Raw genomic sequence first — 71,934 nt, 5'->3', positions numbered from 1 at the left:
CGGGGGAAACAACCCAGAACAAAACAGAGCCATATCGTCAAACACAAATAAGCATCCTTTGATTATGGTGATTCTAACTGAAATGAAATGGTTTCAGTATGCATACAGAGAGAAATTCATGCATCTTCATTCAGCCCTATGAAAGCTTATGAAAGCAAGCTGTCAAGCTCTTGTAATGTAAATTGAGTTGCATATAATGATAAACTCAGAAAATGAACATTCATTTTAGGGAATAGCTTTTAGACTGCGTTCCATCATTGTTTTAGTTTTTAGCCTGTAATTTTCTTATTTATTTTAATATTGTACTTAAGCATTTTTCTTTTTTAATGCCATATATTGCTGTTGATATCTTCATATTAACTTTACAACTTCGTATGTTTACACAGATCATCTAATGGTGACAAACTGAAACAGAAACAAAATTACAAACAAAATTTATGGTTGCAATATATATCTACAATATAGTTGTACAAATTTATGCAATGTGCAAAAACAAAAAATCTTTTGGCACCTAAAGTTATCCTAAAGAGAATGAAGCTCGTTTCCAGCAAGTGTCCATCCTTATTTTTCTCATTGATAGCAACAAAATCAGCATTGTGTTTACATTCTGTCTAGGCCCTTAGTCCCTCACAGATGCAGGCTACTGTATATTAAAACCATTACTTAACCTTTAATATTCAAAGAGGAACTGTATTACTTACTTCAACGAGCTCCTAATGACTTAAATGGTTGGATGCTTTGCATGACATGCTACTTTAGGGAGCTCTTGGAATTTGTTTGATTAATACATAATGTGCCATGATAGGCTCTTTGCATAGCATCACTAAAGTTTGCATGGCTGGGAGGGAAACAGTAGCTGTAGCTGTATACAGGAATTGGAGAATACCAGTGAAGTCTTTTGTGGCTGGAAAGGGAGCTGTTCAAACTGATAAATTTCCTTAAGTGATCCTACATCGTCAATGGTGCTCAGGGAGTAAGAAAAAGCTCAATGGAAGCTGATAAACAGCCCTCATGAGGCTAGAAGCGTGAGCTCTAATAAGACACTATTAACATAAACAAAATCTCCAAAAGAACTTCTCTTCAAGTTACGTTGTTTATTATAAAGACAATGGGTTTGACAAGGAAAGTAACAGGATAAAGAAAGACCTCACATATGGTTTTGGAAATTTTCTCCATGTTCTCCTTCATTAGCACTTAGCTAATAGCAGCACTAGCTAGCTAGCCAGATTCTTCACTTCCATCCCTTTGCTCTTCATTTTATTGTGTGTCACACAATCTGATTTGCTAGTGGCATCTACAAATTAAAATCTGATTGAAGTGACATTTAATATCAACTTCAAATTTGGTTTGGATCCAGTATGCAAACATTGTTGGGTGCATAAAGAGACGTTAAGTAGATCCTCAGCTTATTAAGAAGTGACCTTCTGGAAAAAGAGGTATTGTGATCAGTGAAACAATCAGCTCTTTCCTGTAACTGCGATCAGGAATATAAAAGGTTATAAAAGGTTGGTTTGAAGGCTGTTAGGCTTAGCACTGAAAAGACTGCTTACTGCTGTAACTGGAGTAGCTGTAGCATTTGCTGTGCTTCATTTCTCTTGCATCAGATATGGTAGAGTTGCTGCTGAGAATGTTCAGAACAGGTTCATTAAAAACAGTGTTTACTTACTCATTGATATAAGGTTGTTATTTTACTCTCTAATTTCACTAGGTGGAATTAAAATTGTAAGTTGCAGTTGAGTTTTCTAATCTCCCTCTGGCCTTGTGATAAGGATAAGAAGACTTATTGTATTTCAGAACTCTCCCATGTGTCTGTTATCCATAAAGCCGAAGGTCCCTCATTTTGCCTCGTGGTTTTGCAGCTGACACTCACTAATTTTTTTTTCTGGTAAAAAAAAAATAGCCTTAGGTTTATGGAGGTAATGAGGATGTGCATGTTCTCTCATTTTTTAGTAGGAAGCACCATGCAGAAATAGAAGGTACATGTAATAGCTGGGAAAAGCTTGCTTTAGTAGAAATGGCAGAAAAGTTTAGTGCAGGTTCTCATTATAGTTTTTCTGATTGCTCAGGCAATCTCTTTGAAAATATAAGCAATTTTTGCAAACCTTTATACACTAACCACTAAACTTTGCACATCAACAGTGAAATATTATCCAGCTCTTGGAAAATCAAGCAATTGCTGGAAAAAGTGCTCGAGCTCTTGGGGAAAAAAACAAAGCAAAAAAAGCATTGTTTTTGCATCAATATATCACACACAAACCACAACAAAACATGTGGCTTTTGCTTTTTCTGTGTGCTGCAGCTTTTAATAAAGTTTTGGGATACAAAAAGTAACACGCAGGTATCAAAATGTGTGACATGGACATGTGTGAATGTGTATTTCAAAATGACTCAGTATCACTGCAAACGGGGGACAAAGACATCAAATATTTGTAGAAAAAAAGTATGTCAAAATGTTGTAAAACTCCTTAAAAAGGCACCTAAGAAAACCAAATTATGAAACTATTATTATTACATTTTTATTATTCATTTTGCAACAGCGGCTTACTTTAGATAACCTGTAATAAGATTAATGAACTGCTCAGGAAATTTAAAAGAACACTCTGAAAACACATCAGATGTGAGAAAAAATATCATGCAGATATCTATACTGATATGAACCAGGTAATGTGTTAAGAACAAAAGAATGTCACATCACTGGATAGAAATGAAAATGATCAACCTACAGAGAGCTGAATGCTGACAACCAAAGTGAAAAAATTATGTGGCAGACTAGTCCATTTTGCAGCAACTCAAAGTGCCTGATAACATCAGTGTATGCTCCTAATGAGACGACAGATGGTATCCAGAGAAGGGCATCACTGAGTTTCTGGACAGTCCAATGTGTAACCTGATGGCGTTGGATTGACCAAAACATGACATCCCAGAGGTGTTCTATTGGATTTAGGCGAGACAAGCCTGGGAGGCAGTCAGTGCTATCAATTCCTTCATACTCCAGGAACTGCCTGCATACTCTCGCTACATGAGGACGGGACTTCACAAGGAGGAACCAAGGATTCACCGGACCAGGATAACTAGAAATGGGCCCAAAGATTTCATCTTGTTACCTAAAGGCAGTCAGGGCGCCGTTCACTAGCCTGCAGAGGTTTGTGTCTCAATCCACACAGCATCATTAACCCACCACCCAACCAGTCATGCTGAGCAATGTTACAGGCAACATAACATTCTCCACAGTTTCACGTGACCGTGTCTGTCACATGTGCTCAGAGTGAACCTGCTCTTATCTGTGGAAAGCACAAGACGACAGTGATCTACATACCAATTCTGGTATTCTATAGCAATTGGACTCAAAGGTGCCTGGCTGTGAGCCCAGGGCCCAGTAGAAGGTGTTGGGTGCTGTTTCTAATTCTGTTTCTGATTGTTTGATCAGAGGCATTCATACCTGTGGCCTGCAGGAGGTCATTTTATAGAGCTCTGGTAGGGCTCAGCCTGTTCCTCCTTGCATCCTTGTCCCATCCTGCTGATGAGTTAAGGACCTTCTACAGCCATGTCCAGCTCTCCTAGAGTAACTGCCTGTCTTCCACATATTGACGTGCTATCCTGGAGGAGTAGGACTACCTGTGCAACCTAGGTAGGGTCCAGGTCATCTCATGCTACAAGTAGAGACACTTGCAAAACAAGTGAAAAAAAACAGTCATAAGCATGAGGAGGAAAACATTTCAGTGGCCTCCATCTGTAAAACCATTTATCTTTTGGGGGTTGTCAAATCAAATCAAATCAAATCAAATCACTTTTATTGTCACATCACATGTGCAGGTACATTGGTACAGTACATGTGAGTGAAATTCTTGTGTGTGAGCTTCACAAGCAACAGAGTTGTGCAAAATACAATAACATAAACACGCAAAATATACGAATGGCTAAATCTGAAACTAATAAATATATGTACAATATATAATAGTATATGTGCACCTGTTGTTTATTTTTATGAACACCAAAGCAGCTGAAACTGATTAACAACCCCTCTGTTACTTAACTCACAGGATCCAAATGCCAGAAGTTCAACTGACTTGATGCTATACTCTGATTAAAAAGTGTTTGTTTAATTATTCTGAGCAGTGTATATTTAAATGGCTGGTTGGCTGTGGTTTCTGTGCTGGTTTGAAATCAGTTTTAGATTGAAACTGAAAATCACTCAAGCAAAACTCAACGACTTCTTTTCAGACTCTTCAGGAAGTGAACTTTGTGTACCTACATTTAATATTGATAAAGCTTTCCGCCCATGCTCAGAGTATTCTGACTGAGGTGAAGCACACTATATAATAGGTTCAGACCATGCAGAAATGCTGCTCACACCATGCACTGTATTAGACTGGACTGTTTCAGCCAGTAAGAGCAGAGAGAGGAGATTACAAAAGAAGTACAGAACTTCCTCAAATGTCTTTACTTCAAGGATTCTGCTCCCTAAAGTTTCTCTATAATTTTTTTTTAAATCAAAACAATGTGTCACGTTAAAGTAGTTAATAGTGACAAGCCCACAAAGGGCCTTCTGTCTCCCTCCCCACCACCTCAGTTTTTTAGAGTGTCTGAAGTTTGCTTCTTTTAATAGCATTGTTTCCAGCTACAGACAGATGTTTTCAGGATTTAAAAAAAGCTTTTGAAAACCCAAAAGTTACTATACTGGTTCATGTAGCAGCCCACAAGTCAAATATTTTCAGCAGGACTATAGAAGATAAAAAAGCAAAAAGAAGTCTAATTAAATAAAAGCCTTTTGGCTCACTTGATCTATGACCTCATGAAACATTTACTGATGTTGCTAATTTTAAGTTCAGTTAAATACAACAAGATATTCATTTTGTTAAATAATGATGCCACTACAGTTAGTGGCATCATTATTTAACAGGCTTTGGAACATGTGCGGACACGGGAAGCAACATGCAAACACCACACAAAAAGGTCCCAGGTAAGATTTGAACCCAGGAGCTGCAACACTGCGCTGCCCATAGTGGATATATTGTTCTTTTATATCACCTCAGACGCCTGTCGAAGGTTAAGCCTTTCCTTTCCAAACCCAATTTGGAAACTCTTATTCATGCTTTTATCACCTCACGTCTGGACTATTGTAATTCCTTTTTAATAGGGGTCGGGTCGGGCACCTTGTCACGCCTGCAGTTAGTGCAAAACGCGGCGGCGCGATTTTTAACCGGTAGTAGGAAATTCGATCACATCACTCCGGTTCTGGCTTCCTTGCATTGGCTTCCCATTGATTTTAGGGTTCGTTTTAAGGTCCTTTTATTGGTTTTTAAATCTTTAAATGGTCTGGCTCCTGTGTACTTAACTGACTTGCTGAAGCCACATGTTCCTCCTCGCTCGCTCCGTTCAGCTGAGCAGCTGCTGCTGTCGGTCCCTAAGTCGCGGCTGAAATGCAGAGGAGACCGTGCCTTTTCAATTGCGGCTCCGATGCTCTGGAATAACCTTCCCCTCCAAATTAGACAAGCGTCATCAGTGCAGGTCTTTAAGTCCAGATTGAAAACCTATTTTTATTCCCTGGCTTTTAACTCTGTAGGAAACTGACACCTTCTTATTTATTTTATTGTTTGTAATGATTTTATGGTATTTTTAATTTGGTTGTTGTTTTGATCTGTGTTGTTCAGCACTTTGGTCTGCCTGGTGTGTTCTTAAAGTGCTATACAAATAAACGATGATGATGATGATGATGACTGGACATGATTAGGACTCAGAGCTTAAAAGAGAACTATTACCACTTATTGTCACCAGTGAAATGTATGTTAAATCCTCACACAAGCCTAGAAATGAGTGTGTATTCCATGACCAGTTGGCAGATAGTTGTTGTCACAATAGGTACAATAGATTGAACACCTCCTTGCGATTGCTCCAGTCACTAGTAGTTAGCCCTAGTTTGCATGGCAGGCATCAACTTGGCTATCAAAGTTAAAGTTGTGCTGGTTAACTCGGTCATGGGGGCCTAGAGATGAGTTAGCAACCATGTGGCAACAATCATTGGCTGGTGAAAAATGTTGATTCCCTTGAAAAAGTGCAATGTAATATGTAAAAGCTGCACCTTTTGAAATGTCCTCCAGCACAAGGACCAGCTTTTACTTGAAGAGCAGTAGTTCTCCAGTTTGGTTTGCATCACACTTTTTCAAGTTTCACTACATCTTGGAGAGTAAAATAACAGACAAGTCATTTATGCGAACTACAGTTAGTTGTGGGAATCTGTTTGCAACCAAAGCAATCACAAGGCACAGCACCCTCTTTCCAATCAATTTCGCCCAGCATCAACCAGCAACCGCTTGCAAAAACCCATACTTGCCAGATGGTTGCTAACTGGTATCTAGGCTACTGTAAATGAGGCCTTAGACAGATATGAATAGGAAACCAAATGTTTCCTAATGTTGTATCTGCTGTTTTGCTGGTACGTTAACGTGTTAACATAAAATAAATAGAGGAAATAGCTCTTGAAAACCAGCTCCTTAACACTGTGAGAGTGACCATGTTTTACATGTTATTATATAATTGCTTTTGAATTTTTTTGCTTGTTATTTTACAGTGCTACGGGCTAAATAATAGCTCTAGGCTAAGGAGTTAGTAGAGTTAGTATATAGTGTTCATGTGAAATCACAAACATAAAGCAAAAAATGCATGGTGATACTTTATAAAAATGAAGTTTTGATGTTATTTATAATGTGTTTTGGGATTCAAGAAATGGAGCACAAAGAGTGGCTACTGACAGCATTACATATATTTAAATATGTCAGACAGGAAGACAGGAGCACGGCACAAAGCAAACATATAGTACACGAGAGACATACCTGAGCTGGAAATGAATCTGTGTGCACACATCCTACACATTTGTAGACATTACATATATGACTACTTGGCTCCATGTGAGAAAATAATTGTCCTCTAAATCTGAAACCTGTATTATAAGTGTGACAAATATACAAAAAAGGAAATCAGGAAGGAGGCAAAAACTTTTTCACACCGCTGTATACACAGCCTCAAATTAGGTGCATTCATGATATGATGACGTGGCCCCTTAGTGTTGAGCGTCACCATTTCAAAATCTGGTTTTAAGACCTTAATATTTTTAAATCATATTATGCTGACGGTAAACACATTCACAAATAATGTTCTGTGTAATTAAATTCCCACAAGCTAACACACACAAAAAATTGCTAGGTTTTCTAGCATAAGAGTGCTGGTTATAGTCTCTAGGCAAATAATGAAGCTGCCATTTATAGGTTGCTGTGTGCTCTGTACTAGATGGGCAAATACAAGAATGGGGAACAACAGAAGATTTTCATTCTGGTCCTCCCTAATATGGATAATCCAGTCATGAATGTTTCCTTTATAGTCTTGCAATAAAATTCAGCAGGGAAATAATGAGTGACTTCAAAGAATAGAGGGAATGGAGGAATCTAAGACTGGTGTGGATTCCCAGTTTCATGTGCATTTACAGTATACAATGTATTCACTCACAATCCATCACACAGCTCACATCTTACAGTGGAAATCCACTTTTATGGAATAAGAAATATTTTTATATTTCACAACAAAGATGGCTTTTTAAAGTGCCATCTGCCATCCTGAGAGAGCAACTAACTACAATGCAGCCAGGCCCAGACAGACACAGGAACAGACACGTTATTATTGCTACTGGTTAATTGTTGCTCTTTGGTGACATCTGCTGGTAGAAACAATAAATAAAGAATGAAGAAAACTACAGGGTGGGCCATTTATATGGATACACTGTAATAAAATGGGAATGGTTGGTGATATTAAAGTCCTGTTTGTGGCACATTAGTATATGTGAGGGGCAAACTCCTCAAGATGGGTGGTGACCATGGTGGCCATTTAGAAGTCGGCCATCTTGGATACAACTTTTGTTTTTTCAATAGGAAGAGGGCCATGTGACACATCAAACATATTGGTAAAGTCACAAGAAAAACAATGGTGTGCTTGGTTTCAACGTAACTTTATTCTTTCATGAGTTATTTACAAGTTTCTCTTTGTTCACAGCCATTGAGATGTCGAAGAGGTTAACACGTGAGGAGCGGATCAAAATTGTGTTGATATCTGGTGAAGGCAGTAACCGGGTCATTGCAGCAGATTTCAATGCAAGACACCCTACGAGACCACCCATCTCCCATGCTACAGTCAGCAAACTGCTTGCTAAGTTTCGTGAAACTGGTTCAGTGTTGGATTTGCCAAAATGTGGATGCAAGAAAACTGTCACTAATGAAGAAACATCAGTGGCTGTCCTAGCTTCATTCAGCAAGAGCCCACAGTGTAGCACTCGCCGCATGTCACTGGAGAGTGGCATTAGTCGAACATCCCTTCGGCAGATATTAGCTACTCACAAATGGCACCCTTACAAACTACAGCTGCTGCAGCATCTCAACGAGGATGACCCAGATCGGCGCACAGAATTAGCAGAATGGGCAAAACAAAAATTGGAACAGGACCCTCAGTTCACGCAGAAGATTTTGTTCAGTGATGAGGCAAACTTTTATGTGAATGGTGAAGTTAACAAACAAAACCACCGCTATTGTTCTGACACTAACCCACATTGGATGGATCCCTCCAAGACTGTTAGAACAACAAAAGTGATGGTTTGGTGTGGTATATGGGGTACAATGATAGTGGGTCCATTCTTCATCAATGGAAACCTCAAGGCCACTGGATATTTGAAATTGCTACATGATGATGTGTTTCCCTCTTTATGCACTGAAGCTAGATGAACAGTTTCCTGGAAAGTGGATTGGTCGTTGTGGGCCAGTTGAATGGCCCCCAAGGTCTCCCGATCTGACCCCCTTAGACTTTTATTTTTGGGGTCATCTGAAGGCAATTGTTTATGGCAGGGGTGTCGGACTCCAGGCCTCGAGGGCCGGTGTCCTGCAGGTTTTAGATCTCACCCTGGGTCAACACACCTGAATAAAATGATTAGCTAATTACCAGACCTCTGGATGACTTCAAGACATGTTAAGGAGGTCATTTAGCCATTTAAATCAGCTGTGTTGGATCAAGTACACATCTAAAACCTGCAGGACACCTGAGGCCTGGAGTTCGACACATGTGGTCTATGGTGTGAAGATACGAGATGTGCAGCACTTGAAACTACGGATACTGGATGCCTGTGCTGGCATTTCTCCTGAGATGTTGCTATCAGTGTGTGAAGAGTGGGAGAAGAGGGTTGCATTGACAATCAAACACAATGGGCAGCACATTGAACACATTTTATAAGTGGTCAGAAACTTGTAAATAACTCATGAAAGAATAAAGTTACGTTGAAACCAAGCACACCATTGTTTTTCTTGTGACATTACCAATACGTTTGATGGGTCACATGGCCCTCTTCGTATTGAAAAAACAAAAGTTGTATCCAAGATGGCCGACTTCCAAATGGCCACCATGGTCACCACCCATCTTGAGGAGTTTGCCCCCTCACATATACTAATGTGCCACAAACAGGACTTTAATATCACCAACCATTCCCATTTTATTAAAGTGTATCCATATAAATGGCCCACCCTGTAGAATTACTGCCTTAGTTTAGAATTCAACCAATCAGCTTCAACATTAAAACCAAAGCTGTTAAAGTGTGTATTGATCGTGTTAAATGTGTGAGAAGTCTGAAATTAATCAACCATAAAATGCTTTTTTTATTATAAAGAAATAAGAACAACTTTATTGATCCCAAAGGGAAATTCATGCTGGTTTTATTATTATTATTATTATTAGTAGTAGTAGTAGTAGTAGTAGTATTAGAAACTGTATACATACTTCTGATTGCACTACCTATGTTTAACACCTGCAGATACAAGCTATCCTTGCAGTTTCCTTCTTCTAATATAAATGATATATCCAGTAAAGAACTGCTAAATAGGGCATTTCTGCCTTGTTGGCTTGTGACCTTTTAAGGCAAAAGTTGTTTCTTGGTGGTTTTATAGTTCTGCCAAAGACACGGATCCCCTCCAAACTTCTGATGCTTTTATTTGAATCATTTCTTTGGGCTACAAGGACTAGGGTTCCTGGTCGGAGAATAAGAATAAGAGGTTATAGAAAAATCTAAAACTTAAAATCGTGTTTAAGCGGGCACGTTATGCAGCAGAGTTTTGTTTTTGTTTTTTTCTTTCTTCTTCCATACCCCATTAATCATCTCATTACCCCACAAATTTGTCATACGACCCTTGGGGAAGACCAGATCTCAGAGCTGTATTTATCTAACTGCACCTGAAACAGTTCCAGCAGCAAAAGGTTACTCTGACACATCTGTGTCAACAGTGTCTAATTGGCAGATGTTTTGACATGTCAAGAACAAGCATGTTAACCTCCTAGGACCTGGCATCCACATATCTGGACATCATATTCTGGGTTGTCTAGACCACAATACTAAATTTTGCTCTACAAGGGCCTGATATATACTTATGAGGACATTATACTGCCACTGTTCTATCGAAATTTAAAACCAATATCCTCATATGTGGATATCAGGCCCTTGTAGAGCAAAACCAGGTAAAAAGATAATTCTTTGTTTTCCCATTCATGAGCCCAAATAGCAAAGGGAAAATAAAATGAATGCCATGAAAGAATTCAGGTCTTGGGAGGTTAATGATCTTTCCATGTAGATCACAAAGTGGAATGTTTTGAATTTCAGTTACCTGTCTACGTGGACGTGTGTAATAAACATTAATCAGGGAATCTTTTTTACACAATCTGATGTTAATCAAATTGGTTCTCTTTGACTGTCTTGTACTTTAACAAAGCCTCCTGCTAAAGTCTGTTGATCTGTTCACCTTCCCTTGGTTTTCGACACTTGCCTGCCATCTGTTCACAGGTTTAATGCAAACCGAGTTAAGCGCCTGTGTAGTCAAAGCGCATGGAGTTTACTTATGAAAACTAGTTACTTACAGTGGCTTGACGGCTCTCCCACATTTTCATCACAGTCGCTGTATCAAATATTTCTGTATGTATTAAACGCAGACACATTTTTTTCTCTAAGTCATCGTTATAAAGTAAATGCTCATAGCACAATGAGATTATTTTTCTCAAGACTTTAATTATGAACTCTCTGGAGAAAGTTACGGTTCGATTGCACTGCCAAAACAGGGAATAGCTGAAAAAGTGGACGGTGGATGATTAACTGGAACTCTGCACAAGATGGCAAATGACCAAGCAGCAATGAGACTCGGTCAAATCATAATATTGGCCACATGATAATGCAAACATGTTAGGTAGGGCCTATTTTAAGCCTACTGCTTCTGCAGCTTCAGTTCCAAATGGGAAATTGTGATGATACTGCTAAAGAAACATAAATAGGTACACAGATTGCAATTAATATTTTGACCCCAGTGGTTTATGTCACAGATGTACAATGGAAAAATTTGATTTACATCTTACTGATCTAGAGGAGATGGGATGTGAAATATTATGTTGGCTGTAAACTGTGAGGGACACTGGAAGGTAAAATCAGTTTTCTACTCAGTCCCATGATAGCTCAAATGTCTTGCTATGAAGGGTGCTTTGATTTAAAACAATAATACTAAAACAAAAAGCTTGTGAATGCCTCTTGAAATAAACATTTGCTGTCAAATATCAACTCGGCTTTCTTTTGTAACAGCAGTTCTAACTACACCAGCTCCTCTGATTCACAAAGGAGCACAACCTTTTTCTAATGAAATGACAGACATGGATTGTTAAACCTGATGTACATACACTAGTAAGAAAAGTTAATGACTTGTGTTAAGTTAAATTTTACACACATTATGACCTTTACATAAGTTATGACTTTCATTTCCAGGCAGACAAGCAGCAGTGGCAGGTTTTCACTTGTTACAAATGCACTGTTTTGTTGTCCAAAGCTTAATGAAAACAGGCAAATAACCATTCCTAGAATTAGATCGGAATGTGCTTTCAGTTACTCTTATATAGTTTCTGTCATTGGAACAAGCTCCCAAATGACCTGAGGTCTATTAGAACTGAGCCTGGATTAAAAAACAAACCTTCTTGTTTTTATAAGTTTACATTTAATTATTGTGTGTATTTGTCTGCATGAGTGGCTTATTTCTTTGTAAAGTTTGTTTTGTTTTTATAGCATTAAGACATAAAACACTTACATCGGCTTTTATGTTTTTGTTCTTTAAGGGTAATCAAATGTGCTACATTAATAAAACTGACATTGTTTAGTGATGCAAGAGTGACTGGAAGTGTCATGTATTGTGGAATTGCAGGATGCAGAAACATGAAAGAGTTTAGTAAAACACAAGTTGAGTAAAAAGTTCAATTAGCTTCTTTGACAGCCAGGGGGCACACATGGAGAAGATACTGCTATTTATTTACATGACAGCAGGAGCAGTGGACACGGTGAGATGGCAGGTGAGGTAAACTAAAGTAAAGTAAAACTAAATGCAAAACACAGGCAAATAAGAAACAAAAAAGGACTATACTATAACAAGAGCTAACAGCTCCAAGTGTACCTACTCTATTTAACAACAGCACCAGGCTAAACTGAGCAGGAACTATACAATCAAAGCAAAAAGAAAGGACTCTGTGTAAATAATCTTTACAGCTTTTATAGGAATTAGGAAGATAACTAACAGCCAGGTGCTGATAATCAAATGATCATCACATTGATTCTCAGCAAGTGCGGATACAACTATAAAGGCAGCAGTCTTTTCCAGTTTGCTGGTCTGGAACATTCAGGTGTGTGTTAACAGAAAGCCATAATCTTCCCAGTAGTTAATATTTTATAAAGTCTATCTGTGGGGGACCATCTGTTAACAGTTAAAACTTGGTCAAAGTCAAGGTGTTGCAATTGTCCAGACATCAACCTAATTGAAATACTTTAATGAGTCCTTTAGAGAGATGTGCATAAACAAATGCCTGCAAACAGCAATAAAATTATGCATTGTTCAAACAAAGAGTGGGAGATAAAATCTGCCAACATTAAAAATCAATTCAGTAATGAGCATCAATCTACACTCTAACTAATATAAACAGGTTTTAATATTTTTAATATTAGTAATTACTGCTAATAACAAAAAAATGGTAGAAAATTATCCAGCTCTTCTGTTTTGGACTTCAATTTGCAGTCAGGTGGATTTTGTTTATTTAATTTAATTTAAGTTATTTATTTATTATTGTTTTATTCTTCAGCACACTAGCAAAAAATATTTGAAGCTTAAGAATATATACTTGGAAAAATTGCATAAACTATCCAGATCCAAGTGTGTAAGTCTTGTAGAGGTTTACTCAAAAGACTCAGAATTGTTGTTTCTTTTGTGGTTTTCATGCTGGTGAAGTCTTTGGTTCAAATATAGCACAGAGCAAGCGTAGGTTTTAGGCATGTGTTTCTCCTCAGAAATAGCAGAGCGATCTGTTCTGAAGCTGAACACTCTTAGAAATTGATCGGGATTTTGTTTGGGGCCTCGGAGGTTTAGGCAGCCAAACGAATTTTACATCTCAGGTGGAGCTCCATATTTATCCAGCTGCTCTCATGCTAACAAGTCATGTCATGCTGCGTGCAGCTGTTTACCAAAGTCAGAGGAAAGAATCGGATTAGCAGCTGGCCACTGTGCTTTCACAAAAATTTAATATGTTACTTAACAGATATAATGTTCATTTGAATTTTAAAAACTAAGCAAAATATAAACTAAATGTCCATCTGTGATGTTGGAGAGCTCTGTCTGCGGAGCCAAGAGGTGCAGAGGCTCCTGTGTTCTCTGCAGTTTTGCTCTCTCTGTTTTCTTTTTACCCACGTCTTGTATTTGCATCACTTTTGCATCACTGGCTATTTTAATTCCTGTCTTTTTGTCAACTTTGCTTGCCATACTCAGATGTGTTTTCTGGTTGTTACCTTGTGCATTTATACTCCAGTCCTCTCATTTGGTCTTATGGATCCACAGTTTTTCCCACAATAGTCTGATAGAATCCAAACCTAATGGCTTCATATCTAAGTGAGCACTACTTTTCAATAAAGTTGTGAAGGCAACCTAATAACATTTATTTTTGTAAATGCATATATCTTTTTCTGAGCTAATTATTAAGCCCTGCAGCGACATTCGTGTTTGAGCAGAGGCAGTGATTAGTGCAAATCATGGATTAATTATAAGGTCCGGACAAAGTCTGAGTAATCGAAAATTTATTCTATATTAGTGTAGCAGTCACTTTTCAAATACATGCAACACCGATCAGTGAACACTCATTTGTGATGCTGTAAGCTTTTGCACTGATGGAGTCATATTTGGCATCATGTTGGAAATGATGTGAAGATTTGTGATCAAAGAGGATTGTAGTAAACTTACTTTAAGATTATAAAATGTAGTTTACACTGAATACTTAAAACCAGGCTGCACACAGTCCAAATCAGTTTAATTTATGTTCACACAATAAAATACAGTCATTAAATGAAGTCAAGTTGTCTAAATATTTAGCTTGAAGTTTGAACTCAACTCATTTCCACCACAAATCACCAGTCAGCCATACCGGATGTGATCAGTCTTATACGTCTATAACTAAGCTGTCTTTCCATATTTCTTATCTTAATTTGCCGTCAGATTTTGTTCCAGTTTTTTTTCCAGTTGAAGACTTATTGTTTAGTCTTCCTCTACTCACTTTTTATTTAGCCTCAACATGTTTATTAAAGCTCTTTTTGCTTTACCTGAATGACTCCTGCATTACAGAATGTAAGTTCTTTAAAATATTCATTTAAATGTATACATGTAATGTTTGGGGCATTTTTAACAAATGAACAAGTTTGAGTGCGAATGCTTTGGAGAAGATGGGGAAGTCAACAAAAGATTAAATAGAGTGTGCAATTAGAACTATAATAACTATTTAGCAAAAAGAGGAAAAGGCACACCCATAAAATTCACAGTATTTAAAAACAAACTTTTTTTTTCTTCTTTGGACCTTTGCTGCAGATGTGATTGATTGAGGCAATTTTGGTTGTGAGTTTACTCCTGGGCTCCTGGGCTAGTTCCAGGAGGTGCTGCAGTAAGAAGGCTCGTATTTGCAAAGCTATATGATGATGTATGGACAATCTTGATTCAGTTATCACAGTTATTTTGGAGGGTGCAGGCACAGCAACAAATCATAGACATTAACTGTTGCTGTATTTATGTTTTTCAGAGCGGTAGGAGGCTCTCTCTCTCTCTCTTTTTTTCATATTCTATTTGTGTGCATGGCATTTTTTTCATTCGTTAGTAGCTGTATGTTTGACCATGGATGGTCATTACTGCAATGTCATAATTAATTTTATTTTATTTAATGTACAATTACAGGTAAATGCACATATTGCTCACTGAGCAGTTGACCTCGAGATAAGAAATCTATCATTTACCTTTATAGACCTTTTGTACATTTTTGCACAGTAGTGCAATGGTTAGCAATTGCTTCACTTGCAAGCTGCTGGGAGGCTTGGCCATGTTTGATGTGGACGTTTGCATGCTTTCCCTTGTTGTTATATGTTTTTCTGCTGCAGTCCAAAGATATGCATGTTAGGTCATCAGTCTGCACGCCTACAGAATCACCCAACTTGGGTGTGTCCCCTCCCACATCTCAGATAAAAGGTTCATAATAGACACCGCATGGAGCAGAGCAAATACACTTCAATGTCCACATTGGATTGAATGATTGCTGCTTTGTTACTAAGCTCTTTGCCTCCTTTTCCATTTGTCCTACTGCTTCCTTTAATCTGCCTCCAACTGCCGAGTGTCATTACTGATATGTTTAAACAGTGCCATGTTAAATTTCCTTTATTGTTCAGAGCAGCCTGTCCTGCTCTTACTGCCAGCATACTAGATTTCGCTGCCAGGCCACAACTCAAGCATGATTTTTGCTTCTTCTGCCCAGAAAATACAATTAATTTGTAAATGTATACTGTTAGCTAAAAACTGCTAAACATGAATATTGAATAAACAATGAGAGGAGACTACTTTTCACTAAAATGTCATCCTTTATTTAACACCGAACCATTACTCATTTGCATTAGTTATTTTTAAGTTAACATAGCTACAAATGTCAGTGAGATTTTAAGCAGTTGTCTGCAAACTTTAACAAAGTCAATATGTTTTTATCTTGTCTTTCTTTCCCTTTTCTTTTCTTGGCTTGTCTCTGTTCTCTTGTTCACTATAGGAACTGATGGGTCCCTCTAACCTAGAGGTTTTTATAACCTCAGTTCTGTTTAGCTGTTTCTTGAGATTATCCAGGGTATGAAGGTCCTACATTAAGATTGGCTCTAGAATAAAAAAGTCGGCACTCTCAGAAGAACCACGTTGTTGATCTATTGATAACTGAGATGAAACGGCATCCCAAGAGTTGGGAGTTCGCCTTGTAATCGGAAGGTTGCCGGTTCGAGCCCCGGCTTGGACAGTCTTGGTCGTTGTGTCCTTGGGCAAGACACTTCACCCGTTGCCTACTGGTGGTGGTCAGAGGGCCCGGTGGTGCCAGTGTCCGGCAGCCTCGCCTCTGTCAGTGCGCCCCAGGGTGGCTGTGGCTACATTGTAGCTTGCCATCACCAGTGTGTGAATGTGTGTGTGAATGGGTGGATGACAGGTTGTGTAAAGCGCTTTGGGGTCCTTAGGGACTAGTAAAGCGCTATACAAATACAGGCCATTTACCATATAAGTAACAGATAACACTTGTGAGACAAAAACAAACTGCCTCTGCTTTTGCTTACAAGAAGTTGAGAAAGTCCAGCCTTCCAGTCATCTCAGCCAGATCTCAGAGCCTACAGTGTCCCTCTGCTTTGATGTTTCTTTGTATTAACAAAGAGAAACTTGACTTGAGATGTTCTGAGTGTTTGTGTTCTTAATCCAATAAGATAAGATAACTCTTTATTGTCATTGCACAACCATACATAGTACAATAGTACAATGAAATTGGAATACTGAGTTATGATTATGATTACCTTCTAGTTCCTCATTGTTTAGTATTTGCAGTGTTTCCTAATATAGTTATTTGTGTTTCTAGTTCTTAGTCTCTTGTCTTAGTTCCCTCTCATGTCTTTTTCATTTTAGTCTTGTCTCTGTATGTGCTTCTTAGCATCTCCTATGTAGTCTGTCATGTCTCTGTTTGTTTACCTTTTTTCCATGTCCATCTATGTTAATGCTTCCTGTTTTATTTTGGTAAGCTTGTGTTTCTGGTCCGCTATTGTGACTTTTGCTTCCTATGTTGTGATTCTGTCCTGTTTTATTCTGCCCTGCTGTCTTCACTTCCCCTAATCGCCCTGCACGTATATATTGTCTTAGTTTACCCACGTCCTTTGTCAGAGTATATGCCATGTTCCTTTTCTTGTTCTCCATTCTTAGTGATCCTTAGTCCTATTGTGTTTCCTCGTTTTTAAGTTCTAGTCTAGTATTCAGTTCTCCTTTTTAAACGTTACCTGTTTATTTATTTAATAAACAGACCACTTTTTGTTAAATGTATTTCGCCTCTAAACATCTGCATTTGCATCCAGCTTACAACTGATAATCTGCAACCCCACACACACATAAGGGGATGTTGATGAGAAGCAGGTCAGAATTCAGTAATCTACAAACAAGAAAATGATTTATTATGAGCAGTAGAATTTTCCCCGGGGATGTGCATTGTCGTGTTTGTTGTTTGCATATATCTCCTTTTAAATGCGACCTTTTAGCTTCAACCCTGATATCAATCATTGGTTTTTGCTTTGATAATTGTTCTCCTTCCAGATGCAAATGCCGATGCATCTTGTAATTCATTCAAGAGAGCGGCATATTTTAAATTCTTGAAAGCAGCTGTAATAATAAAAATGTGTCAGAGCTCACTGTTTAGCTCTGCAGCCCACAGCCCACTTTAATGTTTTTTTTAGTTTTCACCTCGTAAAAGCCGAAGTGGGAAGCAAGCACAGTTGTTCAATAACTTGTTAATACCACAGCTGTTATGTAAAATGTTACTGATTTTAAGAAAGCTTGAAAAAGTTGCCTTAAATGGAGCTCAGTTCAGTACAAGCAACAATTTCTATGAGAGTTTTCTTGTAAATGGACAAAACCAATAGCTCTGCCTAATATTCAGTCTCAATTATCACGTGACTTTGTTAATCATGACACTTATGGGCGAGCTTATGAATTACTTATGAATTACACTACACTACAGTACTACCCAGTACTGCTAGTACTGCAGTACTAGCGATGTGTACCTTATAAAGATATACTGCACTTTATAAGGCATACATACTTGTACTGAGCTGGATTTCCTCTTTGCCTTCAGAACCGTCTTAATTCGTCATGTCGTAGATTCAACAAAGTGCTGGAACCATTCCTCAGAGATTTTGGTCCATACAGACATGACAGCATCACACAGGATCACATATCCATGAAGCAAATCTCCCATTCATTTACACGCAGCAGGGAAGGGAATGGGAGATTTTGCTCTATTGGATTGAAATCTAGTGACTGTGGAGGCCATTTAAGTACAATAAACCCACTGTCATGTTAAAGAAAACACTTTGAGATGATTGGAGATTTGTGACATGGGGCATTATTGAGCTGGAAGTAACCATCATAACATGGATAAACTGGTAATAAAGGAATGGACATGGACAGGAATAATACTCAGGCAGACTGATAGAACATAGGATGGATCCATGCCGTTACGTTGATTACATTCCCTTCTGATCGCATCATCTGAGCGTCACAATATAAACAGACACTCATCAGACCAGACCAGGAATGATTATTCCAACCTTCTCTTGTCCAGTTTTGCTGAGCCTGTATGACAGGAGCTGCACTCAGTGTGATTATACTGCTGTACTGAAGCCCATCTGTTTCAAGGTTTGAAGTGTTGTGTTGTGAATTCAGAGATTTTCTTTTGCCTATCTTAGTTGTAGAAGGTAATTATTTGAGTAACTGTTGCCTTCCTATCAGCACAAAACAGTCTGGCTATTCTTCTCCTCCCTCTACCATCAACAGGACATTTTCACCTATCCACCTTCCACTCACTGGATAAATTAGTTTCTTCAGAAAGTTCTCTATAAACCCTAGCTGTGTGGGGAAATCCCAGTAGATCAGAATTTTATGAAGTGCTGAGAGCTCCCGGTCACAACCATGTCACATTCAAAGGCACTTAATTCACCTTTTTTCCTCATTCTGAATCTTGATTTAAGTGTCAGCATGTCTTCTTGAATTTCTAAATGCATCAAATTGCTGCCAAGTAAGTAAAGATCATTTTTTATAGTACTTTTGACAGACATAAAAGTCACAAAGCTCTGGGAAATACTATATCAAAAGAGAAACATATTAAAACAGAACAAAAATAACTGATTAAACAGAAAAGTTTGTAACTATTTTTTCAAAGGAGTCCACAGGGTCAGCTAAATCAAGCTGGATTAAATATCTGCAATATCAAGCAGTCGAACAGTTGTACCTAACAAACTGGCCAGTGAGGCTTACATGTGATTCCTAGAGTTATAAAAGTAGAATGGCAGAAGGCCTGATAGCAGGGCATTGTGCTATCAGGCATCTCTGAACCATACCTTAGTTATGTTGCAACAGGCTTCTTTTTCACTCTCATACTCACTACAAAGGAGTTTAGATGAACTCCAACCTGCTGCTGACCTTCTACCGCTCGTCCATTGAGAGCCTGCTAACCTACTGCATCACGGTATGGTACAGCAGATGCACCAAGGCGGATAGAGTGAGGCTTCAAAGTGTGGTCAAGACAGCACAAAAGATCATCGGCTGCCCTCTCCCCTCCCTGATGGACATTTATTCCTCCCGCTGCCTCAGCAGAGCAGCAAACATTATCGAGGACAGCTCCCACCCTGGTTTCAACATGTTCAGCTACAGGTTCATCAACACAAAAACCCACAGACTCAAAAACAGTTTCTTCCCCAAAGCCATAACCACCCTGAACTCACACATGCACCGATAACACAGCGCCCCCCCCCCCCCCCCCTTCTTTTTTTTCTTTTCCTTTTCTTCCCACTTCCTCTATGGACCACCACTGTGCAATACCAATTCTATGTGCAATAACCCAACTGTATATATACAACACTATTTATTACATATTACTTTTTTTTAAACCGGCTTGTATATTTGTACATTTTATATATATATATATATCTTTTCCCTCCGTTAATACTATCCATATGTATATAGCGCTGCAGAACTGTGCCCCCCCCCCCCCAGCATGTTTGCACTGAGTAGGAGATGCTCTGTATCTCATTGTACAACTGTATAGTGACAATAAAGGCATTCTATTCTATTCTATTCTATTTATTGCAGAGTCCACCCACTTCGTGTCGCCAGGATTTTTTTCATCTGTAGTCACTTGAATCTTCCTTTTATGGTCTCTTGTCACCACTCTGTTGTGAAACACTAACTCATTGTAGCATGTTAAACGAATGCGTTTACTCATTACTAATGAGTAAACTCTGTCCTGCCCTGCTACTCATTAGTAATGAGTAAACTCTGGCTCACTTTCCATAGTTTGCCTTTTGTCTGTCTGCTCTTTCTTCTCTTGCCCCTCACCCCCAGCTGGTCACAGCGGATGGCTGCCCTCCACTGAGCCTGTGTCGGCCTGAGCATTTCCTTATCATTGTTGCCAAGTTCTTGCTCATAGGGGGGCGTGTGAATGTTGGGATTTCTTTAAAATGCCACAAGGCAGCTATTATTGTGAATTGGTGATATATCCTTCTGAAACCCAGCCTGTTAATTTATATCATCTTTAACATCTTTAAATATTAGCTACCCTAATACCCTCTTTTAGCTCCAAAGAGGAAGGACATCACAAAAACATTTAACCTGAAAGATGCTTGTTTCCTCAGTTCTTAAGAGGATGATTTGAATTGCCTGCATGGTACACAGATCTGTCATCCACTGTACAATGAAGCGATGTGTTTTTCATTTTTCATACAATACTGCTGAGTATGTTGTAAAACATACAGCATGCATCTGATTTTGTAGGACAGATGTACCTGTGTAATAATTAACCTCAGCCTGACGTCTGTGAAGGTTCTCAGTCATCCAGGTCATCGTAGTCAAAGGAGCTTGCAAAGAAAAGCGTCTGGACTTCTTTAAGTTGCTTGAAGACGTTTCACCTCTCATCCGAGAAGCTTCTTCAGTTCTAAGGTCAAATGGTGGAGAGTCCCAGATTTAAACCTAGTGGGAGTAACCCCCCACAGAGGGACAAAAGGACCCCCTGATGATCCTCTAATCGCCTGAGCCAAGGTGTGAAACTGGGTGTGGGTCCCAATCAGCTAGAGTTTCGGGTGAGTTCATTGTGAAACCTGGCCCCACCTTATCATGCGAATTCCTGAGGTCAGATGGCCCAGGATGTGAGTGGGCATTAAGGCGTCTGGGAAGGGATCTCAAAACTGGATTATAGATGGCAGAGAGTTGGTGTCGTAAACCACCAGCTCTGTTCAAAGATGGTCGCTCACAGTGGACATAGATGGCTTCTTTCACTCCTCTTTCAAACCATCTGTCCTCTCTGTCCAAAATGTGAACATTGGCATCCTCGAAAAAGTGTCCTTTATCCTTAAGATGCAGATGGACTGCTGAGTCTTGTCCTGTGGAGGTGGCTCTTCTGTGTTGTGCCATGCGCTTGTGAAGTGGCTGTTTGGTCTCTCCAATGTACAGGTCTGAGCATTCCTCGCTGCACTCCATTTCAGACCCAGCAACACGCTCAGACAAAAACTGGTTCACCCGAAAGACAAAACGCCAAAACACAAACTTAACAATGTGGTGTATGCTGTACAGTGCAGCGAGGAATGTATGTATGTATGTAAATGTATGTAAATGTATGTAAATGTAAATGTAAATGTAAATGTAGCCCAGCACCACGTTGATTACAAGCAGCATTTCACTCTCTGGCTGTATCCCAATTCAGGGTCTGCAGCCTTAAAGTACACATTTCAAGGCCGATTACGTCACAGCGGCGCGCCGAAGGCTGTCCCAATTCAAAGGCTGCTCCTTCATTTCTGTCAAACAAAGCTATGACACGTTTCCAGTGGTTAGTATCATGGTTGCTAGGCAACCTGGGCAGCGCAACGGAGGCTTTTTTTTTAAAACTTTATTGACAAACAACAGTATCAGCGCAACGGAGGCTAGACCGTCCCATTACACAAGCCTCGCACTTCCGGCCTTAGCGGTCTTTGAGTACGCGGCCCTTTGAGGATCGTTGGGGCTGCGTACTTTAAGGCTGCAGACCCTGAATTGGGAGACAGCCTCTGTCTCTCTCAGCTCGCCTGTCTCCATTAGCGATGGTAAATGCGATTCTTTTTACTGAATCGAGCTTTAATGAGTCACTCACCAAAGTGAATCGGGTTTCTTCAGTCATTTGAGTCACTGAGTCAGGTGACCAGAGAGTGCAAAAATGTACATTTTCACTCAAACTTAATTTGTTTCTCTTTTAATGTAAATCCTACTGCTGAGATGAATGATTGTAAAAGAAAACAACTATTTTATAGAGCAAAAAAGATCCCAAAAGTTCTAAAGGGAACATTTATTTATTTTTATTTTATTAGTATTTTCCTTAAATGTGTCAAATATATTTTCTCATCTAAATGTCCACTGAGCTGTGAGCCAGGGGGCGGTAATGCACCTTAACATTGGTTGCCAACCAAGAAGAAGAAGAAGCTGTGAGCCAGGAGGGAGTGAGTGATTCGTACTTGCTATGATTCAGCAAAAACCCAAATCCTGAATACAAAAAACAAAATCAAAAACTAGACACTAGAAACAAGGAACAGAAACTGAGAAACTAGGAAAAGGCACAGCAGTGCACACGGGGGATACACAGCAACAGGGGAGTTGTACGACACGACAACAAACAGGGGAAGACTGAGGACTAAAGTACACAGGAAGGTTAACAAGAGGATGGGGAACAGGTGGAAACACAGCTGGGACTAATCAGACATAATGAGACAAAGCAAAACTCAAACCACTGAACACAGGACACGAGACTATCAAAGTAAGACAGGAAACACAAGAGACATCCACAAAGACACAGACCTGACACTGAAACATGACTGACTGGGGAGGCACAGGGAACAAGGAACACAATTACAATAGTTAATACATATTGACCTTCACTAATAATCTACCAAGGCAAATTAGTGCCAGACCTCACCATAGTTAAGCTATTATCCATGTGACTGGCTGAAATTATGTCAAGAATGTGGAGATCCTTTGAACCTTCATGTGGGGTCTCACTGGAGAAATAAAGTCCCCCAACTTAACTCTTAATAGTTTGAAAAAGGATATATTTTGAGCTGGATAATTTATGAATGGGTGGGCTTTTAATTTGGTCTGATCTTTGTTTAAAAAAGAAAAAAGAAGAGGAACATTTTTACTGGTGTTTCTTGTTTACAAAAGTGGAAACCTGAAACTACACAGCAAAAACACGTTTTGGTAACGTATCATGCACATTTTGTAGTTTATTTGAAATGAATGAATATACCTCATCATTGACAAGGAAAGGTGATTAGACAAAGAGAATTTTTGAGAAGACAAAACCCCCACTCGGCAGTACCAAGTGTCTTATGACAGCTTACACAGAGCAACGAATGAGGCATTTGGATATGCATGTTTCTGGCATATTTAGAAGGCTCCATCGAGTCCCTCCGCCACCTTTACTGCTGTGCAGGTTATTTAAATAAAACAATTCCAGGTACAATTTTACACTACAGATAACTCTGGCTTTCCCTTTGTTACGATGGATGTCAGACAAACAAAGAGTGCATTTGACCATGCATAACTTCCAATGAAAAACAAAAAGGAACAATGGACAAATAGTCAGTTGTTCTCCTTATAGTGTTAGTAAATATGCTTGTAAATAGTAATATACCTAGTCACTAGTCAATGTTCCTTTAATGCAACTACCCTTATAACTATCTACTAGTGTAGGGCCTTGGAGAGAGTGAGACTACCCTTTTGTGCTCATGCAAATCTAAGAGTGCCAGGACTCGTGGATGACTGGCTGCTGGGAGTCCTGTGCCAGTCTTCTTTTATGCAGATCACAGTGTGCCAGACCTCGCGGACGATTGGCTGCCTGGAGATCCCATGACCACTCCATGACCAATTGACTGGCTGATTGTCTGCACCTGGGAGTATAAAAAGGCTGAAGATCCTTCACACTATGGGGAATTGCTGCTCTGAAGTGAACATGCAGTGTCATCCTCGTCTGCTTTGCATGTGAAGCTTGTTTGTTAAAGCTGTTTGCTGTGTTGCTCTTTGTTTAAACCTGGTATACAGCTGAACTTAGTTTCATTAGAGTTTTGTGATGCTGGCTGGCTGTTACTCTTGCCTGTTCTTTTCATTGTGTATTAATTGTTTCCCCGGTGGTCTGTTGAACAGCCCTGTCGGTTTTCAGTTTAATGTTTGTAATAAAACCCCTTAGTTACTCAGATTTCGTGAGAGGGCTTGTGTATGTTTCTCCCCTCCTGTCGCCTAGCAGAGGGGGTCGTAACACTAGTCACACAAACATACTGCAACAGTAAGACTCAGTGATTAGACACAGGGGTTACAGGTGGGTCCCCAACAGTCAGCAAAACAAGTCATAAAAAACAATAAAGGTTGTTTTCTTAACAAGAGCATCCGAGGACACACACCCTAACGTTCACATAGAAAGGTGCACACCCCTAACTGTACCCCTATAGTTTCCACCTTTTTCTTTATCTCTGCATGTCAGAGGTCAACTGAAACAAAGTCCACTTATATAAAATCACCCCATCAGACACACGGTATTTTCCTCGTCATTTCACAACTGCCGCAAGGTATATCGTTTTAACTTTTTTTGTCGGACCCCAGACACAGTGGTGTGAGGTAGTTAGCACAAAATTTGCCCATGTAGAAAGCATCGTTTGTTTGGAACGCATCATCACTGTTCATAAGAGTTGAACCCTGGCTCTGGACATTTTCATGACAAGTGACAGCGCAGACATTTGCTAACACTGTGATGTGAAGCATCGTTAAAGTGTCACTTCAGTAATGTTGACTCATGTTTTTTAATAGATGACTTTAAAACACTAAACTCTAATTTCAGTGGTTTATTTTAAGTTTACATAATATAACATGTGATAAGACGATGAGTTTTACTTCTCACGGGCCGTGTTATGTGTATCTATTTATCATGTATGCTACTTTGCTCTGTGGACTGTAAAATGTTTCATTGTGTTCATGAAATAAACCAGACTTTCACTGTCTGCATCTTTTACTGTTTTTCTGTTTGTGTTCACTCCAAATTGACAAAACCTACAGATATCCAGAGTTGACTCACTAACAATGTGGAGCAGTCTCAATGTATTTAGCTGCTTTTTCCCTGAACACAACCAACTGAGAGAAATGTCTGCAGTCCTCACTTTGGTCGTTGCGAATGTTGAAGGAGATTTGTTCCATAGACACATTATACTAGTGTTTCCTACACTTAATCCAACACCACTATGTTCCATTTAAATCCAGGTTCCTTTTATAGTTTGCAGTGAAATTTGTTAAACCATTGCTTAATGGGACAGAAGTACAAGTCACTCTTTACTAACACATTTGTAGATACGTTTATTGCTGAACAACACAGCTAGCAGTCTCACACACTCTTTAGATTTTTTAAGTTTTGTGCGTAATGGTTTAGTCTCTTAAACCTTACCCTTTTCTCCTCAGTATCACAACAGTATGACTCCCAAAGTACGGCTCAGTAAAAAACCAATGATTCTAAAGCCGTAACACAAAATACAGTTGGAAGATGAATGATTGCGATTTTATGATGCATAGTAAAACTACCCCCTCTTCTTCTTCTCTGAGTTGCTGTTGCTCTTGTGTGTGTGTGTATGCCTTAGAAGTCATATAATACATTAGCAATACCTGAAGGGCAAGCTTTACTTACACAGCCTCACACACAGTAGGTTTTTAAAGTTTTTGGGTACAATGGTTTAGCCACAGATGTAACTTCCACTTTTGATAAAGATCACTCCATCTGCATATTTCTTAAGAAATGAAGCATCTTTATTAAGCTCTTATAAATGTTTACACAATAATAGACACCGTGTGCTCTGTGACATTATAGTCTTCTACTTCTGCTTCCATTGGTTTGCATTTTAAACTCCCAACCTTTCAGGTTGTTATGAACGACTTCTATTTCTACCATTTTGTGATATAAAAGTGAACCATGTGGCTTTTTTATTTTCTGTGTGATGGAATGACTTAAGACACGAGTTATTTAAACAATTCTAAATGACAGTGTGATGGCCATGGTACTTTATGTAGGCCAAATATGTTAAGGATAATGTTTATCAATGTAAAATTGCAAAGAACCTTTGAATAGATTATAACATCTTGTAAACAGTTACCTCAGAACCTGTACTGTCAGACCTATGTATGTAAGGTAAAACTTTCCACAGTACTTCCCCTTAAGTAAGTAACTAAACACATAAAGTCACCCTTACCAATATTCAGCTGCTCCTTGAAAAAAGTAGCACAAACAGACAACTGACTCAGCAATGATAAGAAGAAAATTAAAAGTTTTGGTTTTTGTGGCTCGAAAAATTAAAGAAAGTGTGTTTAATAATTCAACAAGACCCGCACCTTCAACACATGTACATTCAGATTTTGGATCAGACTTACATTGCTGTTGTTCAATAGTTTTTAGCCTCTCTCAAAATTTATTTTATGACCTTTACGTTTCCAGCCGATAAGGACAATTACTGCATTTCAAATGCACATCCAAAGGCTTTAAACATCCGCTTTGTCTGTAGCGACAGCATCAAACTACAGAGCGTTGTTTTTACTAAAATTCAACATTTTCAGATTAAAATTTGGTTGCTTTTTTTTTTTCCACTGTAACACCCCCCTCAATTTTTGTGATATTCTTAGAGATTTCATTTTTTATATTTATGCTTTTGGTGTGAGGGTATCTAATATACAACGTTGTCACTGTGTTTTTGTACTACCAGCTGTGAGGGCTCTGCTTTTGCTTTGAGCAGTCTGTATGTATGTGCTCTGCTATAGAAGTCAGCAGTCTAACCAGGTTATGGGCAGAAATCTGTGCCATCAGAAACTGAATTTGATATGCTTAAATTTGAATTTGAATTGCTCAGATTGAATCTGAATTGCAACTTGAATAAATGCTTTTAAAAACTGCATATGAATTAGCCTAATTTGAAATTCAATTTATTGGTTTGAAAATGATCATGAGTAAATTGAAATTGAATTTTATATTTTGAAAATGAATTCATTTGCTTTGAAACTGTATTCAGTTTTTTGGGACTTACATCCGGTTACGGTTCAAGAGTAATGAGCGCAGATTAATAGAACTACGCTTTACTAGCGGACCGAAAGTGTTACTGATGGGAATCTACAGCATCTTGAGTTGAATTAAGACTTCAGAAGTCATTCGTCATGTCGAATGACCAGCGCATAAAATTTTCATTTTTTTTCCACATCTGTTTTTTGGAAAGTTCAGCTTTTTCACCTCTTTTCAGCACAAATTTGAGCTTCTTCATCTCTTTTTAGCAGAATTTTCAGTTTCTTCACCTCTTTTCAGCAGCTATTTCTACTTCTTCGGCTGTTTTCAGCAGATTCCACTACACAGCATTCATACTGCATTTTCACAGCCAATAGTGTTTCCTAGGGAAACACTATTGGCTTACAAAAGCTTTATATTGTGGTCTGTGACAAATTGGTTATGCTTGAACTCATTTAATACTTGTCCCCTGATAATTTATTCCTTGTTATTTTACAGTTGACCATAATGCTTTAATTTAGACATTGCTGGTGTAACCTTGCTTAACATACTATCCCAGGTTTCTTTGTGGTACCATTAGTTACATCCATGCATATGTTTTAAAGCAAAAATACTACTAATAGTCAGGTCATTTGAATTTTCTTCTGTTCACAGGTAAATTTCTAATAAATTATGTTTCTTTGTACTTACTTCCTGTTTATACAGGGTCATGAGGTCATGGATTGCATCATTGGGTACAACCAAATGAAGGGTTTTTCATTTTGTACAGTATTGTTTATTTTCTTTAAAGTAACCTTTTGAGTTGTATTGTATGCAGTGTTTTACTTTTCAAACCATTTATCTGAGTATGAGTTTGTCATTTGGATCCATAATCTTAATCCTGTTTTTTGTTTAAAATCGTATTGTTTGGTCTAACCTATTTTTCAATGGTAGACACCAAAGAGGTGTGTGAAGTCCTGTATAAAGCAAGTGAGATTTTGCCTACCAGGTTTGTTTGGTTTTTTTTTTATAACTTTTTATTTTGTACTTTTTCCAATTTTATAGTACATGCAAACAAAAACACGAAAAAAAGAACACAAAAGAAACAAACCAAAAAAAAGAAGAAAGGACACCCAATCTGTGGAAGAGGGGAAAAGGGAAGAAAAAAAAAAAAAAAAAACAACAACAAGGAGAGGTCCCTGCCCTATGGGGCTGAGTGAGTCTTATAGGCTATCCATTTTGTCCACTGTTTTCGGTGTTTATCAGATTTCAGTCTCAAAGTGTAGGTCATTTTCTCCATTATATATACAGTGCGGCAAAAAAGTATTTAGTCAGCCACCGATTGTGCATGTTCCCCCACTTAAAATGATGACAGAGGTCAGTAATTTGCACCAGAGGTACACTTCAACTGTGAGAGACAGAATGTGAAAAAAAAAAATCCATGAATCCACATGGTAGGATTTGTAAAGAATTTATTCGTAAATCAGGGTGGAAAATAAGTATTTGGTCACCTCAAACAAGGAAAATCTCTGGCTCTCACAGACCTGTAACGTCTTCTGTAAGACGCTTTTCTGTCCCCCACTCGTTACCTGTATGAATGGCACCTGTTTGAACTCATCATCTGTATAAAAGACACCTGTCCACAGTCTCAAACAGTCAGACTCCAAACGCCGCCATGGCCAAGACCAAAGAGCTTTCGAAGGACACCAGGAAAAGTATTGTAGACCTGCACCAGACTGGGAAGAGTGAATCTACAATAGGCAAGCAGCTTGGTGTGAAAAAATCAACTGTGGGAGCAATCATCAGAAAATGGAAGACATACAAGACCACTGATAATCTCCCTCGATCTGGGGCTCCACGCAAGATCTCATCCCGTGGGGTCAAAATGATCATGAGAACGGTGAGCAAAGATCCCAGAACCACACGGGGGGACCTGGTGAATGACCTGCAGAGAGCTGGGACCAAAGTAACAAAGGTCACCATCAGTAACACACTACAACGGCAGGGAATCAAATCCCGCAGTGCCAGACGTGTTCCGCTGCTGAAGCCAGTGCATGTCCAGGCCCGTCTGAAGTTTGCCAGAGAGCACATGGATGATACAGCAGAGGATTGGGAGAATGTCATGTGGTCAGATGAAACCAAAGTAGAACTTTTTGGTATAAACTCAACTCGTCGTGTTTGGAGGAAGAAGAATACTGAGTTGCATCCCAAGAACACCATACCTACTGTGAAGCATGGGGGTGGAAACATAATGCTATGGGGCTGTTTTTCTGCCAAGGGGACAGGACGACTGACCCGTGTTAAGGACAGAATGAATGGGGCCATGTATCGTGAGATTTTGAGCCAAAACCTCCTTCCATCAGTGAGAACTTTGAAGATGAAACGAGGCTGGGTCTTCCAACATGACAATGATCCAAAACACACCACCCGGGCAACAAAGGAGTGGCTCCGTAAGAAGCATTTGAAAGTCCTGGAGTGGCCTAGCCAGTCTCCAGACCTCAACCCCATAGAAAATCTGTGGCGGGAGTTGAAAGTCCGTGTTGCTCGGCGACAGCCCCAAAACATCACTGCTCTCGAGAAGATCTGCATGGAGGAATGGGCCAAAATACCAGCTACTGTGTGTGCAAACCTGGTAAAGACCTATAGTAAACGTTTGACCTCTGTTATTGCCAACAAAGGTTATGTTACAAAGTATTGAGTTGTATTTTTGTTATTGACCAAATACTTATTTTCCACCCTGATTTACGAATAAATTCTTTACAAATCCTACCATGTGGATTCATGGATTTTTTTTTTTTTCCCACATTCTGTCTCTCACAGTTGAAGTGTACCTCTGGTGCAAATTACTGACCTCTGTCATCATTTTAAGTGGGGGAACTTGCACAATCGGTGGCTAACTAAATACTTTTTTGCCCCACTGTATGTCCTCGATTACATCAGTCCATTCTTCCAATTTTAAAGGGTCACTTTTCAGCCAGTTTTTTGTTATTACCTTTTTGCTTGACAACAACATAATTTTAAACAATTAATGGTCCTCCTTTCTTACATTTTCCCATATTCCAAAATACATTACTTGTGCCTCACACAGCACGTCATACTGTCACGTGAGCCGTGTGGTGTAGGAGGAAAAGGACCCAAAATGCAGGCAGTTGACTGGTGATGAGAATGAAGTTTTATTTGCAGAAGTGGAGCGACTGAACAGGTAGTGAGACAAGACGAAAGACTGAAAAAACCTAGACTGGGAAAACTAAATAACAAACCTAAGCATGAAACGGGGAGCGGAGAATGCAGAGAGACGTAGTTACACCGAGAAACACAGACGATCCGACGATGAACAGAAGCCAACACACACTATAAATACACACTAGGTAATGAGGAGATGACATGCAGGGGTGGACACAGCTGACACTAATGGACATGATGAGAGGCAGACCTACAAAGTAAAACCGGAAACACCCAGACTGTTTTGCAACAAAAACACAGGGACCTGAACGGAGCACGGAGGGGAGACACAGGTAGGGATAATAAACACGACAACCAACCCAAAGAATTAATACAGAATCAGAATAAACACCAAACACAAGATGAACCCAAAAAGAAACACAAAACGCTGGGTCAACGACCCAGGATCACGACACATACCCCAGCACTTTCGTCATTGTTACCGCAATGCTTTCCCAGTAAGGTTTAATATTTTTACACTTCCAAAACACATGAGAATGACTGGCGTCCCAGTCTCCACATAATCTCCAGCATTGTTGGGGTGTTTTCAGCTGCTTGCTTTTGATATAAGGAGTAATAAAGAACCTAATCACATTTTTCCAGCCATATTCTCTCCATTGTCTAGAGCTAGTGGAATTATGCTGTGTGAGACATACGGATCGCCAGTCATCCTCTGACAACTCAAGATGTAATTCCGATTCCCACTTTTGTTTGATATATAATGTTTCATTCCTATTCAAATTTTGCAGGCCATTATATAATTTCGATAAAATTCTTGATGGAGGATTTTTATATGCACCTGTTATTATTTCTATTATATGGCTTCCTTCTCTCAAGAACGTCTTCCTAATTTCTGTATTGTAAAAATGTCTTAATTGAAAATACCTAAATAAATCTGATTTATCCAGTCCAAATTGTCTCTGTAGATTCTCGAAGGATTTGAATGTTGTCCCATCTATTAATGTACACATTGCTGTAATTCCTTTATTGACCCATCTTAAAAATGTACTATCCCATTGTCCACTTTGGAATTTTCGAGAATATGCAGGCCAAATCAGCAATTTACAGGCTTCTATAATTCTATATTTCTTCACTATAATCCACCAGAGTTTAATAGTGAATTCAGTAATGAGATTTGTGTTCGTAGACTGGATAGTTTCTTCTCCCAATCTTGCTTGTGGATGACATGATAAGCAATAATTTATCTCCATATGCTTCCATTTTGAGGTGTAATCCGGTGAACACCAGTAAACAATATATCTCAGCTGAGCTGCATAGAAATATTCCTTGAAATTCGGGAGGGCAAGTCCTCCTTTTTCTTTTCTTAATTGGAGTATTTTAAATCTTATTCTTGGCTTTGTCCCTTTCCAAATAAATCTACTAACTAATTTATCCCATCTACCAAAATGTTCATCTGGTATATGGATTGGCAATGAAGTAAATAGATACAGTAGTCGAGGAAGCACATTCATTTTTATTACCTCTATTCTTGAGCTAAGCGGAGCCCATTTAATCAAATCTTTTTGGATTGTATTACTAATCTTTACATAATTTGCCTAGTGAAATAAGTACATGTACTTATTTCACTAGTTAGATAGGTTTGTTTTTTAAATGCCATAATGGAGATGCCAGAAATAAAGGACAGTTAAAAAAAACTTGACTATGCTGATGCTGTCTATTTATCACCTTCTTTGCCACTTGGTCTACAGCACCTCACATGGTCCAAACTCCAACATGATACTACTTCATGATCTCTTGCAGTTGCAGTGCCAAGAAGAAAAGAACTTGAATTACATATAAATTGAATATGTGATTCCAGATTTCCCTGGCACACATTAACACCTGAATGTAACACAGCTGTGTTATCCCATGTTAATAGTTTATTTCAGCCCTGCCGTGTCATTAAATTATGTAAATTTATTTATGATGATAAAAAGCAATAACAACAGTCACCAAAAACCACAATTCCACAGTAGTGATCAATCCTGATCCCAGGTGCCAGTGATTCTTCTTCCAGAGACTGCTGTCCACTTTAGCTCACCTGCTATTCACAGTTGCTCACCACACTCCCCACACCTCTTATTCACAGACTCCTACACACGAGAAAGAGCAAGTAAGTTCATCGCAGGCAAACAAGATATATGACAATCACTAAAGTCTGAGTCATTCAACAACCAAATGCCAGCAGGTGTACGGAACTGAAAAAGTTTTGTGGGAAATTCCACTGTACTGCAGATACACACGCACACATGTAAAACACACAAACAAGGAAAAACAGGACTGAGGCAGAGAGGATGAAGTGGAGAGAAAGGCAGAAACAGGGAGGTCAGCAAGGTGAGGATGGGGATCATGACATGTCTTTAGTCTCTTCTATGAGTTTTGATTTATTTTCCTTTTGTTCCTTATACTTTTTTTTTAAGCTATAAGAAGACAGCATGTGCGACACAGACTACATGAAACACAGAGGGCTACGTTCACACTGCAGGTCTTAATGCTCAATTCCGATTTTTTGATCAAATCCGATTTTTTTGTCTGCTCGTTCACACTACAAATAAAATGCGACAGCAAACGCGCTCTAGTGTGAACGCTCAAAGCGGCCCGCATGCGCAAAAGAAGATGTCACACACAACGCGCTCTGTTTAGACCCAGAGCAACAGTATTGTTTGACTGATGGCCCTTAATATGCAGACTTCGGACTTCGTTTCCCAATTTTTGCTTTAAGTTATTTTGTTATTTACATAATAATGTAAATAACCTAATAATGATCCTTATTGCTGTTTAAGAGAGGAGCGGTGCTTCAAATGATAGCTGCAGATTTCTGTCAGAATCTGCAGATTATACAGTACAAATAAAATGTTCACATTGTCTTCCCAACAGTTTCACTAACATCTACACTGGATGGCCAGGAAGCGTTCGCGATGTCTTCTCGGGCGCTTCTCTGGCGCTGATAATTGGCTTCAGTCTTGTGTCGGTGACGTAAAAGGCGGATTTAATGCGACTTGACCGTTCAAACAGCAGTCGCTTTCTAAAACATCGGATATGTATCGGATTCAGTACCACATACGAAAGTGACCCAGATCGGATTTGAAAATATCGGATTTGCGCCGTTCACACTGTCATAGCATGATCGGATATGGGTCGCATAGGGTCAAAAAAAATCGGATTTGATGCGCTTTCGCCTGCAGTGTGAACGTAGCCTTAATACACATGAGGGATGATCAGGGGAAGTGGCCACACATGGGAGCACAGCTGACACACATGAACCTAACGACAGGACAGGAGAGGTGAAACTAAATACACTGACATTGAATGCAGACTTTCAAAGTAAAACAGGAAACATGGAGATTAGACATGACATGAACTAAACATAACCACGCAGACATGACGCATGAACCAGGGAGACTTAGTACAGGGGGAGATGACATAAACAACTAAGGAACAAGACTAAAGAGCAATCTAGAAATTAACTAGGTGAGCTAAACTAGGGCACAAATGAATACAAAAGATACATATAAGAACTCAAACACTGGGTCACAGACCTAGCCCATGACAGCGTCGGTCAATCTGAATAAGCATCCAATTAAGTTATTGTACCTCCTGTTACAAAACCACAGTTACAGTTGAAAAATAGGAATATTATGCACATGATTATGTGATTTGAGTGGATTTTTGTTTTTTTAAACATTCAGTTATATAAGACGATCTTTGCCTGACTTCTGCTGATCTGTTCAAAACAGTTCAAAATCTTACCACAGATATGTAAAATGTCATTTTTGTAATGCACTGCACTATGAGAACACAGTTACAATGGACTGACACAATTTAAATGCACTAGAATCCACTCAAATATATTATAAACGTCATCAAAATCTACCCAGAAGTGTGGAGTAAAATATAAAATATTCGTGTAAAATGAAAGTAGTTACTGCCTGAAAAGATATCGCGAAGGAAACGAGTGCGACGTGATACACAGAACACCACAAGCCATTATTTCTGGTTTTTTTTTTTTCCGTCTACGCGTTGCGGGCGAGGTAGTAAAATCAGTTACTAGGCGCAGTAGGAAATAAACGGAGATGCATCTGTCGTCTCTCGAACAACAGCAGGAGGAACGCCCTGACTACACCGCTTCCTCAAGTTAATTAACGGTAAATATAATATTTCAATGGAGTATTAAAACTAATACAAACGTTCTTATAATGCGTGTCCGATTTCTGTTAGAGCTAAGTTTCTACTCATTGCCTTAATTCGATGCTTTAAACTGGATCTATTTCCGAGTCGATACCACTTAAATCTCTATTCGACTCTTCTTTACTGTTTAACACTTTATTTTTCACTGCACAGTCTTTGCCCTTACTCCCAGCAAATGGGCGATAAACCAATCGGTGCCTATGCCATTCCCAATATGCGCTGGCTGACGTCGGGGCAGCATGAGTACGAGCATTTTTTTTTTGTCGATGCCCGTGATGCCGCCCCCCACCACGATGCCGCCCCGGGCAACCGCAGGTGTCGCCCGTATCTAAAACCGCTACTGGTCCTGAGGGTCGCTGTTGATCATCTTAGTCATAATGTGGGGAAAAGAAGAAAAGGCATTGCTCTTGTGGCATCATAACCTGGGCCTGGGGATAAGGATGCAACTGTTTTTGGTTCTTTGTCAGACTGGTTTGAATGTTTTGCCCTCAGGATTAATCATTTTTTGTCTGAGGATAAACTGTAAGGACAAAACTCAGTGACCATTGCTGTTTCGCTAGCTAGGCCCACGTCCTCATTTTATATTTGACAGTGTTTTTATCGATAAAGGCAAAAGGCTTAAACATGAATTGAGCTGCGGTTTGGGGAAGGCCTCAGAGTGGACTGGTGGCAACTCTTGGGCCATGTACTAATAAGAAGTGAAAGAATTAAAAAAGGGAAGGGAGTGTGGTCCACAAAAAGTTCAGTTATGTTTATTTGAACTGAGTTAACTATGGAGTTGAGTTTCTTATTTATTTTTGTCAATATTGTTTGGTCACAAAAATGGTAAATAAATCGCTCACTACACTGGACAGGATCTGTCTCCTGCCCTTCTTTAGCCACTTAGGTCAAGTTCTACCACAGGGTCCCTTGATTTTGTAAAGGAGCGTCTAGTATGGGTTGTCTACAGAAAACTGAAGGGGGATTCAAAATGGAAGTTAAAGTGAATCTTATTGATATTTGGTGCTGCAAAAGAACTCAATAAGTCAAACAATATCAGGTCATATTCCATTTTCTTAAACTAACTTGTTTAATAGGATTTACGTTTTTTCTTTCTTTCTTCAAGGACACTCTTTAGCTCTATAATGTTGTGGTTTACATGTTTTGTAAAAAAGTTAACTTTTGTGTAAAAATCTGCCAAATCAATTATATGGTGAACTTGCAAATAAAGAAATGGGTATCTTGATGCATGCTCAATCATCCAGGTAAGTATATCCCAAAAGGTTGATTCTGTTGATCTGGACGTAGTGCTTTCAGTGGGAGAATCGTCACTCATCCAAGTGACTTCTTTAGTCTCAGCTGACTGCAGGTTTCCCCAACCTTATAAACAGTACATTTGCACAATGACTGAAACTAGTCCACTGAATGAACAATAAGCTGTGAGGTCAGTTCCTTGATCATTAATATGCAAATTGTCATGACCATTGATCAACTAGCACTAATCAAAGCCCATTGATTAATGACCATTCAGTGGGCTGTGCTGGTCAAATGAGTGCCAGTGATACATTGGGCAATAATTTTTACCATCTGGTTTAGTGTTATTTAACCATCTGTGGTAAAATTGTTGTACTACACTGGTATGCCGTTGGTGAGAATGCTCTCAATAGTACAGTGGTTGACATTGACTAGTATCCTGGGACACAGGTGAGCTTTCTAAAGGCCTTTTTTAATGGGAGAACAATCAGGCAGAATTCAGTTATTACATAAAATGAGCCTGGAGTTTGGGTCTTACATCTATCAAGAATATTTCAGTAAAGACACCTGTAGAGGTTAAGCCTACGCTTGAAGCCACTGAGGTGTTTGTTATCACTTCCTGTTCCTGCTCAAACACAGTGGTGTTTCTGAGGAGCTTATTTGCTTAGCAAATTAAAAACTTTTAAATACATTCTTTTTTCATAGTACAATCTTCTCGTGCTTCATCCGAAGCACACTTTCTGTTATGCTGCAATAGGCTTCCGGGGATTCCCATGATGCATTGAATTTTTCCTTTCCAGTCACCTTTCTCACTCACTATGTGTTAATAGACCTCTCTGCATTGAATCATATCTGTTATTAATCTCTGTCTCTCTTCCACAGCATATCTTTATCCTGTTTTCCTTCTCTCACCCCAACCCGTCGCAGCAGATGGCCCCGCCCCTCCCTGAGCCTGGTTCTGCCAGAGGTTTCTTCCTGTTAAAAGGGAGTTTTTCCTTCCCACTGTCGCCAAAGTGCTTGATCATAGGGGGTCATATGATTGTTGGGCTTTTCTCTGCATCTACTGTACAATATAAAGCGCCTTGAGGCGACTTTTGTTGTGATTTGGCGCTATATAAATAAAATTGAATTGAATTGAATTAACGGGGGTGACGCGATTTCACTGGTATGCATGAATTAATTAAACAGTCCAATAACTCCAGCAGTACTTATCTAGTCCTTTTGGTCTTTATTCCAACATCATTTTAACATAACAGCGCAGTGGTCATAAACTGTGTGCCTTCTTACGATTAACAACACACCTGATGCTGATTATGTGCGTCTACCTTAAATACCTTTACATGAACCAACCATACGAAAACAAAAAAAGGTGACCTTTAGCGGCAACATAAGGTATTAACCCAAAAATGGCTCCTACAACATCAAAGTGGCTACTTAAATGAAATATAAAGTTTGAAAACAGGTTTGTTGATGTTCCACAAACATCGCAGCAAGAAAATTTCTAAGGAATTTTTACATTTCTCTTTGTAATTGTGATTCTACACCTTCTCCTCAGGTTGGAAATTAGCTTCATCTGCGCTGGCTGGATGGATGCAGCAACATCTCTCAAAAAGAAGCTGGCTCTCCCCTTGATTGTTGCATTAATCTTCATTCTTCTATTCAATGTGAATTTGCCAAACAACAACAACAAATCCATCCCAAAACCATCTGGGCCTGCGGGTGTTTGCTCCTTGGGAATATCTGAGCAGACCATCACCCCGCTCAAAAATACCAAGCACTTACTGGTGTCAGCATACGTGGACCAGAGAGTGAAGGATTTGGATATACGCATCATTGGCATATTTAAGAGAGACTCCATACAGCCCCTTCACTGCGTTTTTTGCTGCACAAATGTTTTAAGTAAAACCACTCCAGCAACAATTTTACAACATTCTGATCACTTTGGTTTTCCCTTCGCCACTACGGACGTCATGTGTCAGATTCCTCAGAACTGCAAAGCTACACGTGTCACTCTCTTGACTACACCAGACAAAGAAAGTGCATCTGACTCTACCTGGCTTCCTATAAGAAACCAAAAGAGCAACAGGCAAAAGGAAGAAAACATGAAGTTTGACTTCACAGTCTGCATCTCTAATCTGTTTGGCGACTACAACAATGTGCTTCAGTTTGCAGAGACTCTGGAAATGTACAGGTGAGTACAGTAACAGCACTACAAGCTACAGAGTGAAACCTATGCAGCAAAACCTCTGTGTAACGGTTGCTGTTAATTGTAAAGCTCCTGGATTTCTTCAGTGGTGTTTCTACTTCTGTATTCAAGAGCGGAGGATAAGGTTGGCTTGACTTCAGAGTCTTTGACATTCTCACCAAAGTGAATATTTCCAGTATTAGAAGTTTTGAAATGTAGCAGGTGCTGATAGATATTTAAATGTGCATCTGCACATGTAAGTGTGGAGCATAGACTGTATAAAAACGATGGAGTTTTCCCCACCCATGTTTTTTTTTTCTTTTTCTTTTTGTGCTGCCAGCATTAATCTCGTTAAAATGACGTTAACGCCATACCCACATTAATGGGGCAAATCTCCATTAGCCAGTTAACGTGGCTCACCCCGTGCGTGGGGCTGCATGGTGTCAACGTGTTAGCGTGGTTAGCTTGTTAACACGTTAGCGCTGTCCAGGCTCTCCTGACTAATGGAGATTTGCCCCATTAATGTGGGTATGGCGTTAACGTCATTTTAACGAGATTAACGCTGACAGCACAACTTTCTTTATTTTTGTTTTGTTTTTTGTTTGTCTTTTTTATCCAAATGTGGCCACATTTGACTGAGGCCACACAAAACATCCTAACCCCTAAATCTACCAGTATCTAAACCATCCATAAAGGAGGGTTTAGATACTGTATCATGTATCAGGATATAGACTTCCTTATAATGTTGTGTAAATGTTTTCCTTTCGAAGCTGGCCCCTAAACCTAACTGGCTTTTCTGTGGCTTTAAAGTCAAATGTCGTCTCAAACAAAAAATCTCTGCATTTCCAGTTATTTGTTATATGTATACTTCTTAACTCCTCTGTGTAATATGAATGCATTTTTGTAAGCTAAATGCAATAAATAACAAAGGCATGAGCAAACTAATGAAATATATAAATGTAAGCCTTTAAACCTGTTACTTTGTCCCAGGTTGCTGGGTGTGAACAGAGTGGTGATCTATAACACCAGCTGTGGTCCAGAGCTCGACCGCCTGTTGCAGAATTATAGCCAGGAGGGCTTTGTGGAAATGGTTCCTTGGCCCATTGACAAGCATCTGAATCCATCTCGTGGCTGGCTTCACTCAGAGCACGGAGGAGACGTGCACTACTTTGGCCAGCTGACCACACTTAATGAGTGCATTTACAGATCAATGGAGCGTTCCCGCTACGTCCTGTTGAATGACATTGATGAGATTATAATGCCATACCAGCACGATGACCTGATGTCTTTGATGAACACGCTCCAAAATCAGAATCCAAATGTAACATTTTTTTCTAAGCATTTCTAAAAAAAAATTTCAAATGTCCTTCCTGCACCTGTCAAACCTAAACTGTTCTTCTACAGACAGGAGTATTTCTCATTGAGAACCATACCTATCCCAAGAAGACTTTTAATCAAAGTAAATGGGGACCCCTGCCTCAATGGAATGGGGTGCCAGGCTTTGATATTATGGTGCATATCTACAGAGAGGAGCCTAACAGAAATATTTACCATCCACACAAGTTAATAGTTCAGCCAAGGTGGGTTATAATGGGACAAATGGTTGAGTGTTCGGCACTAGCATTCATTTAACCCTGAGGCATTGTGTGATTGTCCATGTATTTATGCACCTACAGAGCAGTGCAGCAGACCTCAGTGCATGATGTGCTTATGATGTCTGCAACAAAGTTCAAGGTTCCACCAGACGTCTGTCGGATCATTCACTCGCCAATCAGGACTCCGACCGATCCACCACTTGATCGGCTTCATGTGGACACTCGACTGTGGGACTTTAAAGACAAACTGCTCCCCAATGTGATCAAGGTGCTGCGGAGAGCAGAACTGCTGGGATCACAGACGCAAAACTGATAGATGATGGACAGAAATGCAAATACTGAAGTTTTAGGAGAAAAAAGCTGGTCAACAAAACACAGGCTGACCTATAGGGGTGGCATGTGCCAGCCTGAAATAATGTCTTTCCTTCCCAAGTCCACTCTATTTTTGCTTATCACAATGCTGCATATTAAAATTAGCCATCATTAACACTCTGAGTCTGGCTACAAGTAACATTAAATATCAATATAATTATAAAGCAAACGGTTTTATTTCTTGTTGTTAGTAGCAATCAATGCTTATGATTGTGCCAGAGCACACAATCATAAGCATTTTCAACACATTGGCTATTTTCCGATTTCAACACAGGTGGTTGATTGCTCCACTCTAGAACTGGAATGAAGGCGAGTGTTATTAACCCTCTGGGTTGACAGACAGCCACACCTTCAAATCACATGACCAATTTAAGCTGATATAGCTACAAGCTGCAGTCACGCATCTTCTAGCATCAGGGTCTCTATTTCAGCTTGTGTTGAAAGTCCAGACTTTAAACTATATGCCAGTTTTTACATTTTATTGATAAGCCACTAACACCGGAGTTATGATAAGTGAAAAGAAACGGTAACAACGGCATTTGGACAGCGCAAATAAGGGAAAAAAATGCCACCCTTTCCTATTGGTGGAATAGTGTACCATGTCCACCGATAAAAATGATATGACAACACGTGGGATTTGGTGATTTAGGAACAGGGAAAATTTGGGGAAGTGGCGGTGGCTAAAGAGAGAGCGATATCGACTAGTTTTAGTTTTTAGTTTTAGTTTTTAGTATTCGTGGTGGTTGCAATTTTAGGTAAATGGTTGTATTAACTTAATTGTTTCCAAAGTTTGTACACAGGTTTTTAAAATTTACAATTTATATTTGCATTTCAGGTTATGAAAATAATTCACTAAACGTGTTTGTGGTTTTTACAGTAAACTTTTTCCGTACTCGGTTTTTATCAGGGTTTTGTGTGTGTGTGTGATTTCAGATTTCAGATATTTTATAGATATATGTTTTATATCTATTTTAACCACATATAATACATATTACAGGATGTAAGAACTGGATATGTGTAGGGTGGCCACCCTAAGAAAATTTCTCTTGTCCACCCCACAACAAAATAGTCATTATGAGAGCAGTGAGAAACATGAAACATGAGACAGGCCAGGTGCACCACCTTTGAACATGTACACTTTCAATAATTTACATAAGTTGTGATAGAAGAGGCCCTGGGGTGCCATAAGAAGCTAACTTCCTGAAAGACAGGTTACAAACATGCTTGGATTGTTTAATTAAGAACTTCTGTTGTCAAACTCATGGTAAACTTCCTCGTTATACTAGTCGCAGATTGGTTTCTTACGACATTCTTTTCATTCTTATATCACTGTTCTTTGCTTCATGCACTGTACTGAATTATCAGGATAAATAAGATTTTGTCGCCTCAATGCAAAAAGTTGAATAACATTTTGTAATCATTTCCTTGTTAGTCGGCAGAGAGTGATAGTGGGAAACTCAAAAATAGAGCAAACGCATCTAGTGAATTTTGTGGCCACAGTAGTGTGTGTGAGATTGCTGAGAGATAGAGATGCCTTCCAGAGAAAAGCAAGCTTGCTTGTCAAGCATCAGAAACTACAAAGACATGATGAAAATAAATGCATGCAGAGGATAAGCACACACCAGGGAGCACAAGAAAAAAAATGGGAACAAGAACATCACGACAGGCACAAGCTTGACTAATGCAGTAAAGTAATGCATGCGATAAAAAGGACGTTGAATGCCACTTCCTGACTGGTTTCACAGCCGCAGACTTTCAAATTGCATTCTTCTTGTACAAACTGGGTTAAATGCTAACATCATGAAAAAGAGTTATCCCTTATGATGAAAGAACAGCCAATGATGGGGGGAATTGCTGTTTTCTTGATTGGTTGTCACAGATTTTGAGATATGGATACAAAACTTAGATAAAAGAAACCACTTGATGCAAAAGCAAATTATGAACCCAACACTGACATGTTACCTCTTACACTCATGTGACAACTGTAGCAGTTTACAAAAAGAGATGACTGGTGCTTTTCAGTGTAGCTGGAAGAAGTACAAAAAAACGAAGTCCAGGAAATCTTGCTAAATATTCTGAGTAAGTTGTTACGGTTCGGCGTTGGCAGTGTATTGTTTTAGGCGTTTTGTTTTGGCGTGACTGTTATGTGTTTCCTGTTTTACTTTGAAAGTCTGTGTTATCTTAGTGTTCAGTTTACGTTTCCTTGTCTCGTCAGGTCTAATTTGCCCCAGCTGTGTTTCCCTCCTGTGGTCCATTCCCTAATTGCTCCTTCTATGTATTTAAGCCCTGTGTTTCTGTATGTCATGGTTGCGATCTCCCCCCCCCCCCCGCGTTGTAAATAGTTTGGCGCCTTGTGTTTGGTGATGTAAATAAATGTCGTATCTTGCTTTAAATCTCGTCTTGGGATTATTTTTGTGGAAGCCCGTATTAGTTTTTCTCGTGTGTTTTTGCCTTATTTTTAATTTTCCTGCGTTGCACCCCGGTTGCCTAGGCCGGGGTGTAACATATGGGGGCTCGTCCAATCGCTGAGGGGTCCGAGGACCGCTTCAGCCGTCCGCCGTCGCTGGAGGAGCCGAGGGACCGCCCCAGCCTTCGTCGTCTGCTGGAGGGTCCGAGGGACTGCTCCAGCCTCCATCCGCCTTCGCTGGAGGGTCCGGGGAACCGCTCCAGCCTTCTGCAGCTGGTGGGCTGCGTGTCCGTGTTTGCGGCAGAAAACACCTGAGACACCGTGGGCTCTCTCCGGTTTCTAGAGCTTCCTGCCACAGTCCAAAGACATTAGCCTACCACAGCGATGCAGGCCTCGCCCTACGACAGCGGGTATAGGCTCCAGCACACCTGCAACCCTGATAAGGATAAGCGGAAGAAAATGGATGGATGGTACTGTTTACATTTCCTCTGCTATGTGTTAGTCACTTTGATAACAAATTAACCCAAGGGGGGGGGGGGGGTTAGCCTTATGGAGTATCAAAGCAACATTAAGAAAAAAAATGATCGACGATCTAGAGATTAAAGTCGTAATTCTATTCTGAGAAAAACGGTCGAAATGAGCATTCTGAGTTTGTGGAATCGTACCTCAGAGTCAGTTTTAGCAAAAAGTACAGGAAAGTCTTTCTCTTTCAGCCCATAAACACAGTGTGGTAATGGTGCCGAACGCTCTATCTGGCCAGAGAAAAACACACAAATGTGGAAGTGGATTTGCACAAAAGGAAATAGCCTGTAACTGACAGATTTCGACTTTATTCTCAAAATGATCAGCAATATGTTTTCTTAATGTGCCCCTAATACTACGTCGCAGTTAGCTGTGTGTAGTTGGCATTGCGCGATAAAGCTTAGACCACGATCAGAAGCGAGTGCGTCTATAGTGCACAACGCAAAACAAACAAACAAATAAAACGAAACAAAAAGCCCAGTTCTCCAAAACGTTTTGTGCGATTTTACGAATTCGTTTTTTCCTATTGACTCGTTTCTTCCCCCCGGATAATTCTGACGTATGACAATGACTTGGTCACGCCCGGATAGAGCAGGAGAGAAGAAGACTCCGAGTGCACTTGCAGACCTACCAATTCAAAGTTTAACTCTTTCTCGACTGGTGGGCACAACCGGGGGAACATACTGACCACAGTTCAGCCTCGAGTGAGTTACCTGCTGAATGGTGAATAGTGGCTTTAAGTTGATGTTTAAGTTAATACAAATATTCTAATTCGACCACTCCGAGTATTTATCTTCTACTCCGATTTCGATGTAACTTAAATAGCGTTTTCTTGTGCTTAAGGAATAAAGTATGTCAGTAAGAATTAAGCCATTTTTATGCTCAATGCCTGCCCCTGTCAGGTGGTGGTGCATGCTAAAAATGAGGGTGCAATTTGTGGTGTGTGCTGTCATTTTGAAAGCGATTTTTGCAACCTGGAGCATTGCGCAATGGCTGCCCCAGTTGGGTTGATGACATGAGTATGATTGCATCACTTATCACCATTTTAATCATATTCTAGTACAGAAGCCCTGAGCTATATAGCTATACAGAGGGAGATTTTGCAGCAATCTTTTTTTAAAAAGTGACTTTCTGGAATAACTTTGCAAAAAAAAACTTGCCAAAGTCTTATCTTCTGGTTTTGACTTCTTCTCTTCCTATATCAGTGCTGCCATGATACTTTCTTGGGATAAAGGCGGATTTACGTTGACAAAGTGGTAAATTGCACCCTGTTGCAAAATATCCCAGATGAGCAAAGGGCTAAAGACTTGAAGGATCTAAATCTTGACAGAGAGGAACTGTGAATAGAGCTTTGGATTTAAAGTGGTGTTTTGAAACTGTTTCATTTAACCTAAAAAATAGATGTGCCAAAAAAAACCTGTACTAGACATGGAATGTGATCAATATTTATTCTTTTTTTTTTGGGGGGGGGGGGGGGGTTGCACCAGTTCTGCTGCCTGACAAAATTAAAGAAAGAGCTTTGCAAAACAAAATTTGGATGGGATGAAGTAATACTAGAAAGCATGTTTAAAGTAAAGTAAAATTTTATTTATATATCACCTTTCAAGATAAAATCACAAAGTGCTTTACAAAGGCAGAAAACGGACATTAAAATCTAAAACAAAACAAAATCAACCAAAATCAAGTTTAAACAGATACATTTTTAACTGCTTTTTAAAAGACATGACTGAGTCCACAGATCTCAAACTCAAAGGGAGCGAGTTCCATAGTCTGGGAGCCACTGATACAAACGCTCTGTCACCTTTTGTTTTTAACCTTGTATGCTGGACAGCCAGCAACCCCTGGTCACAGGACCTCAGGGACCTGCTGGGGTGATAAGGAAGAAGAAGATCACATATGTAAGTTGGAGCTACACCGTGCAGGGCCCTATAAGTCATGGTTATGATCTTAAAATGGACACTGAACTTGACAGGGAGCCAATGCAGATGAATCAGCAGGGCAGTGGCATGGGAGTATTTGTGGTGCTTTATCAGAAGCCTAGCAGCAGCATTTTGAACACCCTGCAGTCGTTCCAGGGAGGCATTACTTAAGCAATTAACAAGGAATTACAATAGTCTAAGCGAGAGGAAACAAAAACATGAATAATCATTTCCAATTCGGAACGTGACACAAAGGGACTCAGCTTAGCGATATTTCTTAAATGGCAAAAACAAGAGCGAACCAAGGATTTAACGTGTGTGTCCAGCGTCAGAGCTGGATCAAATGTAACACCAAGGTTCCTAATGGAGGATTTAATATAAGAAGCAAGAGGGCCTAGATTTTTAACCATGAGGGGAACAAGTTTCTCAGTAGCAAAGACAATGACTTCCGTTTTATCAGCATTTAGTTGAAGGTAATTACCAGCCATCCAATCTCTAACGGAAAGCAGGACTGCAAGATTTGGAGCTTAGAAACATCAGGTGGCTTAAAAGAGATATATAGCTGAATATCATCTGCATAACAATGATATGAAATATCAGAGAAAGAGCTAAGAAGTTGCAGAAGAGGGAGTAAATACAACAAAAACAATAACGGTCCCAAGACAGAGCCCTGAGGCACCCCATAGGCAAGAGAGCTGATGGAGGATCTGAACTTAGGGGTAGCCACAGAGAAAGATCGATTTATCCAGGGCGAGGGTTTTGTAACAGGGGCTAGTCTAGTTTTAAAAGGGCAAATATTATCGATAATAGAAAGACAATAATTATTAAAAAGATTTGTTAATAAATCAACATCATTTGAAGCAGGTAGAACCTAATTAAAAACGTCAGAAAAAGTAGCAGCAGTAGAAGAATCTAAGCTAAAAGCACGACTCTCAGGAGGAGGAGGCAAATAAAAAGACAAATTAAATATAATACAATGATGGTCCGAAATAAAAATATCCTCAGAACTAATACAGTCAATGGTTAAGCCAATAGTAAAAACAAGGTCCAGGGTGTGCGCTTTGGTGTGGATGGGGCCAGATACATGCTGTGTGAAGTGAAAAGAGTCCATGATGCTAAGAAAACCTCTGGCAAAGAGGTCAGAGTCATCATCAATGTGCATATTAAAATCGCCAATTATTAGCAATCTGGACAACTTCAAGATGGAAGATAAAAAGTTACTGAATTCCTTTAAAAATTGACCGTTAGGTCCATGTGGATGATAGACTACACCACAGTAACACGGATCTTTATTTCCAATTTTAACCAGCTGTAGTTCAAACGTTGACATTTTTTCAACCATCAATGAGCGACAGTGAAACCAGTTTCGATACACCACAGCCAGTCCTCCGCCACGACCAGAGGTCCGCGGCCGACTGACAAAGGAGTAGGGGAGACCAGGGACAGTTGTAACGTGGGTCAGTTGTAACACTTCCAATTTCTCCAATCAGGGCTAAGTTTCAAATGATGTGATTCATCCTGTGCATGCCCAATTCAGTTCTGCTATCACATGTAAAAAATCAGCACATTTTGTCAAACACAGACAATTTACACGAAAAATAAAAAGTAATTTGTATGCCAAAAAGTAAGCTTTTCTACTTTATTTCAATTTCTAATAGCATTATCTGCTTTGCAGTTAAACTCATCAAACTTAAATTATGTTATTTGTATGCCTATGGGGATATATTCTGTGTAGGTCTTTAGTGCTAATGTTTTAGCCGTTGGCTGTAATGTTAGCTAGTTCATGGCTATAGGAGTCTGGGTCAGTTGTAACAGCAACAGTCTGGGTTAGTTGTAACAATAATGCAGATGTTACAACTTACCACACTATTACTTTAACTTATATTAAACAACTTGGGGCAACAACATCAGCAGAGAGAGGTTCACTGGTCGCTTTTGTATATGAGGTTAATGACATTGGCAACACAATTCCTCCACTGTTTGTGTTCCCACACATACATTATGCAGACCACTGTGTCAGAGATGGACCAGTAGGAAGTATTGGTAGTGGAAATCAGGATGGGTGCAAGAAACAGATTTCCTCATCTTTCTGAAGCACTTTGCAAACCACACCAAGGTAAGCCATGAAAAAAAGTAATGGAATTGCGATGCTGGTGCACAACTAAATTTTTTCAGCTTCATTGTTATGTTCAAAAGTTGGTGCAAGAGTTGTAGGTAGGTTATAATGCCCACTGAGCCAATGAGGCCAAACTCAAGGAAGACCAACCAAAATTAATGAAATATTCAGTTGCAGAAAATTCCATAATTTGTCTTTTTTGGGGGGTTGGAATATGTTCAAAAGCTAAATTTCTGCATTCTGTTACACACACACGTAGCTAAATAAATGGCTCTAAGTACATTCATGTGTTGAATAAAAAAAGATTACATGTTAATGTTTTGTCAGTACCCTTATTTCATTGTGTTCCATTTCACCCCAGACTATGGGGTTAATTGTAACATTTCACTCTTTGTGTTTGAGACCATACCATCCAATGGGTAATTGTGCTGCAGAGACAATAGCTGCACTATTTAATAGCAGAGACATGTAAATACTTTGAACTGATAAGAAAATGAGCTGTAGGTAGCGCAAAATCCTGATATGAGGAAAGGAACAGAAAGGACCTACAGCCCACCAAAAAAAAAAAAAAAAAAAAAAAAATGCGGAAGGGGGAGTGACGGTTGTATAGAAGCACAGGGCTGACTCTGGGCGCAGGTCCAAGAATTTGGAAATGGGGAAAATCACACTGCCAAAGAGGAAATACAAGGAGAACAAACAAGGTAAGGAATGGTTTTGAGAACAGGCAACGACGAAAGTCGAGTAAAAAAAAAAAAGAAAAAACATGCGGATAGTATTTGAGGAGCAAGATTTAGGAAGCTCATAAACATTTACAGTATTACTACTATTTCATTTAGATTGCTACTTTCTTTAGATATTTATGTTCACTTTTTTCTTTTTAATTGGGTTCTTTTTCTTTCTAATAAAGGCGTATAGGGCCACGTGAGGAAAAACATTGTAACGTTGAAATTTGAAGTCGTAATTCTATTTCCAGAAAAACGGTTTTAGTACCAAGTAAGGAAATAATTTCTCTTTCAGCACACAAACGAACCACCTCTCCGATCTGATTTATTTTTGCGCGTTTTTCTGTTTGCAAACCGTTTTATTCGATTTTTTTTCCCCGAATGATTTCCGCTAGTATTCTGACGTATGACAATGACTTGGTCACTTCCAGACAGCAAAATCAAGTAGAAAAAGAGCAGCAGAGGAGAAGGCTCCGAGTGCACTTGCAGACGCACGGATTCAAACTCTATTTCTCGACTGGTGGGCACAAACGGGGAACATACTATGGCCACACTTCAGCCTCGAGTGAGTTACCTGCGGAATGGTAGTGGCTTTAAGCTGATGTTTGAATTAATACAAATATTCTAATTCGAACATCAGCTCAATGTTTATCTTCTATTCTGGGAGATTTATATAGCGTTTTCTTGTGTCCTAGCGTTTATACCATACACACATTTGTAACTTCATTGTATTTGCATTATAATTTCGCCGAGCTATTTTGCACCACAGAATACCGTTCTTATTTTATTGTATTTATTTTTTCTCGGGACATTATGTAGTTCACCTATGAATTGCAAGAAACATATTATGGCAGTAACATGAAGTCTGCATTCACTGCTGAAGTTCAGCAGTTTGTGAGACAATATGCTGACGGTACTTAGTTCAGTTTAAAAACTTTACCAGCCCTGGCCTCATAGTTTTTGCTTTTATTACACCATAATGGCCCCTCTGTCAATTCTTACTTATGTTTTTTATTGCTCCACCCTTCAACTTTCCTGCTCCTTTGGTGTCGCACCCGACTGCTGTACTTTTCCTCTCCTCTTGTTTCATCTCTCCTGGTTATAAGAAGAATGCCGTCATGTCTCGATCAAGCTTCATCGAAATGTATAATGTGTAATTTGATGTGATTATTAGGTATTTAAGACATGCACCAACTTAATTAATGTATAAAATTAGCATCTATTATTTAACTTCTTTATGGAATGTTTTGAAAAACAAAATGACATCAGTGGCACAGTGCACACATCATTTTCTATTGAATCATGGCCTTGTAAAAAATACGTCAGTGTTTTAAAGGTTGCTATAGTAATGCACACTATTTACACATGGTGCAAATCCACAAAAATGTGGCAAAGATCATGTTCACTAAGAAAACCTACTGAAGCTCACATCAGAAATTACTATGAGGTGTGATTTATTTCTTTTTATCCCCCTATGCTGAGCCATGTACTATTGTATACTGAAAAAATAAAATAGTAAATTAGTTTATGATATTGTAAGTTTAAAACTCTACAGTAATACACCAAAGGTTCAGTATAACTGGCCTTTTTTGGAAACTCACCAGGTTGGAAAAGAAAATGAAGAGACTCTATGCCATGTTTTCTTTCTCTTTTTTTTTAATAACTTTCCAACTTTCCAAAACTATTGTTTATATTTCCCACAATATTTGTGTGACCAGCAGGATGTAGTCAAAGGATTGCTCATATGCAGGTTTTCACTATGATGCTTGCTCTGCAAAACTATGTAAACTGTTCAGGTTTCAGGCTCATAAAAGGGGGTAAAAACACAGCAACACTTTAAAAGGTATAAAATGGTCATAGAGCAATGCAGGCTGGAAGGAAAAGATAAAGAAATGAGGAGTGGCTCACAGTACAGTATATCTTTAATGGGAACTCTGCTCTTGTTAGGTTTATGTATTACATCTGTGGATGTCCTGCTATGACAGTTCAAAATTTCTGCCATGATAAAGGTTTATACCATTATATATAACTTTATACCTGTGCTGAGCATGGAAAGGTATCCCATTCACCTCTACTCTGGTCATCTTGGTCTCCAGAAGGCTGATAACTTCTTGATCCTCTAGGGATCTAGTTACCTGGTTCTCACGGCGGTAAGTTGCCATAACTTTTCCACATTTCTCTTAAGATCTAACGCCACAGGGCTAATGAAGAGGAAACATTGTTGAAATGCATGATGAGTTTGCATAAGCTGAGTTGGCCCTTGTGACACCTGAGTGTCCTAATATGGTTGTCATTGTGCAGAAAGAGCTAGATCAGCTTTAGTTCCATTGCTTGTATGTGTGCTGATTAAAATACTAATGTACCTTGTGCAGACAGAATTCAGCCACGACGTTAAAATTTTCCATTATAGCTTTAGAAACCATTAAATGTTCCATTAAAGTGCAAGATTTCACACCTTTTAAATGATCATTTGAGATATGACCTATTGCAAGTTCCTGTTTTTATAGTTTAGCAAAACGCTCACTTCTGCTGTTTCAGCATGATACACATTAGTTTATGAAAAGTCACACTCTGTATGAGGGCGACTGGAGAGATCGATATCATGCTTAAAATTGTCACGTGGTTAACTAAATTATGTGTAACTTCTGTTGTCAATAAAACAGTTGCTTGGACAGGCGAGTGCAAGCACTGCCCTCCTTGAAACCCTTGCGAGTGAAACGTGCACTGGTGTCTGTGTGGTTGCTTACAGTAACAGTTTCTGCTTACCAGCAGGATTGACTTGAACCCAACAACACCCATCCTAGGCGAGTCTTAGTGGCAGCTAGACCCCCGGGGTTCCAGGACAAACTGGTGCTGTAGATAAGGTCAGTGTGATCAGCAACAATGAGCACTAATGGATGTGCTTGTTCAAATGATTACAATGGAAGATCTTTGAGGTACTTATGTTTTGTCAGAATGAATGCAGGAAAGGTCAGTCGGGTCAAGGCATTTAGCAGTGAGTGCTGCACTAATATCAAAGGTCATTTGAGGAGGCTGCAGGTGACCAATAATGATATAGGAGAGCCACTGATGGTTTGTAGACCTTGGCGGTTTTCGTCAAGTTCTTATCTGTGCCTTAGATACTAAGTGGCATGGCAGGGTTAGATAGGAGAATGGTATGCTACAACTCATCATCAAGTGCTGCATAAATTTTGAGTCTGACTTGTCTGTAATCTGTATAGGATTTCTGTTGCTGAGCTCAGCAGGCTGGAATAATCCCAAAAGTGGTGCATTGACTGAAGTAGTGATCATCTTTGTTTTAATAGGGACGAAGGACCTTAAATGATTCTGTATTGGGATAAGGAAGGATTTGCGCTGACAAAGTGGTAAATCCCACCCTGCCGCAAAATATCCCACATCATAACAGTCCCTATATTGAAGGAACAAAGGTTTTGCAGAAGCCGGAAAGTGATTCCCCTCCAGTCTAATGGAAAGCTCCATAGAACCAGTTGACCCTGAAGTCAAAAGTGAGTCCACAGTAAATTTTACTAAAGTAAAAGACTTGCCAGATGCTACATGTTGATTGATGACATACTTTTCAGGCTCCCGTTGAGTCTGAGAGGAGGCTGTTGCTTAGTTCCTTAAACTGAAAACAATCCTTCGTGAAGTAGGATGTAAGAGAAGAAGGCTGGAACCCTACTTAAATAATCAACTCTGTATAAATCCTACAAAAGAAAAGGAGGTAAAGAAAACTTGTATGTGTGACCTTTCTTGGCTCTTGACAGAGGCGGTTGCTTATTTTCCTTTCCCCTCTCCCTCCCTTGTCTTTCCTGCTTGGCTTCTCATGTCTTTTGGATTGTTTTTTTGTTTGTTTGTTTGGTTTTTTTTATGATTTTATGGCTTGCCGACGTGATAGATGATGGCAGGGCTGTGAGTACTCAGACTGGTGGCATTTCATATGGTCAGAAAGATTTTGAGATCAGTTCTTCAGCAACAACAGTTCAACAACAATGGATTAAATACAGTTCTGTGTGAAGTTGAAGCAATTGCAATTGATCAACCCATAACAAAGCTGCCTGATGATCCAAAAGACCTAGAGTCATTTACTCCAAATCACATCCTCCTGATACGTGAATACCTGCCTTTGTTACACAAGAGACAAAAAGACAACCAAAAGAGGAAAAATCTAAAACCAGGGTATATAGTTATTTTAATGGGTTCTTCTGTCCCCCGAGATTCTTGGCCCCTTAGACGTGTTCGTGAAACCATTCATGATAAAAATGGACTTTAAAGACAAAGACCAACATTCTTGAAATCCCTGTAACTAAACTTTGTCTTTTACATTAGACTGTAGTTTAAAAGTGTATTTAAGTGCTTTTATTTTATTTTATTTTTTGTGTGTGTGTCTAAAATGGAAGTACTTTATTTTTAATTTGGCTCCTTATTTGCTTTATAATTAGAATTGTCATGTCTGACACTTAGGGCCTGGTGTGTAGGAGCCATTTTTGTGTTTTGCTTATTACCTTATGTGTGCCTCTAGGTGTCACTTTTTGTATTTGTAAATGATTGTATGGAAGGTAGAACATTTAATTAGGGTCAGGTGTTGCTGGTTGGAAGGACCAAACAGTTTGTGACTGCGGTGATTTATGTTGGATGATGTTGGATCTTACGATCAATTGTGAAACATCAAATGCAATCAATGGTGATTGCTTAGACTGCTTAAACTGACAAGGTAAATACAGCTGGAGTTATTGACTGGACTTTCTTGTCAAGTTCACCAGTCATACACCTCAGTGGCTTCAAGCGTAGGCTTAGCTTGTACACCTGTTATATGGTTGACTGTATATATATTTGACTATCACATTAAGGGGTTTTGGGGTGAAAAAGTTAATGTTCATCCTCAATCTTCGTTCTGCAAATTTGTTTGTATTATCTTAACCATAGCTCTGTAGCTAGCCATTCTATGCCAGCTAGCCCAACTTCATAAACCATACAAACACTGGTGCTGTTTAATTTAGTGTTTTTAGAAATCCGTCAGTCAGAAGGATGATCTGATATCGTAGTGTTGGTGTTGTTCCCAGATCATCATGAAAATGTTGTTCCAGGTTATTCTTTTGCGCGCCAAGCCATTCATGTATTTATGAAATTCCAATGTTGCAAGGACAATATCAGTTCTGCTTACCATTTATTAAAGGGTCAGGGTCAGGGTCCGTTGATCGGTGGACAGAGGCGGTTTCTCGCAGCTTAAGTACAGTTTTTTGTTTTACGGCGGTTTTTCTCGAAGTCGCAAAAGTATGACGTCACAACATTGATTGGTCACTTGCAATGTTGATCCTGGAACAACATTTAGTATGATGATCTGGGAACAACACCAACACGACGATATCAGATCGTGCCAGTCGGATCATGGAATTTCATCTTTAGATGGAAACTGGCAAACTAACTTCCTGCTAACTTCAAACTCTCTTTCATGCATGCCTGGATGTTAATGTTACTGTAACAGCTGGGAGGCAGCCACACTGATCATTTTATTGAAGATGAAATCATTTGGGCCACTTTTAACTCAGTGATACCACAGTGTTTGTTTTGGCTATGGAAATCAAAGAAGAGTGGACCCAGGAATGGATAATGATGTTGTTTTTATGCTTGCTGTGCAACCTGTGTCATGGGTGTCGCTCGCTGATTTTGATATCACATCATGAGGCATTCGTCACAATATTTGCGGCCGATTGTGTGGCTCTCGATTTCTCGTAACGTGGCGGTTTGTGTCACAGCTGGGTTGAAGACACAAATGTTTGAGTGTGTTCGTTTTTAATGATATTCCAGTACAGAAACTCGGATACAGTTATACAGAGGACAATGTTGCAGCTGTTTAAAAATTGGAGACTTTGTTAAAAACACTTTGGAAAAACTATTTACTTCTGGTTTTGATTTCTTCTCTTCCTACATCGGTACATTTGTGCCCAGCACCTATCATTCAGGAGAATACTGCAGCAGGTTACCACACCTTAATAGTGGCATTAATATAAGTGACTGCATGATGATGTTGTGGCAGTAAGCAGAGTGATCAATGCGGAGGGTATGCTGGTGCCCGTAAGAGGCAAATTAAAAAAAAAAAAAAAAGGTTAAAATATAATACATCACAAGCCCACGTGGGGGTTTTGAAAGAAATTTAACACTGCCAGCTTTGCACAGATCCACAGATGTAAGCTACATTCATGTCTGTGTTTTTCCTCCATATTCCCGTGGGCATCTTTTTTTCTAAATAAATTTAACAGCTCGTTACCTCTCTACTAGAAAATGTACACTACCAGTCAAAAGTTTGGACAAACCTTCTCATTAATGTTTTTACTTTATTTTTACTATTTTCGACATGAAAAGTATAAAGCAAGATTTATGGAATTATGCAGCATAGGAAAAATTGATAACTTTAAATATCTCTTATACAGTCCCGTTCAAAAGATTAAAACATCTTGAAAAATGGCAAAAAACAATCGTATTTTGCATGATTGGATCTTAACAAGGTTCCAAGTAGAGCTTCAACATGCAATGAGAAGAAATGGGAGTGAGACAAAACATTTTTTGATGCAATTAAAACAATTAAACTGAAACAGGCGGTTTTACAGCTGATCAAAAGTTTAGGATCACACCTCCAAAAAAGCCCCCCCTCCTAAACTGAAGTCAAAGTTCCAAACATGAAGTCAGTAATGAGTAGTTCCACGATTATTTTTGATCACTTCAAAAATTTGTTGCTGCATGCTTGATTGCAAGCCTTTCCTTGAGGCAACTGAAAACATTTCTCCAAGTGGTGAAGATGCCTTGAACTTTTGTCCATTTTTGTAAACTTCCCTTGTCATCCATCCCCAAGGTTCTCAATTGGATTTAGATCAGGGGAACACGCGGGATAGTTCAGAAGAGTGATGAAATTCTCCTGGAAGTAGTCCCTTGTTCTGCGGGCATTGTGTACTGTAGCGTTGTCCTGTTGAAAAACCCAGTTGTTACCACAAAGACGAGGGCCCTCAGTAATAACGGATCCTCTCGTCAACATCTGGACATAGCCAGCGGCCGTTTGACGTCTCTGCAACTCCCGAAGCTCCATTAGGAAGTTGCCTTGCAACTCTGCATTTCTGTCCATTTGATTTCCAACTACACACAAGAACAGTTAATGTGATTAAATGAACAGATGAGACAGTTGTTGATGACAAACAATAGTATAAAATGATTAGGAGAGGCTAAATCAGTGCACTAATATACTCAGTTTAGGTGTGCTTGATCCCCCGTCTGAGCTCATCTCATATGTTCTCCAAAGGTTGTTGGTTTTCCATTATTCCCATCAGCAATTCATCCAACTGCTCCGTGTCCTTATTTGCAGGTCTTCCGCCAGTCTTAAACCACTCTTTTCTGGCTTCTGCAACAGTCTTTTTAACTTTTTTTAAATATATATTTTTAAGATAAGATAATGCTTTATTGTCAGAGTCATACCTAGTACAATAGTACAAACGAAATTGGAAATTGTCCCACATCAGCACTATGCACACCTGAACACAACACAATAACTTAAAGTGGGGTTTTTTTTAAAGTGCAAAAAAGGTATGAGCAAAAGAAAAATGAATGACTTAATAAATATATAAATGAATGGGTGAATGTTCATTGCACGTGATGGCCAATCAGGTCAGCTGTTAGCATTGCTTAGGGCTATTGCCCTGTTGTAAAAGCTGTCCTTGAGTCTGTTTATCCACATACCAGTACCCTGAATCTCCTGCCAGACAGCAGCAGCTTAAACACCCGGTGCCCTGGGTGTGTGCAATCCTGTAGGATGCTGCCTGCCCTCGTGAGACAGTGAGTGCTGGACAGGTCCTTCAAGGAGGGAAGAGGATGTCCAATGACTTTTTTTTTTTTTTGGCCCATATTAATCACCCTCTGTCGTGCCATGGTGCAGCTGGACAACCATACACACCACTAGTCGTAGGTGTATTAACTGTTATTAAACATTTCTTAATTGCATGGATCAAACAAAGGAAAAAAGCATGGACATACTTTTTCTTTTTAATGTACTGCTCACAGCATGTATTAGTTGTAATGTTGTGGTTCTTTCTTTTTGTTTCTATTTGCACATTTTTAAGCAAATACCATCACAAGAGCTCATTCATTTCAGTTTAAAAAATTTTTTTCTAATGCCAAATCACAACTAAAGTCACCTCAAGGCACTCGAGTTTTGGACAAAATTTGACTTTTCTGCCAAACATTTCTAGACAGCCACCTTTGCATTGAGACGATTTTTGTTGAGGCTTCACTGAACAGTAGGTCGATCAACTGGAGGATTAGATGTATCTCAGCTCCTGTGCCAGGTCTTTGCTGGATTTTTTTGTTTGTTTATTTGTTTGCCTTTTAATAGATACTGTTCATCTGCTGTAGATAGTTTTTTTTTTTTTAGGCCTGCCACTTCTTCTTTTGCCCTCCATTTGTCCAGTTTCCTCATATTGTTAAGGATACACTGCACAGCATGCTGAGATATGACAAGGTTTTGGTTAATATTTCTTCAGGAATGACCTTGTTGGTGTAGATTCAGCTGAATCAGGCTGCATGTAACAAGGTGCTTTAACATAAAATTTATGATTGATTGTTTGCTAAGTTGTCTGTGTAGACACAACACTGGCTCATTCTTGATTTAAGTGCCTTTTCATGTTTGAATGATTGACAGGTCAGTGTTAAGGGATTTAATAAACAACCCAAGAAAATATCCCACTGAAAATGTTTAGGGTTTCCTTTTTGAAAGCCTGGTGAACTATTGCTCATGAACAAAACTAGTTTTGAAACTAACCACAATTCTGTGTTCTGGTACAGGTTGGGAACTGGTTTCATCTCCACTGGCTGGATGGAGCTGTTAAAGCATTTTAAAAAGAAGTTGGTTCTCGTCTTCATCACTGCACTCTTCCTCTTTTTGGTCTTCACTGTGAAAACGCCCAGCACATACAACTCAATCCCAAAACCATCTGGGCCGCCAAGTGCTTGCTCCATGAGGATATCCGAGCAGACCATCACGCCGCTTAACAATACCAAGCACTTACTGGTGTCAGCCTACATGGACCAAAGAGTGAAGGATTTTGATATACGCATCATTGGCATATTTAGGAGAGACTCCATCCAACCCCTTCACTGCTTTTTCTGCTGTACTGGTTATTTGAGTAAAACCACTCCAGCAACAATTTTACAGCATCCAGATAACTTTGGTTTTCCCTTTGTCACTACGGATGTCATGTGTCAGATTCCTCAGAATTGCAATGCGACACATGTCACTCTCTTGACTACACCAGACAAAGAGAGTCCATCTACTGATCAATGGCTCCCAATAAGAAACAAAGACACAGTTGGACAGAAGGAAGAAAACATGCAGTTTGACTTCACAGTCTGCATCTCTAACCTCTTTGGTGACTACAACAATGTGCTTCAGTTTGCACAGACTCTGGAGATGTACAAGTGAGTACTGCAACACCACCACAAGCTACAAAGTCAAAAATGTGCAACAGCAGCTGGTCCTGACACAGAATGAAACCTAACAAGCTCTGCAAAGGCTCCTCTTCAATGCAGTGTCTGGATTGTATCACATTGCACAGTTGTGTCTGTTACTCCTGTTGCTGCCAGAGTTTTTTTTGTTTTTGTTTTTTTTTTAAAGTGTAGTTGGACAGTGTCTTACCACTCAGACGTCTATCACTTGGTGTTAAACATTTACAGTAGCACTGTTTAAATTTCTGCAGGAGCTGTACGTCTTTTCAGACACTGTAGGAAAATGGATTTTTAGCCCTGTAAACTGGATTTCCAGCTGTTCAGAACCAGTTAGGAATAGACAGTGTCCCTCCTACTTGAGAAACACCACAGTCTACTCTTAATGATTATAATATTATTTTTTGTCTGTGTATTTTATCAGTCACATAGCTGCAAGCTATTGTGACAGGTACAGGCTAATACAGTATAAATAGTATAACACAGTATAAATATTATACTAAGGATAGAAAAATGACCAACTGTTTGCTATATAAACCACAATTGTTTTTAGTAATCTGTTTTGTTTGCTGACAACGATGAACCAATTTGCCTTATTTTGTCCCAGGTTGCTGGGTGTGAACAGAGTGGTGATCTATAACACCAGCTGTGGTCCAGAGCTCAATCGCCTGTTGCAGAGTTACAGCGACGAGGGCTTTGTGGAAATGGTTCCTTGGCCCATTGACAAGCATCTGAATCCATCTCGTGGCTGGCTTCACTCAGAGCATGGAGGGGATTTGCATTACTTTGGCCAGCTGACCACACTTAATGAGTGCATTTACAGATCAATGGAGCGTTCTCGCTACGTCCTGTTGAATGACATTGATGAGATTATAATGCCATACCAGCACGATGACCTGATGTCTTTGATGAACACGCTCCGAAATCAGCATCCAAATGTAGGCTGTTCTTGTAATAAGTTTGAAAAAAATAACACAATTACATTTCATCAAAAATTCAGTATCCCATACAATAAGTTGTATTTGACTTGTTTTTATCTGATTTGAAGGCAGGAGTGTTCCTTATTGAGAATCATATTTTCCCAAAGAAACACTTTGAGCCAAGCGGACGGTTTCACCTGCCTCAGTGGAACGGGGTGCCAGGAATTAATATTCTGGAGCACATCTACAGGGAGGACCCCGCCAGAAACATATACCATCCACACAAGATGATAGTTCGGCCAAGGTAAGCTGAATTTGTCAGATGGAAGATTTACTCTATTTAGGATACAGTTCTTCGGTTTACTCAATAATACATATACTGTATGGCTGCTATTAAAAAAAATAACTACAACTAAATAAAACAGTACCTTAGTTATTGAACTTCTCCAAAACCATGATAAACATACAAGAAACATCAAATGACCGTTTGCTACAATAAGTCTCAAGTACAAAACATATTTAAGAACGTCTGAATAACTTGAGGGTTATTTTTCTCCAATCTTTCCTTAACAATCTCTTAAGTTGAAGTTATTCTGTGAAACTTTCCATATGGAATGTTCTCTGAAAGTTATTGCCAAAAAACCCAGAACAACCTTGAGGGAGCATTCACTATCCCCCAAGGCTGATTTGTGAAACCTTCAGAGAACCTTCAGGGCTCTTCTAAAGAACAGGATCTTCAGTAATCAATGCATTTTAAAACCTTAACTCCAAGCAGTTAACTGTCTTGTGTTTTGTGTCACAGAATGGTGGAGTGGACTTCAGTCCATGAAGTGATCAAGAATTTTGGAGAACGCTACAAGGTTCCACTCGATGTTTGTCGGATCATTCATGTCCGTGTGGCTCTACAGGGATCATTAACCCTGGAGCAGCTTAATGTGGATAAACGACTGTGGGACTTTCAGGAAAAACTCATTCCCAACGTGGACAAAGTGTTGAAGAGGGTGGGGATGCTGAACTTGACATAGAACTAATGGATAAGATGTACAGGCACTACGATGGACACTTTTTAAACACAGTGAATCAGATCGTGAATGTGCATCTTTGAATCAGGGGCATTTGTGAATTCATTGTGTCATTGTTTTCTGAAAACATATTTTGCACCTGGTGCCAGTAAAATCCCTACATTTCAGTGAATACTTCTTAATTGCCATCATTGAATAATTACAAGCTTTTTGAAGGACACATTGGTTCTAATACTGTGTGATATGAGTGTGACCATTTAAATAGTCCTTAATATAAAACTGTTGACTTGAAGAACTGCAAATATTTTAACTGCCCTGCCTGAAGAGAGAAAAAACATTTACTAAATCCACAATATAACATACCATAGAATTTCTCCAGTGGTCAGCTTCGAAGAACAAGAGATGGCGAAAGTGGGGGGGGGGGGGTTTCACCTGGGGTGGCTGTAGCTCAAGAGGTAGAGCAGGTCACCTACTAATGGTAAGGTTAGTGGTTTGATCCCGATCGAATCACCGTAATATGTGATATATTATATGGCATGGCACTAACCCCAAGTGTGTCTGTGACGCATACACTGGATTATGAATGTTAGATAGAAAGAGCTTTGGGGAAAAAGGTACTTTTGTTTATGAGGGAAGCTGTGTAAAGAGCTTTGAGTGCTCAGAGTAGTAGCAGCTGCATAAGAACCACTGAATCTACCTTGTTTTTCGATCAGATTTGGACTTTTCAAAATAAAGCTTAAAGACTTTTCTGGGAATAAAGGCAACATCTCAATATAAAGAGACGAGGCCCTGCCTCTCAAGGCCTTGTATATTGTGAAGTTTGAAGATGATCCACAAAAAATGTGGGTAATATAAAGTTCTTATCATTATTAACATTTGGTGTGACCTTGAGCCAATTTTCACCAAAATGAATGTCTCGCGCTGTTATTGGTATTTACTATCACATACAACTTGAAAATGATATCTTAGACTTGTATTAGCATTCCAAGCTTTACATTGACTACATATTTTACATTTAATAACTATCTGAGAACTTGGAGTAGCCAACAGCAGATGATCCTTTAAGTAAATTGGCATCCCACCAAACTGAACTGCTGACATGATGATGGCACTAGTTAGAGGATCACCAAAGCATATGTCCAGCTTTGAGGTTTTTGGTAACTCGTGATCTTCTGTGATTTCACATACATCAGTATGGATCACATAGCATATAATGACCGTTTTGGCCACCTGGTATTCTCTGGGAATCCAACCTTCTTGTCGTTGTGTGTATTATTTAAATATTTTTGTCATTTTTTTCCCAGCCACCATGAATCACGAAGGTCCAGGGAATTTCTTGACTCTTACAGCTGGGTATGTTTTAAGTCAAACTGCTGTGCTAATACTGTACTTTTCTCTGAGGAAATTCTTGATATTTTTATTATTAAGTTTGACTTTTCAACAGGTATGTTTTTTGTGTCTTTGGGGGGAGCAGGTTTAAGTTATAATGGCAATAATTGTTACTGTCTGCAGCTTGGATGATGCCTACAGTTTAAAGGTCATGATCCGAATGTTGCCTGTTAAATGTAAAAGTTCGATTATATTATGATATTATAGATGTTTTTGTTTCACTTCCTCAGGTATACCTTCCTAGCATGAGATTGGACCCATTGCCTTCAGATTTACCTTAATTGTTTTGAGGCATTAATTACGGTTAAACTGGATCCATGTGGTTATTTGGTGTTGGGTTGAGAGGATTTGCAGTTTGTGAAGTGTGTTATCCTGTTGAAAGCAACCATCAGACGGTGATTTTGATCATAAAGGGATAGACATGGTGAGCAACAATGATCAGGGTGGTGTTTAAAACAGTTTGCAGTTTGTAGAAAGTGGTTCCAAGAGTGCCAAGAAAGTGTTACTCACACCATTACACCACCACTAGCAGCAGTGTTGGAGAGTAACTAAATGTACCAGCGTTATGTATTTAACCTCCTAGGACCCGGCGCCCACATATTTGGACATCACATTTTGGGTTGTCTAGACCAAAATACAAAATTTTTCTCTACAAGGGCCAGATAAACACTTACATGGATATTATGCTGCCACTGTTCTATCAAAATCAGTAAAAATAGCAAAAAATATTAAAAATGCATGCCATGAAAGAGCTCAAGTCTTAGGACGTTAAAATACAAAATATGAGTAACTGTATTCCGTTACAGTCACAGTTTAAATGGATGATATTCAGAATAAAGTTACTTTGTTTAAATAAGTGGAATATAGGGCAGTCATTTTGTGTTTCATAGGCTATCCCCTCTTTATCCCTTCGCCAGTTTTGGTGATTAATTGCAGTTGGTATTAAATCTAGTTCTTTATGATTCTTTTACTGAATACAGAGAACACGACTCAGTCTTCAAAGTGTTTATAATTATTTATTCAATCAAATTCCGGAAGAGAGAGAGACGTGCACAGCCCAAAGCCATTTTGCAGATCTCTAGCATTAGAAGCCAAAAAATGTGTATCATACAGGTGTTATTTTGGTCCTTTACACGTCACACATAGTTGCGATAAAAACAACTCCTTCCTTGTTATTTAGTTCCGCTTTTTCTGTCTGGTTTCCTGCATTTTATTAATATGCCTCTGTTGCTAAGTCGACCTGTCACCCTCTGACCTAGTTCTCTCTCACAGCTGGCCTTGCTTTATACAGGCCTTTATTATTAAAATACATAAAACAATACAACCAGAAAAAAATCACTGAGAATATATATTTGTTCCGTAACATTGGGCACAGGTTTAGCTCGAATGGATGAGCGTGCACTTATATGGCCCATGGCCGAGAGTGGCCGACCAGGGTTTTCAGTATAACCTGTGGGATCCTTTTTTTTTTTTTTTTTTTTTTTTACCCTGGGATGAATACATTTTCTCTGATTCTGAAACCCAAACAAAACGCGCAATGAGAGGCTCTAATGTTGATGCTGTCAGTTACACACTGGACCTGGCACCAGCAGAAGGGAACCAGCAGTGCATGAGCAGGAATGCGTTTTTTTACTTGGAAATTCCAACACCACTTCAGAAGAAGAATAAGATGGGCAAAACTTCAGTACCTTCGATGTGCTATTGCTGTAGTTTTTAAAATATTGATCTGTACCACACTGTTGAGATGTCCGTTTATGGTAAAATGTCATGCAAATACAAGTACATTAGATAATGCAGTTGAAGAAAATCAAATAAAGGGCCAAATTATAATTAAATTAATAACAAAAACTATCCCGGGCATTGGATACAGTTTATTTATAGTAGCATGCCAGTGAACATTCAGTTGATGGAATGAAAACAACAACAAAATACATAGTTTTTTCATCTGCAAATGTGCTACAGCACAAAATACTCACATTCAGACCACTTTGTTCGAATGCTACTCTGCAAAATCAGTTTTGTTTTAAAAAAAAAATAAAACAGAAAAAGTGCAAATCAAGCACATCTGCTTGTGGTTTTGGTCGTTGGGGTCTTAGAGTGTAACATTTATTCTGTGGTCTTGGAGAGCTGGATCATGGTTGTCCAACTCTAGATGCTGGTTTGTTAACTTGGTTCAGACACAGCCAGGTGGAAACCTTTTGAGAGCCATTGGTTTCTGGTCCAGTAAGGCACAGTCCATCTTGTAGACCAGGTATTCAAGTCAAGGATGTACCTGAAAAGTGGAATATGCCATCTCCTTAACTTGTAACTTATAACTTGTCTTATACGGGTGTAATAGCACATCAGAAAGTTTAATTCCTCCCATATGCTAATTATATACAGGGATGAGTGATGGGCATGGAATGGTGATCTTTGCATTGGACTCTTTGCTCCACCGTTTGACCGATGAAAGAAGCATGAACAGACAGGCATTGTTTAGGAGGTTGACACATTTCTTGTCTAACCATTTCATTGCAATCAGACCTTCATCAGACCTGTAATAACAGGCTCCATGGCCCTTCTTCATCAGGTCTTTGTCTGCCATCAGGGGAGCTCCACCGGTGCAGTTTGATCATACACTCAGAAAAATAAAGGTGCCAACTGGAACCAAAAGTGGTTCTTTAGACTGATGCCATAGAAGAACCTTTTTTGGTGCCACAAAGAACCTTTCAAACAATGGTTCTTTGAAGAACCATTTCTTTCAGTGGTTCATTGAAGAACCTTTAAAGGTGCCCCAAAGAACCATCAAGAAATGGTTCTTTGGGGCACCTTTAATGGTTTTTCAAAGAACCTTTTTAAAAATGGTTCTTTAAAGAACCATTTTTAAAAAGGTCCTTCAAATGGTTCTTTAAAAGAACCATTTTAAAGAACCTTTTTTGAGTGGTTCTTTAAAAAAACCATTTTAAATCTTTCAAAATAAAATGCATCATAAATTGAATTTGAGTAGGGCAAAATAAATACTAGCACAGCATAGACATATATTAATGGTTTATTGTCATTTTGTAGTTACCAAAAGACAAAAAGGCATTTTAACCCTCAGCACAACATCACTACTAATACATGTCACATATTAGTGTTTTAAACAGTAATAATTAAATATATTTGCTATACTATAAATAAATATATATAAATACTATAGCTACAGATAACACAACAAATAATACATGTATTGTTTAATTAATAAAACATCAGAAAGTGATAAAACACATTAGAAATAGCAATAGCTTCATAACAGACCAATAAATCAACACATTTTCATCAGCAGATGTTTGCATGTTCAGTAAAAATATTTCAACAAGTTTATGATTAAAATGATCAATGAACTTCAGCCTTACGCTATGTAATGTACATTTCATGTTGTACTCATGGTCCTTTGTTAGTTCAGTTTAGGATAATGTCTCTGACGTATGTATCATATCAAATATATGTCATATCAAAACAAGCCCACACCTGCAGTTGTTTCAGTTTTTCACTGGTGTTTCCTGTCAGCTGGTCAACCTCACTCAGGCAGACATCCATATCAGCCAACCAAACGACAAGTTCCTCCCTTTGTGCTTCAAACCCCTCCCACTCTGAGACAAGGAGCTGAAAGAGAGAGAAAAGAGTCAATTATAAAGAAGAGAGAGAAGTGAAACCCTCCTCAGAAGGTCTGACTCGCATACCTGCAGTTGACCTGTGATGGACTCCTGTTTGGCGTTCACGTCATCCCTCGTTGTTGCCAACAGCCGAGTCTGCAGGGTGCCCTGGAAGAGCTGAGTTAATGTTCGACTCGTCCTGGTCAGGTCAATTAATTCACAAGAACACATTATAAAAAATAAGTCCAGTTCTTGCCTGATTTCAAGTGAAATCTGCATCAAAACAGGGTGACAGAAGTAAAACGAGTGCACAAAGCCTCACTTTGTAAAAGCCTGCTATTACAGTTCTCCTCTATGCAGACGACTTTCCTGTTTTCAAGGCACAACTTGGATCTGCTGTACGAATCTTATGAATACACACTAAATGAAACAATAGTGTGCATGACTCCAGATTCTGATCCCTCATCCTAATATGGTCCCAACATAGCAACAGCAATAAAGCAAATGTTGAGGCTTCAAAATACAAAGTCCATAAACCAATGGCTGATGTGGGTTTTATCATAAGGGTGATAAATATACAGATTTCAGTCTGTCTTAGAGATTTGATGTTCATTTACCTGCAGATGCACTATACATACCTGCTCCATGGTTTTTCACAACATTTTGCACATCACTATTTAATACAGGAAGTAGGTGAACTAAAACAAGTCATCTTTCTTTGTGAGAGGACCATATTAATGAAACAAACCTCATCATAGGGAGCCCTAAAGATGCTCCTGCTGCTTCTCTTCCTCCTCATCCTAAGCTTCCTTCTCCTTGTCCTCGCCTTCCATCCAATTGTAATTCAACCTAATTGTGTTTCTCCCCCTCCTCTTCCTCATTTTGTTGGAGCTGTGAACACAATTAATGTGAATCTGGATTAATTTGTGCAAACAAGAAAAATCTACAGCTTTTTGGTCAGAGGTGCTCTTGTGATTTAAGCCGGGTAGAGTGGATTTATCTGTTGATGCTACCTGCTTCAGCTCTGGCTGCTGAGTGATATTTACACCCTGGCTGGATTACAAACTTTAACCATGTGCTGAACTTTGGCCCAGCGTTGATACCTCTTGTTAGTATAACGACCTCTTCTTAGCTTGTATGTATGATGGTGGATAAATGAAATATAAAAAAAAATTAACTATATTACAAAAGAACATCTATCTTGGAAACATCAAATGACCGGAGCATAACTTGTCAACTAGTCCGAAACTAAGTTATGCAGGAACAGTCAAAGACACCTTCTCATGTCACATTTCTATTCATTTCTATATAATTTGATTAGACAATAAAGAGTTATCTAATCGAATTATTCATTCAAAACTCTTATGCATAGCTGCATTTTATACAGCTCATACAGAATTCAAAGTACAGGTTCATGTGAGTATTTAATGTACGGCTCAGATCTACAGAATTTCAGAGTTTTTAGAGCAGACACAGAGCTCACGCCACAACAGGCTTCAGGCGCCATGTTAGTGACTTTAACAATATATTAAATTTTAATTTCGGTCTAGCTGACATTAGGTTATGTACGCAGCACGCAATTGAACCACATATTTTAGAAGCCAAAGGTTCAAATTAGCTGGGAGCAGCTTCACTTAATTATAACAGTGGTTTTGTTAGGAAAACAGTTGGATACTAAATTGCGCTGACATCAACGGCTAACGTATCTAGCTAATCGCTACTGTTAGCACAACATTAACAGCAAGCTACAATGACGAGTAACAAAAACAAAACAGTAATAAGGTTTTAATGAAAATGTTTTACCTTTTCCAACAGTCCCAGAATCCACAGCTTCAAAGTCCAGCAGGTACTGAAGACTGTTATCCGTTTCGCTGTCACCGTCCGTGAGGTTTTTTTTCCCGAAAGGTCAAGGCCCGCCGCTCGCACACTCTGTCTGTGCATGCGCATCCCAACGACTGACCCCCTCCGTCCGCTCCCGGGAGGTTATAGTATGACGTGTTCTGACGTCACTCTCTCTCCCTGTCATTTATTTGGCTCGAAACACATATTAACAAATTGCTCAGTGATGAACAACTACTCAGATCATTTACCTAAGCAGTGTGCTTTGTCAAAACGAAGTGTGTGTTCATTACACTGACATTCTGTTCTGCAATTGTTATTTGACTTTACATACTGCTGGGTGGTTTGTAAAGTTTACAATAACTAGTATTATCATTATGCTATATTTTCAAAAATATATAATAATCTCAAAAGCAATGCCTTGGAGTAGAAAATAGTAATGCTTTATTAAAATTTAAAACTAAAGTACAGTATTTGAATGTGTGTATTGTGTCTACTGTTTGCAAATATTTCTAACTTTTATTTGAATATTCAGCTTCCTACCATCTTCTCTTAAAGGGTAATTGCCAGGTATCCCGCCCTCCCCCTTCGCACACACATGCACATAAAGAAAACACACAGTATAATTCACAGCCTCATTATAGTGAATAAATATTTATGCCATTTACACCATCAAACTTAGATTGCTAAGGATGAAGAACCTTTTGTTCTTTAAAGAACCATTTGTAATAGCTGAAGCACCATCCACAAAATAAAAAGGTTCTTTGACGTATGATGGTTCTTTAAAGAACCATGAAGACATCTGAAGAACCATTTAAGAACCATAATTTTTCTGAGTGTACAGTACCAATGCACCTGACACCCAAGGAGGTGTGCAAGTTCTGGACCAAGCAGAAACCTGTGAAGAGCTGGGGTTCTTTTATGGGTTTGCATAGTGTTTTTGACAACTTTGCCCCCTTAGATGGAGCTTCTGTTCCTTTTCACTCAGGGGAGCATTGAAGAATGTGGACCCCCCTTGATACAGCAGCAAGTCGTGGATGATGCCAGATGAACTTGCTTGGTAGAACAATTTAAAGCCACACACATGCACTCCCATACTCTCACTGAGTATGCCAGTTGCTGTACCACTGGCCTGGTGTTCAATCAGTTAATGTTCATTAAAGTATATCTGGAAAGCGCTCTCTGTGCCCCACTCTCTGACTGGAGTCGTGGTCCTGAGGGAGCTATCACAACGGTATCCCAGAACTCTCTAACAGCAATAGAATATTCGCGTAGTTGTAAAACGCATGACAATATATTAAGTAATCCAAAGTATTTAGAATACGTTACCCTCATTGAGTAACTTGACAGAATACTTTACAAAATACATTTTGGGGTATGTATTTGGTAATACATGGGCAGTATGGGGGCGCGGTGGTTAGCACTGTTGCCTCATAGTAAGAAGGTCCTGAGTTCAATTACTTTTTTTTTTTTTGCTTTTTTGCCTGTCCCGTTCGGTACTTTAGCAATCAGAATTGTTGTCTGAAGGCCAGGAAAGATGCAAAGGGAAAATATGGCAATGCCATATTGGTCCACTTTATTGGTAAATGGCCTGTATTTGTAAAGCGCTTTACTAGTCCCTAAGGACCCTAAAGCGCTTTACACAGCCAGTCATCCACCCATTCACACACACGTTCACACACTGGTGATGGCAAGCTACATTGTAGCCACAGCCACCCTGGGGCGCACTGACAGAGGCGAGGCTGCCGGACACTGGCGCCACCAGGCCCTCTGACCACCACCAGTAGGCAACGGGTGAAGTGTCTTGCCCAAGGACACAACGACCAATATTGACCAATATTTCAGGCCAGGGTCTTACTGTGTGGAGTTTGCATCATGTTCTCCTCGTGTTTGCGTGCGTTCTCCCCGGGTACTCCGGCTTCCTCCTATAGGAAGTCCAAAGACATGTATACAGTCCAAAGACATGTACTTAGTGGGGTTAGAGTAACTGGAAACACTAAATTGCCCATAGGTATGAACGCATGAGTGAAATTGGTTCTCTGTCTCTGTGTTAGCCCTGTGACAGACTGGCAGCCTGTCTAGGGTGTACCCTGCCTCTTGTGCTAAAACAGCTGGGATAGGCTCCAGCGCCCACTGCGATCCTGAAGAGATAAGTGGAAGTGAATGGATGGATGGTATTCTGTAATCTGTAGTGGAGTACATTTAATTAACCTTCCCAACACTGAACAACAGCCTGAAGAGCTTTAATGCTCAATTCTAACCCTACTATCCAAATGTCACAGCAAAAATCGAGACTCTCCAAACCAGCAATGTTTTTTTTTTTTTCAAATTTTCTTGTCTAATTTTGATGAGTTTGTGCTAATCTTAGCCTCAGTTTCCTATTCTTAGCTGACAGGAGTGGCACCTATGATTTTCTCCTGCTGTAGTTCATGTGTTTCAAGGTTTGATGTGTCGTGAGTCCAGAGCTCCTTTTCTATGTGCTCAAATTGTTGTCATAAATATTTTGTACTTGCAAATCAGGATTTGTGTGTGTGTGTGTGTGTGTGTGTGTGTGTGTGTGTGTGTGTGTGTGTGTGTGTAAAAGATTTGTGTGTGGACTTACTGTAACTTGAAACTTGAGTGCAGAGTTTCACACGTATTTTTTTGGCTAAGTCCACACACAAATCTTTTTTTATGCACACACAAATTCTTTTTACACATACAAATCCTGATTTACAAGTACAAAATATTTATGACCACAATTTGAGCCCATACTTTTCTGCATCCTTTGGTTGTAACGCTGGTTGAGTTGCTGTTTCCTTCCTATCAGCTCAAAGCAGTCTGGCCATTCTCCTCTAATCCCTGCCATCATTTAGACTTTTTTGTGCAGCTCACTGGTATTATCTCTCTTCCAGACCTTTTTCTGTAAGCACTAGAGATGGTTGTGTGGGGAAAATCCAAGTATATAAGCATTTTCTGAAATACAGATTGGCACCAACAACCATGACAGGTTCATTAAAATCACCTTTGATCACCATTCAACCACTCAGTTTTGTCTTCAGGGAGTTGTCTTGACCATGTCAATGAGCTGCTGCCATGTAATTATACCCTATCAGCAAAGTTTTAGTTTATTATCCTTCTTTATCCTTTCTGTCAGTGCGCCCCAGGGTGGCTGTGGCTACAATGTAGCTTGCCATCACCAGTGTGTGAATGTGTGTGTGAATGGGTGGATGACTGGATATGTAAAGCGCTTTGGGGTCTTTAGGGAGTAGTAAAGCGCTATATAAATACAGGCCATTTACCATTTTACCATTTAATTGCATATTTTGAAATAGATTTTTATGGTTTTTTTTAATCTAACAAACTGTGATCATTACTTTTGCTGTAACCATAAATCTTTATTTTTATTTTTCCTCTTTGTTTTTGTGAGCAAATCAGGTGCATTGCAAAAGGTTAATTTTCTAGGACAAGGAAAGAATGGATGAAAATGTATTCCTCTGGTTGTCCAGTTCTACCCTATAACCTATAACTACAGCAAAAGATTATTTTAGGTTTAGAGCTATTTAAACCAAATGATTACTTTTACTTTTACTGTTTTCCACCAGTAACATTTAATGTTTAAGTGTGTATAACAAAGACAAAAGATAATTACGATTCATGTAGGAGCTGTGTATATTTCCAAACACTATAGGAAAATATTCTGGTAGCGCTTTCTATTACAGATCAGTAAAAAAGAAGTTATAGTAGGGAAACAAGGGGGAAATAAGAACGTAATAATGTGGTAATTTCTAAGTTATAACTATGCATTTACCCAAGGGCGTAGATTTGGCATGGACGGCAGGGACATGTCCCCACCAATATCCTGCGATTATTGAATTGTCCCCACCAATAATTTGATCTCTTCGAGTAAAGAACAACAATCCCGATAGTAAGAAAAAAAACAGATCTGTCAACATCATTCACCCAGCGGTGCAGAAAGAGTTAAATTACGCCCTCTACTGGAGTCCTACGTCATGTGACAAATATGGCCAGTGTGATTGGCTGTGCCTTTCAGGGAGCTCTGTTTAATTCTAGCAGCGGCGATGACCTGCAGGGAGGAGAGGAGGACGGCAGCAAAGAGGAAGAACCTGGATATAAGAAAGTATTTTTCAAAGAAACCTGTAAGTCACTTAAACTCAAGTTCACTCATGAAATGTGTCCGTCACAATAACGTTACAGGCTATGTTAGGCTTTGGCCCACATCAGTCTAAAACTGTATGTAACCATGAATGACGTGTTTTGGAAACTAACTGCACAAAAGGCAGCACTATTAGTTCTCTCAGTCTCAGAGCAGCATTTCTAATTTTGATTGGAACTGTCAGAGAAATCAGCAGCCTTGAGCAAGCCAGGATATTAGTTTACAGAGGCTGTTAAAATTATATGTCTAACGTTAAAATGTTGGTGACACAATAATTTCATCCTAATGGCACCGACGTATTCATAGGGTTAATTTTTGAGACAATATATTATGAGCTAGTCATGATTTTACAAATATTCCACCTTGTAGTGCAGTTTGCACAAATTGTTTTAAAAATGCACTCAGCCTACAAACATTACAGATGAGTCAAGATCTGCACAAATTGACAGAATAGGCTGATGATTTGGTGCTATGATTAACTAGTATTTATTATCATGACAATTGTTAGGCTGCTGATGTAAACTGATTCAATATGGTATGTTTGACAAAGAATCTGAATTGACATGTCTCACTTTTTATATGGCACGAATCAATGTGTTATTTTATCAGGTGGCAATATGTCCTAGTGCAGTCAGAGGGGAAGAGCCAGGGCCAAAGGTGAGGCACATCAAGCACAGAATAATAATTGTAATCTGAGGATAAAACGCAGGTACTGAGGCCAAAAGAAGCTTCAGTGCTCTCAGAAGACTAACATGGGTAAGGGTTAACAGTGACTCAAATGAGATTAAACAATGCTGCTGTATGTCGACCAGGAGAGACTGGACAGTATAGATGTAAAACCAATATGCCAGCAGTTTCTCAGTTAACGAGAGGAGAAGGCATGTGTTTGGCTCCTTCACATAGAGGACGTTGAGTTGTTGTGTGGGACATGTAGTCCATGTCTGTTGCTGTAACAGTAGTTCATGTTTAGAATAAAACATCCCAGCTCACTGACTTGATCGGGGCAGTAGTGCCTAAAGTGTTGCATAATTTTGCCGAGAGATCTTTTACTTTGTGGTAATCTTAGATGAGTAGTTTTATGGACAAAAAACAGCAGGTCACTGAGTGTTCCCTTAGTGCTAATGTATAAGAAATGTTGGTGTAGTATAACTGAAGTAATGTTGTTGAGTCCTTAAAGTCATATTCTTTAATTGTCATGACTGTATTTTAAGCTATTTTTATTTTAGCATGATACCTGATTTATACGGAATATGACTGAAGTAAACTAAAGTCTAAAATACTTAGTCATTTGTTTAATAGTAATTTAACATTATATAATTCACATATAAAACTATGAATTGTAATTTTAAATGGTTTAAAAACATGCAGAATAGCATATGTAGGCAAGTATATTTCTCCTTTTTTATCAAGAAGCAAAGACAAAAAGGACAAAAATAAGAAACAGGGCAGGGTTCAGTGGTTGAATCATCCGTCCCCACCAATGCCAAAACCAAATCTACGCCCTTGCATTTACCACAGTAACAACCACTTAATATCCATATCAACAGAAATCACCTCAAAGAAAAGGCTGCCAGTAGATGGCAGGCTGCTCCCTACCGAATGTGCACTTTCTGTTTTATCCCTGAATAAAATCAGAGGAAGTGGGGGACCAACTGCTAGCTTTGGCACGTACAAATTCCAAAACACTTAGAAAGTTTGCTTCCTTTTTGGCTTGTCTCATAGAGCCATGGTTGCATAAACCAATGAGTTATAACAATAGATTTGGAATCAACCCATATTCTAGCTACTGCTGTAGAACTGCAAGGGAAGTAAAACATTTTTTATTCCTTTAGTTATAT

General features: G+C 39.2%; 3 protein-coding genes across 14 annotated transcripts; 2 read left to right on the top strand and 1 right to left on the bottom strand.

The window, feature by feature from the left end:
• The first annotated feature begins 32,696 nt into the window (after positions 1-32,696).
• LOC146552286 (beta-1,4-galactosyltransferase galt-1-like) lies at positions 32,697-40,159 on the top strand. 3 transcript variants are annotated; one of them, XM_085256620.1, is made up of 6 exons: positions 34,442-34,562; positions 36,721-37,300; positions 37,394-38,029; positions 39,014-39,344; positions 39,428-39,603; positions 39,700-40,159. In XM_085256620.1, exons 3-6 carry the CDS (start codon positions 37,425-37,427, stop codon positions 39,929-39,931), a joined length of 1,344 nt encoding a protein of 447 aa, XP_085112746.1. In that variant the 5' UTR covers positions 34,442-34,562; positions 36,721-37,300; positions 37,394-37,424; the 3' UTR covers positions 39,932-40,159. The 3 variants fall into 3 exon arrangements, with proteins under 3 accessions (XP_085112747.1, XP_085112745.1, XP_085112746.1); XM_085256621.1 differs by lacking the exons at positions 34,442-34,562; positions 36,721-37,300 and adding an exon at positions 32,697-32,751; XM_085256619.1 differs by lacking the exon at positions 36,721-37,300 and having other exon boundaries at positions 34,428-34,562.
• Positions 40,160-40,313: 154 nt separating this feature from the next.
• On the top strand, positions 40,314-63,119 carry LOC146552285 (uncharacterized). Of its 8 annotated transcripts, none has more exons than XM_085256611.1 (5): positions 40,314-42,867; positions 56,500-57,132; positions 57,764-58,094; positions 58,205-58,380; positions 58,879-63,119. In XM_085256611.1, the coding sequence occupies exons 1-5, from the start codon at positions 42,782-42,784 to the stop codon at positions 59,099-59,101; spliced, it is 1,449 nt and encodes a 482-aa protein (XP_085112737.1). In that variant the 5' UTR covers positions 40,314-42,781; the 3' UTR covers positions 59,102-63,119. The 8 variants fall into 8 exon arrangements, with proteins under 8 accessions (XP_085112737.1, XP_085112741.1, XP_085112743.1 ...); XM_085256615.1 differs by lacking the exon at positions 40,314-42,867 and adding an exon at positions 42,996-43,623; XM_085256617.1 differs by lacking the exon at positions 40,314-42,867 and adding an exon at positions 42,996-43,642.
• A 378-nt stretch (positions 63,120-63,497) lies between these two features.
• LOC146552284 (uncharacterized) lies at positions 63,498-66,036 on the bottom strand. 3 transcript variants are annotated; one of them, XM_085256624.1, is made up of 4 exons: positions 65,905-66,036; positions 64,850-64,992; positions 64,189-64,300; positions 63,498-64,111 (listed from the first exon to the last, which is right to left on the bottom strand). In XM_085256624.1, the coding sequence occupies exons 2-4, from the start codon at positions 64,855-64,857 to the stop codon at positions 63,944-63,946; spliced, it is 288 nt and encodes a 95-aa protein (XP_085112750.1). In that variant the 5' UTR covers positions 64,858-64,992; positions 65,905-66,036; the 3' UTR covers positions 63,498-63,943. The 3 variants fall into 3 exon arrangements, with proteins under 3 accessions (XP_085112750.1, XP_085112748.1, XP_085112749.1); XM_085256622.1 differs by having other exon boundaries at positions 64,189-64,278; XM_085256623.1 differs by having other exon boundaries at positions 64,189-64,269.
• Between the last annotated feature and the right edge of the window lie 5,898 nt (positions 66,037-71,934).

This window comes from Mchenga conophoros, linkage group LG19 (assembly GCF_057382185.1).
Source record: "Mchenga conophoros isolate Kocher_MC1m ecotype Shallow Benthic linkage group LG19, M_conophoros_male_GT1.1, whole genome shotgun sequence".
NCBI lineage: Eukaryota > Metazoa > Chordata > Actinopteri > Cichliformes > Cichlidae > Mchenga > Mchenga conophoros.
This window is presented reverse-complemented; position numbering and strand designations above follow the sequence as displayed.

Excerpts from the sequence above, each read along its gene's own strand:
- LOC146552286 (XM_085256621.1), top strand. The coding sequence starts at position 37,425 with ATGGATGCAGCAACATCTCTCAAAAAGAAGCTGGCTCTCCCCTTGATT. Across the intron at positions 39,345-39,427 it reads TCCAAAATCAGAATCCAAAT|ACAGGAGTATTTCTCATTGA; the intron begins GTAACATTTTTT and ends GTTCTTCTACAG. Across the intron at positions 39,604-39,699 it reads AAGTTAATAGTTCAGCCAAG|AGCAGTGCAGCAGACCTCAG; the intron begins GTGGGTTATAAT and ends ATGCACCTACAG.
- LOC146552285 (XM_085256611.1), top strand. The coding sequence starts at position 42,782 with ATGCAGGCCTCGCCCTACGACAGCGGGTATAGGCTCCAGCACACCTGC. Across the intron at positions 57,133-57,763 it reads CAGACTCTGGAGATGTACAA|GTTGCTGGGTGTGAACAGAG; the intron begins GTGAGTACTGCA and ends ATTTTGTCCCAG. Across the intron at positions 58,095-58,204 it reads TCCGAAATCAGCATCCAAAT|GCAGGAGTGTTCCTTATTGA; the intron begins GTAGGCTGTTCT and ends TCTGATTTGAAG.
- LOC146552284 (XM_085256622.1), bottom strand. The coding sequence starts at position 64,900 with ATGAGGAGGAAGAGAAGCAGCAGGAGCATCTTTAGGGCTCCCTATGAT. Across the intron at positions 64,279-64,849 it reads TTAGGGCTCCCTATGATGAG|CTCTTCCAGGGCACCCTGCA; the intron begins GTTTGTTTCATT and ends ACATTAACTCAG. Across the intron at positions 64,112-64,188 it reads CCATCACAGGTCAACTGCAG|CTCCTTGTCTCAGAGTGGGA; the intron begins GTATGCGAGTCA and ends TCTCTCTTTCAG.